The 72,089-nt window shown below is 31.8% G+C and overlaps 4 protein-coding genes and 1 long non-coding RNA gene across 7 annotated transcripts in view; 2 read left to right on the top strand and 3 right to left on the bottom strand.

Annotated features, from left to right (window-relative positions):
• Nucleotides 1–4,908, bottom strand: part of LOC137806565 (homeobox protein knotted-1-like 6) — a 22,417-nt gene extending 17,509 nt beyond the window's left edge. The window contains exons 1-2 of the mRNA XM_068606764.1: nucleotides 4,687–4,908; nucleotides 3,703–3,749 (exon numbers count right to left, since the gene is read on the bottom strand). The gene's annotated coding sequence lies outside the window, so the exon portion shown is untranslated. The remainder of the gene's footprint in view (nucleotides 1–3,702; nucleotides 3,750–4,686) is intronic.
• A 5,412-nt stretch (nucleotides 4,909–10,320) lies between these two features.
• On the bottom strand, nucleotides 10,321–11,490 carry LOC137839060 (uncharacterized). The gene is made up of 3 exons (XM_068648188.1): nucleotides 11,354–11,490; nucleotides 11,130–11,197; nucleotides 10,321–10,961 (listed from the first exon to the last, which is right to left on the bottom strand). Exons 1-3 carry the CDS (start codon nucleotides 11,488–11,490, stop codon nucleotides 10,321–10,323), a joined length of 846 nt encoding a protein of 281 aa, XP_068504289.1.
• A 28,537-nt stretch (nucleotides 11,491–40,027) lies between these two features.
• On the bottom strand, nucleotides 40,028–47,350 carry LOC137806564 (protein trichome birefringence-like 2). Of its 3 annotated transcripts, XM_068606761.1 has the most exons (6): nucleotides 46,609–47,340; nucleotides 46,427–46,491; nucleotides 45,883–46,075; nucleotides 45,605–45,795; nucleotides 45,310–45,468; nucleotides 42,198–44,488 (listed from the first exon to the last, which is right to left on the bottom strand). In XM_068606761.1, the coding sequence occupies exons 1-6, from the start codon at nucleotides 47,119–47,121 to the stop codon at nucleotides 44,146–44,148; spliced, it is 1,464 nt and encodes a 487-aa protein (XP_068462862.1). In that variant the 5' UTR covers nucleotides 47,122–47,340; the 3' UTR covers nucleotides 42,198–44,145. The 3 variants fall into 3 exon arrangements, with proteins under 3 accessions (XP_068462863.1, XP_068462862.1, XP_068462861.1); XM_068606762.1 differs by lacking the exon at nucleotides 42,198–44,488 and adding an exon at nucleotides 40,028–40,161 and having other exon boundaries at nucleotides 46,427–47,299; XM_068606760.1 differs by having other exon boundaries at nucleotides 46,427–47,350.
• Nucleotides 47,351–51,457: 4,107 nt separating this feature from the next.
• On the top strand, nucleotides 51,458–52,792 carry LOC137805800 (uncharacterized). Its single transcript, XR_011080238.1, has 3 exons — nucleotides 51,458–51,629; nucleotides 51,781–51,855; nucleotides 52,619–52,792. It is a non-coding gene; the product is annotated as an uncharacterized lncRNA (long non-coding RNA).
• Nucleotides 52,793–60,564: 7,772 nt separating this feature from the next.
• Nucleotides 60,565–61,311, top strand: LOC137839059 (uncharacterized). The gene has a single exon (XM_068648187.1). The coding sequence runs from the start codon at nucleotides 60,565–60,567 to the stop codon at nucleotides 61,309–61,311; it is 747 nt and encodes a 248-aa protein (XP_068504288.1).
• The last annotated feature ends 10,778 nt before the right edge of the window (nucleotides 61,312–72,089 follow it).

The raw sequence follows: 72,089 nt of genomic DNA, 5'->3' as shown, positions 1-72,089 counted from the left end.
AACCAATTTGATCCAAATTATGGAGTATCAATGTTCCCTTAGAAATTAGATGTCTCACTTAAAGGTGTCTTAAAAGCAAACTCCCAACCAAAGATAATATGAAGAAAATGAATGTCTCGCAACAAGAGGACCTTAAATGTCCATTTTGTCTAGATGGAAAACATATTATTTGTGGCCAAAATAAGACAACTTGTTTTCGGTCATTCTCTTTTACAACATGGACAAGGAATGAATTATCATTTAAAAAGGGAAAGATAGTATGTAGTTTGAGGTATGTTGAGGAAACACTTAAAACTTTGGTGGATTAGACTATTCCCTAGCCTTATAGTATAATGCCTAAGCTTATTGGCCAAACATAGGCTAGAGAGGAAGTGGAGCAATATTGGAGGAAACAAAATTTAGTTTTCAATATTTCTTGGAGATCCCAAATTAAATAAAGATATGATAAAATTCTAATATGTAAGTGAGGTGCAAGCCTCATTTTACAAGTCAATTTTGTGAAGTTGAATCAGACTTAAAGTTCATTTTCTAAAATGCTATCAGAGTTTGTCCTAACGAGATTTGTTGGACCTATCGTGTCACCCATTATTGAACCCCCTTCTATTCCCACATTCTATGTTCCCAATATGAGGGTGTGTGTTGGAGATCACACGTCGTTTAAAAGTGGACACAACCATCATCTCTTTCTAAAATCAATTTTGCAAGGTTGAGATAAATTTAAAGTCCACTTTTGTTTAATTGAGTTAGGCATAAGCTTCACTTTCTAAAATTGTATTAGAGTTTATCAATAAATTAGTTAGGCATATAACTTCACTTTACAAAATATTTGTTATTGGTTTGTCTTATTGTTGTGGGTTGTGGAATAACTCAAACAAATTCACTACAAACCGTCTACCAACAAACAAAGAAAACGATAATAGAGTAACCGACAAAAGAAATACCTAAAAGGTTAACAAGAAAGGAAAAAGAAGAATCAATGAGAAAACAATTAACATGATTTAATTGAAATGTTAACAAAATTTAATCTACGTCCATGGAAAAAAATCATTATGAAAACAGATATTACAAGACAAAGTTTCTCTTAGTGAACTCTCGTTTAACTAACAATTTTGTTATATAGTTGAACTTACAACTCTTACTTAAACAAATTTTCTAATACATGGTCCTACTTATACATTATAAATGTCATAACCAACTTCCATAAATCACGGCTAAACTAGTGAAGAAGACACTCAAGCAGTGCTTTCACTATTGAGTTTGAAATAAGAAGTAGGCAGACTCTATAAAGATAGATGAAGATAGGAAGTTAAGGTATGGTGCGAGGCAGACAATTTGATACCATCTAATACTCTAAAGATAGACCACTGATGAAGACAAATACACTAGTCAAGAAAGACACACTTAAACCACCAAACAATCTTGAACTATCAAAAGATTTATAACAATAGACTCTCTAGGAGCCTTAAGAAGATTTCACCAAGTCAATCCTCGCATATCTTCATCTTGGCTCAACACAAATCTTCTAAGCGAGAATCACTGCTCGCCACTAAGCCCACTATAGATTGAATTACCAATCATTGAATTAAATCCAAGCAATAAAAGAACTTGATGTTTGACAGAACCTTTGTAATCATATCAAAGAGATTGTGATTTGTTGAGACCTTCGTCATTTTAAAAAACTCTCGAGTAATATCTTCTCTTACAAAATACAAATTGATGTCAATGTGTTTAGTTCTTTCATGGTAGTCTTGGTTCTTAAATAATTGTATAATGTTGTGGTAACAGTAGATGGTGATAACCTAGTCTTGCACCTTCAACTCTTTGGCTAGTTCCCTCAACCATGAAGTTTTTTATTCATTGTCTTTATCATGAAAATATACTTGCTTTAGTGATTGACAAAGCCATTACCTTTTATAGATTGACTTTCCAATTGACTGCAGTACCATAAGCAATAAACATATAACCCATGAGTTTTTTGGTGTCCAAACACCCTACATAGTCTGAGTCAACAAAACCTTTTGTGGGAACATCTCTAGCATATCATCTAGCTCCACCAAAACTAAAACTCTTCCTAAAGACAAATAATCCACTTAAGAGTTTGTTAGTGAGCTAGTGCAAGATTTGACATAAACCTGCTAATAACAGTCATAACATATGCTATGTTAGGACGAGCGTAAACCATCATGCACATCACAAATGGTGTTTTCATATGGAATACCACCCATAAAAATTTGTTCCTCCACCCTCCTAGAAAATTATTCATCACTATACTTATAGTGAGAAGCAAGGGGTGTGCACACAAGTTTCAAAACCAATATTAGTAATGAACTCATGAAATTGTTTGTTCCATTTTCTAGGAGGTTGTTTTAGACCATACAAAAATATGTTTAACTTACAAACATAGTCCTTCTTGTCTCCTACCTCAAACATTCTCCTTGTTTCATGCATAAATAAAAACATTTTAAGGAATTACAAAAACTTCATGAAAAAACATGTTAACAATAACTTATTCTAGTTTAAGGCAAAGTCAAAAAAATTAATACTTTTATCTTAACAATAATTAGTTGTTTCAATGGTTTGTTTTAACTAGACCAACATAATTTTGCTTTAATATTTCTCTCTAGCACACTTGTACATCCTCAATATAATCTTAATTTTGCTTTAATATTTCTCTCTAGCACACTTGTACATCCTCAATATAATCTTTCTTTGCTAGTAGAAAATGAGATCATGAATCGAAGAGTATAATTTTTTATAAATCTCACCGAAACCAGTCTTATTTGAATTGAATAAAAAATCGTAAACAATAAAACTTTTTTTACCATCATTATTATAATAGAGATAACTTTTTTGATGATTAAGTCATCTCAACTTGAATCCAAAATTTATTAAAAAATTTAGCATCATTGAAAAAACTCTTCACTTATATTAATATTTTTACTTAAAAAAAATGCTCCGTAAACGGTGAAAACATACCGTTCAAATTTCAATAAATTAATATTTTATTTATTTTTATTTTATTTTTTAATTTAAAATATTATTATAAGTATTTGTTAAGTGTATGTATTTATTATTGGTGGTGTTAAAGAAACTTTACTGTATAAAAACTGAAAACTAGCATTTATGGTACATCTCTTTCAAGGGGTGTATCCATACACTTGAATATGTGATTGTTGGATTAAAAGTTTTATAGACAAATAATTAAGATTAAAAAGATAAAATTAGAATCACAATTCTCCCTCTTTTTGACACATATAAATATAAAGATAAATCATTGCTATGATTAGAAAGTGATAAAAAATAAATAGTGTCACACTATATAAATTATCATTCATTCCTTTGAGATCTTTTTGATCTTTTTCTTCAACCTTTTTTTATCAGTATTTCAAAAGCGTACCACTGTACAAATTAAAAGTTGTAAGGAGAATATGCCACCTTATATAAAGTACTTGTAAAGGATAAAACAATTCTACTATTTTCTTAACTAACAATCATAACTATATTTTGAAACTGTAGTTAAATGCTTATATAGTACACACCACTTTTGAAGTCGTTGAGTACAAGAAGAACACCATTAATAAATAATATTGCCTTTTATTAGTTTATGACAATTATTGGTTTAATATAATAATTAATAAACAATTTACATAAAGAATATATCCAACGGCATAGAAATAATGTAAGAGTTAAAAAATGGTGTACCTTAGAAGCTTCCGCAGGTACGTCGACGTTAGGATACACATCTGAACCTGTTTATTTCACAGTAGTGATTTTACTTTTAAAGAATACGTAAAATTAAAAAAATTAATTTAATACGAACTTGATGATTTTTTAAAATTAATTCTAAACTTATCTTAATTGAAACTAATGTTATCAAATAAATTATTTAAAATCAAAATTCCCAAGCGATTTAAAAATTGTTAAAAATTAGGGATAACTATTAAACTAGTCAAAGAAATAGTCACTCGCTGGTTTTAGCATCAATAATTATTAATATCAATTCATTATGCAACATTAACAATTTTCACTTTAGGCATAATTAATGTCATCTCACACTTGTTAATTAAAAAGCTAAAATAACACATGTTTTAAGAAGTCCAATTAAATTTGAACTCAAACGGCTACCAATAATAAATAACATCCTTCTTTCAATATCAAATAATAAATGAATGGTAAAGAAATTTTAAGTCTGAACTAGTTAATGGTTAACCTTTTATTTTATTTTTCATGCTAGAGATTATTATGTAATGGTTAATCTTTCATTACAAGAAGTGAAAGTTTACCTTTAATTTTATATAAAAAAAATATTTTTGTTTAATCATAAATTATTACATTAAATATGTTCGTCACCTTTTATATTTTTATGCGAAATTAATTTTTGTCTTACAAATTCAAACTTTAGACATTTTGAATAATTAAAGAAATTATTTAAATAAATCATTGTCGATTCACGCTGAAAATTCGTTTATTACCTAAAATAAATACGGTTAAGAACTCATTCTAATAATTTCTTTACTACAAATATTCAGGAAGTCTAAAGTTTAAACTAGATTAAAAAAATCAATTTTATATTATAATACGAGGAAAAAAATCATATTTAATCCTAAATTAGTTTATTACCATTAATCCTAAATAACACAATCTACATGCCAAAGAAACTTTGCTTATGAAATGAAGCATACGTACCAATATAAAAGAGTCCAATGAATGTCGTAGCTAGTTGATCAGAGTTTCAGCTTTTCTTCTTTATGTAGTTAAGTTCATGCCTCAAGCGAACACTGCCCCAAGTGTTTAAAAGCATGCTTTCCAAGAGTTTATTGTGGTAATATGAAGATTTGTGGATGCAGAATTGAGGAAATTACTAGACACAGAAATGGAAGTTTTTGGTGATGTTAACTATGGTTGTGAAGAACATGGAAGTTTGTTTCTCTATATAGTGGCACGCTTGAAGATGAATTGAAAGTTAAAGCATGTAAACTATTAAGTGAGAATATAGCTTTTCTTTAGACATCAAATGCTAAAAAGCTAAAGAACCATTTAAATAAGTTATCGTATGGTCATTCGGGAATCCAAATCAATGTCATGAATAACTCACTTCTCCAACTTTTCCAATGCCCTTCTCAACATGTATCATGATTTCCATCTTCATTTTTAAAATAAAATATGCACTTAATTATCCTTTTCCTTTAACACATTCTTCGAATACTACTTTCTAGTCACTAAAATTTATATAGGATGTGTAGCTTTAGCTCATTTTGTGAACAGTAAGAGATGGATGATGATAATAATAAGAAAAAGTGTTACAAACATGATTTAATGGCACTTTTTTTTTTTCTCATTGCTTTCAAAATTTCACAATTTTTTATGGATGATTTTTGTCCAAGTAAAAGCTCTTGACGTTGAATTTTTTGTCTTGTTGTAAGATTCCTTCTTCCAATTTTCCATTTCTAACTTCTCATATTGATTCATTTATATTCCATCTAAAGGTAGATTGAGCTGTTATTTTCAAAGTTTCAACCATGCATTCATTTCATGACATCTCAATTTCAGCTAGCTTTTGTATTCCTTTCTCAAAGATAGTGCTTAAACTCAGGCTTATTTATTACATTGCTACATCTATAATAGAAAAAAATGAAGCATATTCAATTTAGACTGTATAAAGCCTAAATTGGTTAGCATTTTCAGCACTATGTTAGTACTTGCAAACCAATACAGAGCATAATGACAATTAATGCAGTATAACTATAAAACCAATGTAGTAATTGCATTTCATTCCTACCAGGGAATTATAGAATAACTCAACCAATTATTGCATATGTAAATAAATATGTCTCTTTAGACTACTAAAATACCACTAAATATAACACTATAGTGCAAATAAAGTCTATTATTTTAAATTTGATAAAATTTTGGAAACATTTTGTTTTGGTTTCTGAAATACACAAAATGAGGGTGATAACAAACTTACAATGTATGTATTAACAAATTATGAAAAATAATTTTTCCAAGCGTTGCATTCAAGATTTAATACAAATGATTAATGTTTAACCATTTATACTAATTCTCATATAGGAACTAAAATTTGCTCAATGTACGCATTAATACAATGCTTAACTTAAATAAAATCAGTACAACAAAACAAAGAATATCACTCAAACATATTACACTACAACTTACTTTTACTTTTAGAGGTCAATCTAAACTACATTTTCCCCTTTAATTTGCCTACAATATATTTTATAAATTTCCTATAATTTAATCTCCAAAATTTTAAACAAACTAGTGACTAAATAATTAAGTCATTTCTAGAGACTAAAATTAATTAATCTTTACCCACAATCTAATCGGACAAAAATGTCCACCACCTAAAAAATGAGTTACAGAAATGAAAGAAGAACATGCCTAAGTTCACCAATAATTATACATACACTCTTGCCACGACTAAATGAGAGAAGTACGTAGTAGTTCTTCTAAATTATTTGCAAGTAAAATATAAAATAGCTATTGTTGATCATACTTAATATTTATCAAAATTTTGAATTGTAATGCAATTAAAACTTTGACAATTTTATACACCATTTTCTAATATATAAGTTTTTCTTCTTCTTTAATTTAAATAATTTAGAAAAATTAATCAAATAAATTATTGAAATTAAATTTCTCAATATTTTATACTGTTATTCAAAATTACCTTTAATATTTTAAAATGAATATTCTTCCTCTTTTCGCTTAATTTATTTTCACCTAATTAATTAATAACTGGATAGAAAAATGATTATATAGTTTAAGCCTATCAATCCTTTTCAATTGTAATAAGAAAAAAAAAAGACTTTATGTCATTAATTAATAGATTTGGTGCGTGTTCGTGATGTTGCTTGATCGAACCAGCGGTGCTAAAGAAGAGCGACACGAACTTGGAGCCACCTGATAAGAAGAAAAAGAACCCAAGAAACAGAAACGGGGACCCTAGCACAGTGGACGAAGAAGAGTAACAGTACACGTGTTTGAAGAGAAAAAGGAATTCAGAGATTATTATTATCTGATAAAACAGAAAGAAGGTACAGAGAACATATATACAAAGTGATGAGATTCAGAATAATAGTTGAAGCCCAAAGAGGGCCAAAGCAAATGGAGGTCCAAAAAAGAATAAAAACTATTATACTTAACACCCCCCGTCAAGCTCGAAGTAAAGATTTTTCATGCCCAGCTTGGATTGGAGCTGCTGGAATGTAGATGGAGGCAGAGGCTTTGTGAACATATTTGTTGTTTGCATGGAGGAAGGAATCGGAAGGAGTTTTATCAGTCCAGCGTTAAGTTTCTCCCGAACAAGGTGGCAGTCGATTTCGATATGTTTAGTGCGTTCGTGGAAAACTTGATTTGATGCAATCTGGATTGCATACTGGTTATCACAGTAGAGTAGTGCTGGTTGGGTGAAGGAAACATGAAGATCACGAAGCAGATATGTCAGCCACTAGATCCCGCATGTAGTTGCTGCTAGAGCACGGTACTCAACTTCAGAGGAGCTTCTGGAGATCGTCTGCTACTTCTTGGATTTCCAAGACACAAGAGACTCACCAAGATAAATTGAAAAACCTGTGACAGACTTTCTTGTCTCTGGACAGGTAGCCCAATCCGAGTCGCCATATGCCTTTAGCTGGGGGATGCTTGCTGCTGATAGAAAGATGTCGTTGCCAGGGGTATTCTTCAAGTACCGAAGGATGCGAAAGGCAGCTTGTTGGTGAATAGTGGTGGGTGCGGATACAAACTGACTGAGCTTGTTCACACTGAATGTGATATCTGGCCTGGTGTTAGTCAAGTAAATAAGTCTTCCTATTAATCTGCGGTATGAAGACGAGTCGGCAGCAGCTAGTGGAACTCCTTGAGTGCTGGAGAGAGGTGAAGAGTGGACCATATGAGTGGGGACTGGTGCACATTCAAGCATCCATGTTTCATGTAGAAGATCCATGGTGTATTTTCGTTGGGATAGGTGGATTCCAGCGCTGTTGCGGGCTACCTCGAGTCCCAGAAAGAATGTGAGATCACCCAGATTTTTGATTTGGAAGTGTTGATGCAACAGGGTGGTGATGTGCTTGATCTCCTCAGCATTGTTGCCCGTGAGCACAATATCGTCGACATACACAAGAAGAGCAGTGATATGATTAGAATGTGTTTTTAAAAATAAAGAATGATCAGCAGCAGATAACACATAACCATTATTGAGTAAAAAATGTGATAATTTAGCATACCATTGCCTGCCAGCCTGTCGTAGCCCATAGAGAGATTGCTGGAGTTTGCACACGAATTTTGGATTAGGAACAGCAACCCCAGGTGGAGGCTTCATGTAGACTTCTTCATGTAGATCTCCATGGAGGAAGGCGTTATTAACGTCCAGCTGTTTGAGATCCCAGTTGTGTGATGAAGCCACAGCCAAAAGAAGACGTAGAGTGGTAAGCTTTGCGACAGGGGCAAAGGTGTCGAGAAAGTCGAGCCCTTCAAGTTGCGTGTAGCCTTTTGCAACAAGGCGTGCTTTGTAACGATCTATCGTGCCATCAGATTTATGTTTGACTTTGTATACCCAACGACACCCAATTGCTGTTTTTCCTGATGGAAGCAGTACAAGGGTCCAAGTTTGATTAGCCGAGAGGGCATTGAGCTCGACCTCCATTGCCTTTTTCCAGCAGTCATGTTTGGAGGCATCCTTATAAGTGCAGGGTTCATTGGAATAAGAAAAAGAGACAACAATGTGTTTAAAATTGGAAGATAATTGATTATAGGAAACAAAATTACCAATGGGATATTTTGAACTTGTATTATGTGTTGATGCCAAATCAGTACGAAAATCTTCAAGATATGTTGGTGCCCTTCTGGATCAATCTTCTTGGCAGATTGTGATCCACAATTTCAGTGGGGAACATGGGCTCAGTAACAGTATTATCAGAGAAAAAAAATCATAATTGGGGTTATAAGATTGGGGAATGGGCAAGGATAAACTGTTGGGACTCTTATTGTTATCATCTTTCATTTTGTAAGGAAAGAGATTTTCATAAAAAAACAGTATGTCTTGAGATCTCAATTCTATGATTCTTAAGATTAAGAAAAAGATTACCTTTTGTGTGAGGTTGAAAACCTAAAAAGATACCAGAAACAGATCTATCATCTAGTTTTTTTCGATCAGATTTGATAGTGCTGGAATAATAAAGGCAGCCAAAAACACGCAGTAAAGAAATGTCATATAGAGTACCATATAGTCTTTCATAGCGGGTCATGTTTTTAAGTAAAGGAGTTGGTATACAATTAATAAGTAAAACAACATGCAAAACAGCAAAGTGCCAAAATATAGGAGGTAAATTAGCTTGAACAAGTAAAGCACGAGTCACATTAAGAATATGTTGGTGTTTACGCTATACTATACCATTTTGCTCAGGTGTTTCAATGCAGGTTTTTTGATGAATAATTCCTTTAGAAGAGAAAAAATTTGTCATGGCAAACTCAGCTCCATTATCAGAGCGAATAATTTTAATAGTAGTTTGAAAGTGATTTTCAACATAAGATATAAAGCTAGTTACATGAGTTCTCACTTCAGATTTTGTGCGAATAAGAATGACCCAAGTATAACGAGAAAAATCATCCACAATAGTTAAGAAATATCTAAAACCATGCATAGAAATGATAGAGCAGGGACCCCAAATATCCATATGTAAAATATCAAAATTTTTGGAAGTAGTGGAATCAGTTAAAACAAAGGGAAGTTTTCGTTGCTTTGCTCTATGGCAAGTATCACACAGATATGTTTTTTTTGAGAGGAATACAAGAATATCGAGATCTCAAAACATGCAATCTTTCATTAGAAAGATGTCCCAGTCTGTTGTGCCACAAATTATCATCCTTCGTTACACAATGAAAAGAAGGAACAAAATTGTTCGTGACATTTCTATGAAAAACATACAAGCCATCTTTAGCATCAACTGTACCAATCTTCTCTTTCGTTAGATTGTCCTGTATTACACAATCCTTAGATGAGAAAATTAATTGGCAGTTCAGATTTGAAGCAAGTTTAGAAGCGGACACTAAATTGAAAGTAAATTCAGGTACATACAAAACATTTGTTAGATAAAATCTATTGCTAAAAGAAACAGTTATAGAATAACTGGTGTAAAAACAGTGCCCATTCGGTAGACTAATGAGAACAGGTTTGATGCTTTTATACGTGGTGAAATCAGACAAGCAAGTGCAAACATGGTCAGTTGCTCCTGAATCTAGTATCCAGGAGCCTTTAATAGTAGTGTAAAGATTTGAAAGAATAACATTACCTGTTGGAGATTATTTACGGTTTGTATCAACAGTGAAGGAGCCCACTTGGTTTAATTGTGCAGAGGGTTGACTTGTTGTATTGTTGGCAAAATTTTGTTTGAGCAATGCAGACAGAACCTGACATTGTTGAGCTGTAAAGGCAGAACGCATGTCTTCATTTCCCTGTTCTTGTTGACAATTCTCAAAAGAAACATCGTCAGTTAGAATAACATTGAGTAAAGGGGTTGTCCTACTGTTAGGTGGATTGTAACCCGGAGGAAAACCATGCTTCCTGTAACAAGTGTCTATGGTGTGACCTATCTTACCACAGTGGGTACAAACTTTTCTATTGTTGTTGAACCTAAAATTTTTATTCTCTTCATTTGGAAAACCTACTTTCCTGAAACATACGTTCTCGGTGTGACCCAATTTTCCACAGAAAGAGCAAGTGATAGCAAAATTACGACTTGTACTAGTATGATTAATGCTTGTAATAAAAAAATTACTTGCCAATTGACGCTCTTGCTGAGCCACTAGAGAGAAGATTTTGGAGATAGGCGGTACTGGTTCCATAAGGAGCACGTGAGATCGAATATTGCTGAATTGTTCATTAAGCCCCTGCAAGAATTGCATTGCCTGGTCTTCGCACTTCCTTTTGCTGATAGTAGATGCTACAGTACAAGAACATTTATTCTCACAAACACAAACGGGGTTAGGTAGAAAATTATCAAGTTCATCCCAAATTATCCTTAATTTGGTAAAGTAATCGGTGACTGACAAATCATTTTGACTCAAGGAAGAGGCCTCTAATTGCAGATCGAAAATTCAGGATAGGTCACCTTGTGAATATCGTGTTTTTAAATCATTCCAAACATCAACCGCTACGTCCATCCAAATAACACTTTGCCTAATTGGAAGGGATACCGAATGCATTAACCATGAAACTACCATGTTGTTGCATCTTATCCACGCCGAATATGTAGAATCGTTCATCGGTGGGCAGGGGTGAGTTCCCAAAACGAATTCCACCTTATTCTTTGCGCTCAACGCCGTTATAACGAACCTGCTCCATGAGTGGTAGTTCGTTGAGTCAAGAACCGGCGAGACCAGTGAAGCTGCTGGGTTCTCTCCGGGATGTAGATAGAGATAGCTGTTTGCAGAGGGTTCCAGCGTAGTCCTTGTTGTTCGTTCTTCCGCCATTTCACTAGACAGGAAGAAAGAAAACAAAGTAAATACAAGAAATGTTCATAAAGATGAAGAAAAAAGAAAAAGAAAAAGGGAGCGCGCAGCAGAGCTTCTCAAAGGAAGAGCTCTGATACCATAATAGATTTGGTGCGTGTCCGTGATGTTGCTTGATCGGACCAGCGGTGCCAAAGAAGAGCGACACGAACTTGGAGCCACCTGATAAAAAGAAAAAGAACCCAAGAAACAGAAACGGGGACCCTAGCACAGTGGACGAAGAAGAGTAACAATACACGTGTTTGAAGAGAAAAAGGAATTCAGAGATTATTATTATCTGATAAAACAGAAAGAAGGTCCAGAGAAGATATATACAAAGTGATGAGATTCAGAATAATAGCTGAAGCTCAAAGAGGCCCAAAACAAATGGAGGCCCAAAAAAGAATAAAAACTATTATACTTAACATTAATTTTAATATATTTCTTCTACTAAAAAATCTTAATTAATTCAGAATATTAAAAAATAATTAATACACCAGATAATCAGAAAAAAGTCTTGTAGAAAGACAAATAATTTTCTTTGTAAATAGTATTAGAAAAAGTATTTTTGTTTTTATATATGAAGATATTTTGTTATAATTCTAAAACAAACAATTATTATTACACTTATCTATCTCTATATATAACACATTTATAATCACTAATTGATCCAATATAAAAAAAAATGTATCTTTTAGGTTGGTTCGCGGACATAGTTTAATACATGCATTGCAAACGATGGGCTCCAAAATCCACGATCTCAATTAATTAATATTTGGTCAACTATTGAGGATTTCCATTTTACTAATTTTGCACAAACAAAACTTTTGACCAATATTATGGTTAACTTTTACTTTGGTCCCTTTTATTGGAAGTATCTTTTTCATACACTATGTTTTTATTCCCTCTTAATTGACATTTTTAAAAGAAATGTGCGTAAATGGTAGATGGTTTCATTATTATTTTTTTAATTATTTATCTGTCAAGAGCGAGTAAACCATGTCATTTGGAGTGAGTAAACCATGTCATTTGGTATCCGTCCCCATCGTATAGAACTAATGCAATATGGTAAGATAAGAAAATACACAATAAATTAAAAAATATATGATAAATTAGGTAACACGCGATAAATTTGTAACGCTATTTTCGTTAAGATATACATTAAATATAACCTATAAATGAAATAACTCATTATAAATATTATAAATAAGCATGATTATACAAGAATAATGTACATTTTTATCAATATATCACCTACTCTAATACAAAACACTTATTTGATCGTTGAGTAACATTTTGCATAACTACTCCCAATCCAATACTAAAGAATGAATATAAGAAGGAAATCAGAAAAGAAACGATCTATGAACAAGTAACAATTATTCAGTCGGTAGTAAATACTATCTAGATTTTATACAAATAAAAATTATATTTTTATTTTCATCTACTTCATAGTTGTTTTATATAGGTAATAAATCATGCAATTCATACTTATTTTATATAGGTAATAAATAATGCAAGAGTCTAAAGTGAAACTTATCTGAACCACTCTTTTATTTATCTAGAATAATTTATCACCTCGTATCCGTTGAAGTATCATCCTAATGGATATGTTTCAAGCCATTTTTTCATAAGATTTTTAAGAAGATAAAAAAAAACATAAACTTTTCAATAAATTAAAAATTAACTTATGCACTATTTAAAAAAAATATAAGAGTCTTTAAAAAAAAAATTATGTATAATTTAATTTTAATTAATAAAAAAATATATATTTTCTCTTCAATATATACTCTTTAATATATTCAACTTCAATATATACTCTTTAATATAAACAACGAGGCAGATTCCAAAGTAAGTTAGTTAATATTTCTTCTAGATATTGAGTGAAAATGTATTAGAAATTCTGAATGTTAATATGTTGTGATTTATTTTTCTTAAATATTTCTTTAGTGAAGTTACGAAAAGAAGTCAAATTTAAAATCCCAAAAAAGATTGTTTAAAATCACAGATGTAGGGACAAGTTCGATGAATTAATTGAGAAAGATGTTAAACTTGAAAAAGAAAGAGAGAGATTTAGCATTTTAAATAAAGTACACGTGTTTTTAACGACACCGCAGTTAGTGGTAAAATAACTCTCGTTATCATGAACTTTTCTCAGCACTATCCTTCTAAATTAATAGTAATTAGAAAGACATTAAAAGTTAGATTAGTGGGCAGAGTAGTTTCAGACACCAAAACCTGAAATATCGCGATTCCACTTAACAAATCTTTTATCCTGCAAAAGTCAAAACCCAAAACTAGCCCTTCTTTTAGCACTTGGGTCCAAATGAGATGTATAAACTTTTGTTATAATATAGAAAGATAATATTATAGATTTCATATTAATTAAAAATAATTACTTTTTATAACACTATAAGAAAAGAATGAAATAAAAACTATTTTAGAGACAAAAAATAATTAGTTATTATAGTGACTAAATTAGAGACTATTTTAGAGAATAAATAAATTTTTGGTTTCTAAATTAGTTTATATTAGTGTTAAACGATTTCTAAATTAGTATCTAATTAGCAACTAAGATTTTTGCTACCAAATTTAGAATCTAAATAATTGGTAGTTAAAACCTTAATAGCTAATTAGATACTGATTTAAAAACTATTTCACAATAATATAAACTAATTTAGAAATCAATTTTTTTTTTAGTTTTTAAAATGGTCTCTAATTTGGTTACTATTGTAACTAATTATTTTGGTCTCTAAAAATTGGTTTCTATTTCATGATTTTCTTGTAGTGTAACATATAAGTTAATATAAATCTCATTTCATAAATTGATTTTATAAGATTTAAATTTAAAGAGACCAAAATAATTAGTTGCAATAGTAACGAAATTAGAGACCATTTTAAAAACTAAAAAAAAATTGTTTTTAGATTAGTTTCTATTATTATTAAATAATTTCTAAATTGTTATCTAATTAGCAACTAAGGTTTTTGCTACCAAATTTAGAAATTAAATAATTGGTAGTTAAAACCTTGGTAGTTAATTAGATACCAATTTAGAAACTATTTAACAATAATATAAACTAATTTAGAAATCAATTTTTTTTTAGTTTCTAAAATGGTTTCTAATTTAGTTACTATTACAACTAATTATTTTGGTGTCTAAAAATATTTCTATTGTAATGTTAATATAATATCAGAACTATTTAAAGTTTATTTTAACAATAATTTGTAGATTTATCACACCATTTACTATTAGACTATTAATAAATCATTTATTAATATATTATAAATTAATATATTATAAATTTAATTTTATAAATTAATTTTATAAATTAATTTTATAAAATTGAGTTAAACTTAAAAAAATCAGTTTTAAATTCATAATGGACGTTTAGAAAGAGTTGAGTTGTGTAGTGTGTAAGTATAAAATTTGATGGTGGCTTATCATGATATAGGCCAAAAAGAGGAAGGTTGACCATTAAAGAGGTTGATGTGTTATGTTGTGGTTGGAACACATATATTTATGTTAAACCACTAACATTGGAATTGGAATGCTTAAGACAATAATTATGTTCAGTAATCTTATCTTACAAACTTTATGGAAAGTGTAAATTAACTTTGTAGTGCATGGCTTTTGGAAAACGATATTTTAGGAGGTGGAGATTTTTGCATGACCTACACTTTATGCTATTTGAATTCGATATCCAAAGAATTTTGTCTAGCAAAAGCATAACTGGGAGAAGATGCATTCTGGTTTAGTGCACTTTTGTCAGTATCCTCTTTATGTTATGCAGTTGACCTTGAAACCCTTGGCTCAGGTTAAGAAAAGGAAAAAAGATTATAGGATTTTGGAATAAACATGGAAATGGAACAACCTGGATACAAATAACCAGAATCAAACTGCAATCGAGGTCGTGGTCAAAAGGTTGTTCCTTTATGTAAAATATAGGTCAAAAAGGTTACTTCATATTCTTTTTAATCAATTATGGCTCTGCTTCATTAACATTACCAGATACTCTAACGCATGTATGTCATAAAACAGCTACACTAATCAATAAAACAAATGAAATAGCAATTAATGCAAAAACAGCTAATTGGAAAGCAATATGTTTCTAATCCTCTAATTTAAAAAAAAAAAACTTTATCATTTGATCTCCCAAACCCTTAAAATACCTTTATTGAAAAAAAATTGTAAATGAAAAAAATGCAGAAGAGTTTTATTTATCATGAATTCATTGACGAATCAGACACAAAAATGAATTCATTGACGAATCAGACACAAAAAGGGTTTTTTAAAAGATTTTTTTTGTCATTTATATTCATGTATTGTGTATAAAATATATACACATATATTTATATAGTTATATAAACTAAACTAAAAGACTCAGTTGGATAAGTTAAAACATAGCATTTATAGTTTTGTGGCTGATGTTGAAAAAACTAAGTTAAAGTAATGTGTTGATATGATAAGATCGGTTTTTTATTGCAGTAGAATATTTAGTCTTGTAGTGATCTCAATATATATAATATATAATGTTTAATCTGATCTATATCTTCTTGAACAATAGGTTGATGATAATAATGGTATTTTGATTATTTAAAAGATGTTGCAGAAGACTAGATAGGGTATAGGGTATCACGTAATAGCTAGACTAGAAATATAAATTTTGATTTTCTTTAGGAAAATTTGTGACTTTATATTTATAGTTATAAGAATAAATTTAAAGTTAATGACACTATGATATGAATTCAAAGATTTTTAATCAATTTTAGTGTGAATGAATCAATAATGAATGTGTTAAGTGGTTTTCTTATTATCTTTTTGACTTAACTTTCTCTTCAAATAACTGTTTAATATATACACTAAATTATTGTTAAATTTTTAGTTAGATATTGTTGTCATGAATGGATAATAAAATAAGAACGACTTGAATAGATATGTTCTTGAAAATTAAATCATCACTACCAAGCCACCAACTCATCTCCATTAATTAATTTTTCCCTCCTTCTTTGATAGATTGCAATCCCTACCATTGCATCTATTGTCTATACTAACTATTTTCCCCCTTTCCTTAACTCATCAACTATGTTTCTCCTTCCTGTTTTCTTTTCAAATTTAATACAATATTCGTTTTTATTTATTCATTTTTATTCATCATGTGTAATTTTTAATATTATTTCTCTTTTCTTAATTAACTTTAATCCGTAATAAAAAATTATAATTATTTTATTGCAATAAATATTGTAATAAATAAATGTATAAGAATTTTTTTAAAAGAAATACACTTTCTATGATTATTACTAAATTTGTCATAAAAAATATTATTTTTTATGTTTTGCTTTCTATTTAACCATCATAAAATGATGAATAATACATTATTTGTCATAAAAAATAATATATTTTATGACGGTTAAAATATTATCTATCAAGTAATATTTTAATTTGTTTTTTATGACGGTTCTTTTAGGCTTGACAAAGAAAGTGAGTTTTTAAAAAGTACAAACTTTCTATGTCATCTGTATCTATGACAGATCTAAAACTGACATAAAAATGTCTATTTTAACCCTCATAAAAAGTGATTTTTCATTAGTGGTAGACAAATATGACAATTAACCAAAATTTATTAATATTAATACATTGGAAAAGATTACACAAATAAAATATAATTAATAAACTATCTTATACTACAATAAAATTATTAAATAAAAACTAATTTTAGAGAAAAAAAATTAATCACTATATTAACTAAATATTAGGAATTAAAAATATTATTAATATCTAAAATAGTTTTTATTATCAATAAATAGTCACTATAAGAAAAATTAAATTTAGTGATATAAATATTCATCATTAAATATTATAAATATGTCACTATTAATATCTTGTGACAATAATTAATTTGACAAAAATAATTATCACTAATAATAGTACTAGTAGGAAAAAATCAATTTATCTACGAAACTGCACCGAGTGAGACTCCGAAGCCAAGTCTCTTGAATGACCAAGAAAACTTTAACCATTACACCAATCAAGTTTTGTTGTCATGTTATGATTATTATTATACTTATTAGTATGATTACCAATATTAATATAATTAATAATATAAAAATTGTTAATATTATTCATATATTTAATATAATTTATATTATTAATTTCATTAATATTATTATTATTCTGATTAGACATCTCACGAAAATAACTGCTTCAATTTTAGATATTCACAAACATACAAACATGAGTCTTTGAGTAATGTTAAGGAGAGGTTTAATTTTAGGGTTACATATGTGATGGATCTATCTAAGAAGTTCAAAATAACAATAGTTTCTCTTCAATTTTACTTTAAAAAAACATACATTTTTTTATAATTTAATTTTAAAAAATCTAATTATCTCTCATTATAAATTATGTTAAATGTTACTCAATCTTTATATTCTTAAAAAAATATTTTTTTTTTCATAATCATTTAATAAAATTTATATATTTTTAATCTTTTAAATAATTTTTTTTTTTATTTTAATAAATGAGATTATATTTTTATATCTTTTTAATAAAGTAATACTTAATTATCTTATTTCATTTAACAATAAGTGTTGATTATATATTAACTTAAATATAATTATATTCATATTTTATTATTTATTTAAATATATTATAAGGTCCACAATAAAATAATAATTACAATTAAATAATTGTATATTATATATTATGATGTTAATGACAAACTTCGCTGCATATTTTTGTAAGACAACATTGATAAACCTAATTTCAAAGAGAATAATTGCATTTTTCTCATAATAAGCCTAAATACTAACATCTTATTCATATCTTAACTCTGAGATATTTGGAGATATACCTTCTTTCAACATATGTGGAGAACCATACAAGATAATTGATTTAGTTATAACGGATTAAATTATAAGTTTCAAACTTATTTTTGAATATTTTAACCCGTTATAACTAAAAGCCAACAAATAGAAATTGATTCCTTATCCTCTATATTTATGCATTTATACATAATAACAAACTTTGTACTTAATCATTTATGTTTTATAATTATATTTATTTTTAGAAAGAGATAAAATTTAATAAATAATATAAGTCTATATCATTTATAAAGTATGAAGAAAAAAGAAGAAGAACATAATCACATAAAAAAGTGTTAAATTGAAAAAGAAAAGATAAAAAAAATTGTTGACCGATGAATTATGTACTTTTAATTATTTATTCTATAATTTCATGAATTCTGATTATATGTTTTCATTTTCACTTTAACACATTAGTTATATAATTTATTAAATTGTTAATGTATCGGTCGGTAACAAACCAGTCAGTCACTCGATTTCATTGACCGACAGATCGTGTCAAAATAAGTACTGCAATTGTAAAGTGACACAATGAAAGTAAACTTGTCTCTTTAATAAAAGATTATGAGTTCAAATTTAAAATAGAAAAAAATTAATATTTTTTTTAACAATTACTAGTAATATGATAATAATGAAATTAGTATTATATGATATTTTATATTATATAATCATTATTAATTTATAAAAATTCAATAAATTTTTTATTAATTATATTTTTATTGAAATAAAAATAAATTTACCATATGGTATTTTACATTAATAAATAATTATTTATAAAATGTATATTTTTTATTTTTAATAAGAATTAGTGACAACTTAAAAATAATCCCAAGTAATATACAAATAGTAACAACTTAAAATATAGTCACAAGTAATATACAAGTGACAACTTAAAATATAGTCACAACTAATATACTTAGTGACAACTTAAAATATAGTCAACTAATATATAAATAGTGAAAAAATTTATATATAAATGTATAAATAACGCATTTCCTCCTCTTTGTGGGCCAAACTCCTCTTGGTTTAGAAGATTCCCATGAAGATAAATGATACATGATGTTAATGATGGGAGTGGAAGTTAGTCTGGAGGAGAAGTCTGTTTGATTAGGAAATCTGCCAGGAAGTCCAGCTATTACAAGAAGTGCATGGAAAGACCCCTATCTTGAATTCTGCAGATAGTCGAGTTTGGAAGGTTGGTAAGGATAGTGATTTTTCGGTAAAATCTGCCTATGCTCTTTTAAGAGGCCCTGTTGAGGGAAATAGTATGTTTGTCTCCCTCTGGAAGACTACTGCTTTGCCCTCAGCACAGGTTACCTCTTGGAGGGTGTTGATCAATTCGATTGCCACAAAATCTAACTTGGAAAGGCGTGTGATTTTGGTTGATACCAATCTATGTAGTTTTTGCAGGATGGCAGTAGAGTGACAAAACACATGTTTTTTTGAATGTAGGAGTGCTTGGTGAGTCCGGAATCAGTGTTATGCATGGTTAGAGATTGTGTCGGTTGATCATGTTGATCCAGCTGCTCATTTCTTGCATTTTAATTTGCTAAATGCTCCTGTCCAGGTAAATGTTGTTTGGAATTGTGTTTTGATTGTTGTAGTTAGTGAAATATGGAAGCACATGAATAAACATATTTTCCAAGGAGGGGTGATCGACTTTTCAGAAATGTTCACTTTGGCACAATTAAAGGCTTCGTCTTGGGTAACATTTAAAACTGTTTCTGCTCGTTTTACTTACTCTAAGTGGTGCATTGATCCTGTGGCTTGTATGTTTTTAATTAAGTGAGCTTTTGTAAGGTTTACTTCTTCGATTGGGTTGTTTGTTGTTTTAAGAAGGTTAGGTTGTTTAGAAGAGACGAGGGGATTTATTGTGCTCTGTATAAGGGTTGGGCCACCCCTAAAGTGGTTCATATTTATTTATTTTTTTCTTGTTGATAAAAAAAATGATGTTGCACAAATGAAAGCAAAAATTTAGTAAAAATAACAATTAATGCACCCACTCACATGTACCACTCGGCTATTTAGTAAGACTCAAAGAAACTCACTTTGTTTATGGGTTTTTGATTCTTAGCAATGTAAGGTGAGAACCCAAAGAAGATTCCCACTGGACACGAACATAACCAAGTGGTTAAGTAAGTGTGAAGGTTCACATCTAGATGGCAAAGAGAAAAACACAATTATATGGTGACAATGGTGCAGGAATTGAAGAGAATAAGGCAAAGATAACCAACAATTTAAAAGAAAAACATGAAAGTATAAAGATGAATGGAACGAAGGGCGCAAAAAAAGATAAAAAGAGGAAGAGATGAAGAGAGCTTATGGAAGAAAGAAAGATTTCACGCCACTTGGTGAAGAGAGGACTCCAAGATGAGTGGTGCAAAGAACACTTGAGATATTACCCACCCAAGATAAGGCCCAAAAATGAGAGCTCACAAGTCTCACAAAATCACTCCTGCAGAGTTTCTTTACTATTCAATTTCAATGTGTCAATACATGGAGGAAGAAACTCTTTATATAGGAAGGAGTGACTTGGAGGGCAAGATGAGTGAGGGGTAGAAAAGGAAGGGGAGAGGGGCTGCCTAGGGTGTTGACCATGGTCAAAACCGCACCTCAGGCACAACTTCTAGAAGTTAGGTTAAAAATCTTAATTCTAAGTGCATGTGTCATGAAAAATGGGCTTGGAACAAGCCCATTTTGCTAAGTACACTCCCATTTATGCTATGTAAACCCACTCTAGATTATTGTTCTATTTGGACCCCTAAAGTGAGCCCAATTTATTTATAAACATTTTGTCTTGTAAGAAGACCAGAAGAAAGAACATCTGATGCTCTGGTCTATGCCCAATTCTTCTTTTGTTGAGGTTCTTCTGACATTTGGTGGGGCCTTGTCTTGGATGCTGAGATGACTTATCAAAGTGTGAAATGTCTCTTGTGTCCTTGGTCATCTTCTTGGCTATTTGGGTTATATCAAAATGGCAATCATGTTTTTTCAAGTTTTTCTGGAACAATTGTCTTCAATAACAAGCTGCATCTTACTAATGTTCTATATGTTCCTCAATTTGCTTTTAATCTCATATCTGCTTCAAAAATCATTCTCACTCTCAACTGCAGTTTGATCTTTTCTTCTGCCCATTGTCTCATACAAGACAATCAAATCAAAGAGAGGATTGGTTTAGTTTATGCTAAAGATGGTATATAAATTTTTGAATCCTCTAGTTTTAGAAACGATAACACACCTCATAATGTTCCTTCTTTCAATTGCATAATTAAGGACATGAATCTGTGGCAATATAGAATGGACAATTTTTCTGATGAAAGACTAAATATTTTGAGAACTCAATACCCCTACATTTTTGCTGAAAAATTGAATGTTTATGATACTTGCCATCGTGCAAAACAAAAGAAACTTTCTTTTGCTTTAAGTAAATCTGCTACTACTAAAATTTTGAGTTGCTTCACATGGACATTTGGGGACCATATCCTATCATTTCTATGCAAGGTTTTAGATATTTGCTAACTATTGTTGATGACTTCTCTCGCTATACTTGGGTTACTCTCTTGCATACTAAATATGAAGTTTGTAATCATATTCTTAAATTCATTGCTTATGTTGAAAATCAATTTCAAACTACTGTTCAAACTATTAGAACTGATAATGGTGTTGAATTTTCTATGAAAGATTGTTTCTCCTCTAAAGGCATTATTCATCAAACCACTTGTGTTGAAACTCCTAAACAAAATGGTATATGATGTAAGTTGATTTTAAAGTTGCACACATTTTTATGAGTTGCACTTATTATGAGTTGCACTTATTATGAGTTTTTTATTTTTAAGCAGAATATGATGACAAACCCAAAGGAGATTCCCACTGGACACGAACTTAACCAAGTGGTTATGTAAGTGTGAAGGTTCACTTCTAGAGGGCAAAGAGAAAACAAAATGATATGGTGTTGATGATGAAAAGGTGCAGAATTAAAGAGCATATAAGGTAAATAAAGAAGATGGAAACCAAATAGAAAGAGATGATACAAGAACATAAAGTAAAGGGAAAATGGCGCAAAGGAAGAAAAATAAAAAGATGAAAGGGAAGAAAAGCTTAGGATGATGAAGGGTGGTCACGCCACTTGGATGGGAAGGATACTCCAAGATGAGTGGTGAAGAGCCGGCACTTGAGGTACACTACACTCAAGATAAGTCCTAAATTCTAGGAGACTCAGCTCACTAAACACTCTAACAGAGTTTCTTTTCTATTCAAAATTCAATGAATAAATTACATGAGGCAAGACACCATTTATATAGGAGAGAGAGACTTAGCAAACAAGAGTGAGAGGGCTAGGGGTGTCATTTGTGAGAAACCTTCTAGAAGATAGGTCCAAAAATCCTAAACCTAGGTGTACTTTTCATGAAAGATGAGCTTGACACAAACCCAATTTATGCTAAGTACACCCCAATTTATGCTAAGTGAACCCTACTATAGCTTATTCTTCTATTTGGACCCCCAAAGTGAGCCGAATTTATATATTGTTAGAATTTGAGGCCTTAAACATGAGGGGGTGAATTGTTTTAGAAAAATTTGTGCAAAAGTTGAAGGTAGAGTGAAAAGCTGTGAAGAATCAATAAATGGAAAATTTTGTTCAACCAAAAGAAAATTGATTTTAAGTTTGATTCCAGAAAATCAACCAGTTGTTTTCATGAAACAACCGGTTGTTTATACCAGCAGATTTGAAAAACAAAGTTAAAACAGTTTATACTGGTTCACTCTTAACCAAGAGCTACATCCAGTCCTCAACTAACCATTGAGAATTCACTATGTAATCAAACCTAGATTACAAAACACACACCAAAAGTGATGATCTTAAACCCCTCAAGAACACACACCACTTTTGGCAAACAACACAGTTTCCAGAAAACACCTTTCTAAAAGTGCCTTACACTTCATTACAAAAATACAATGTTCAAAGAAGGAAGATGAATAAAATACACTTGGGTAAATCAAAGCTTAAAGTTCAGAAGTACAAAATCTAATCCTATTCCACACACTTGAGATGATCCAAAGCTTTTGAAATCTCGAAAACTGTTTTTGATAAACTCTCTTTCTTAGTTAATGCAAAGGAGCATATAACAACATTTATATGCCCCATTCAAATGGTCAAAGCAGTTAAGTCAAAAACCAAAAGCTGTTGGAATCAATTAAAATAGATTAAAACCACTTAACAAAATTATGTTAAGGTTTTCACAAAAACAACCAGTTGATTTATCGAAACAACCTGTTGAATCTATTTGACAGCAAAGCTAAAGCAAAGCTAAGCTCCAAGCCATTTTAAAAATCACTAAGTGTCTCTAAATCCAAGTGGAAAGCATGAAGACCTTGCTGATGTGTGTGTGTTGTTTAGTTGTTTGAAACTTGTTAATTCACTCTTTAAGATGATCCAAGGTCAATTGAATCTTTACCTTTTTTGAAAAGATGGGTTTTCTAAAAGGGTGTGAAATTACAAATAGGATATTTAGTACTTACATTGCTTGTAATAGGTAACTTAGTGTGTAAACATCAACATCTTTTGAATGTAACCCGTGCCTTTCTTTTTGAATCTAACTTACCCCCTCTGTTTTGGAATTTTGTTGTACAACATGCTGCATTTCCCATGAAACACACTATTTCTTCTATTTCATCTCACATGGAACCACTTAATTACACTGAGGCTTCCAAGCACAATTGCTGGCAACAAGCTATGAAGGATGAGCTAGATGCTCTAGCCACTAACAACACATGGATTATAACCTCCCTACCCCTGGTAAAACTGCCATTGGATGTTGCTGGAATTATAAGATCAAACATAAGTCTAATGGGACCATAGGTAGATAGAAGGCTCGTTTAGTAGCAAAAAGTTATACCCAATCAGAGGGCCTTGATTTCTTAGACACATTTGCCCCTGTTGCCATGTTAACCACCCTTCGGCTACTCCTAGCTCTTGCTGTCGCTAACAACTGAACTCTCACTCAACTTGACGTCAATAATGTTTTCCTACATGGTGACTTAGTTGAAGAAGTCTACATGAAACCACCTCCTAACCTTGCTCTTCCCCACTCCAACAGTGTTTGCAGACTTCAAAGGTCTCTCTATGGACTTTGCCAAGTTGGAAGACAATGGTATGCGACACTCATCCTTCTTAATTTCCAATAAATACATTGTTTCTATTGCAGACCACTCTTTATTCTTAAAACGGTTTAATTACCTTATTCGTCCCTACTTTCTGGGCAATAATCAATTTAGTGATTTAAAAAAATATCAATTTGGTCTCTATGTTTTTTAAAAGATATACAAATTGGTCCTTTCCATTAAGTTGCACCTTACGGTGTTAAATGCTGCTTACGTGGCAGAGTGGTGTGATTGAGAAATATGACGTATCAAGATCAGGGTTGACGAGGCAATTGAACTAATAATGACGTGGTGCTCCTCTCCCTCCCCCACCCTCGTCGTCGCCACCACTACCATTGCCCATCGCCACTCCTCAACTCTTTCCTCACACTCTATAATCTCTGGTTCAACATCATAACGGTTCCAACCAACCCTAACAGCTCCTTCTTCGCCTTTAGCTCCTCTTTCTTCGCCTTCATCTCCGACACAACCTCGCGCACCTCGACATCAATTGGCTTATTGGAAAGGAGTTAGATGATGGATGATGGCGTCAATATCGTTGGATACCTCGCGCGTCTGCAAAATAACATCGTTGCAGAGAGAAAAGAGGTGAGCGAAGTCTTCGCGATGTGAGACGAGGTAGGACTGGATTCGTGAGCGGATCTGGAGGGATTGCGACTCGAGGCGCTAGATCAGGAGGTGCAGATCGGGTGCTGATAGAGGGAAGGTTGGGTCCAAGAGGTCTTGAACGCTGAGAGAAGGTCGTGGACGTTGATCATGTCGAACAAAGACTCCATCAACGGTGATCGCACGAGGAACGAGAAAAAGGAAGAATGGGGGAATGTGAAGGAGACGGGCGGTGGTGGTGGCGACGATGACGACGACATCGAGGGTTGGGGAGGGAGAGGAGAAACACCACAACGTCATTGTAAATTCAACTGCCACGTCAGCCCTGATCTTGACACGTCACATTTCTTAATCACACCTCTTTGCCACATAAGCAGTATTTGACGTTGTAAGGTGCGACTTAACGGAAAGAACCAATTTGTATACATTTTAAAAACCATTATACTAAATTGAATATTGCCCCAGAAAGTAGAGACGAATAAGGTAATTATACCTTCTTAAAACATATTGGTTCTAATACAACTACTCTACTTGTTTATGTGGATGATATTGTGTTGACTGGAAAGGACAAAGCTGAGATTCTTCATATCACTAACATGCTGGATCAACACTTTAAGATCAAGAACTTAGGTGACCTTACTCATAGCCTTGAGGTAGCCCACAATAGCTCCGACATGCACCTTAGTCAAAGAAAATACACCATTGATCTCCTTTATGAAAGGACATGCAGGTTTGCGCCCTTATGCCCACTCCCATGGCACATTCCTCTCGACTTTCCACTACTGAAGGAATTCCTCTCAATGATGAAGAAGCCTCTACCTATCGCAAACTCATAGGACTCTTGATCTACCTCACCAACACAAGACCTGACATTGCTTTCAGTGTTCACAATCTCAACCAATTCGTTTATGCACCCAACAACAACCATCATCAAACTGCTCTTCGCATTCTAAGATATCTTTAAAGGTAATCTTGGATCTAGTATTTTTTATATAACAATAACTCAATGCAGTTAAAAGCCTATAGTGATTCAGATTGAACTACATGTCCTGATTCAAGAAAATCTATAACTTGTTTTTCTATTTTTTTGGGAGAATCCCTCATCTCATGGAAATCCAAAAAGCAACAATCCATCTTCAAAAGCTCATTTGAGGCAGAATATAGAGCCCTTGCTGCCACTACCCATGAACTTCAGTGGCTGAATTTTCTCCTTCAAGATTTGCACGTCACTTTCCTCAGCCCCGCAACCCTGTATTATGACAACCAATCTTCCATGCAGATTGCCTCCAACCAAGTTTTCCATGAACGAACCAAGCATATTGAATTGACTGCCACATCGTCAGGGAAAAGCTCAATGTCTGTCTTCTCAAATTACTTTCGATTTCCTCTGGCATGCAAACCGTCGACATCCTCACCAAACCTCTCAATCCTTTCACTTTTAAAGAACTCGTGTCCAAGCTAGGAATGAAGAACACATATTCCCAGCTTGAGGGGGGATGTTAATATTATTCCTTTCTGTTAAATCTTTTAGTTTCTGTTTATGGCCTATTGAGCTTTCTATTTGTACCTCTTCTTTCTCCTCTGCTTTGGGCCTAGTTACGTGAGGCCCAACTCTCTCTTCACAGAGCTTCCTTTTAAACTTCTTTCTCTTGTAATCATAGGAACTGAATAATGAAATACACTTTGCTTTTCTTCATATGTTTGTGTCCTTCTGGATTTTGTTCTTTTACCACTTCATGCTTTTTCTTTTGTTGATTACTTTGCCTTAATTCTGTATCGTAATTGCATCAACTTTATTTATCTTTTTGGAAGTGGATATCGTATTATAGCTTAAGTGAATACATGGTTACTCTACTCAACTCTTGTTTGTAGTAACAATCAATAGTGCAAAAGAAGTCATTTATGTCACAACTTCGTTATCAATTGACGAAAAAATGACTTAAAAATGTGAGATGACAATTTTGTAATTTTTTTTGAACTTATTTATATTGCTTGGATTGGGAATTGACAAAGAATGCATGTTTTTACGTTGATTTCCTTGCCATCTATGTAAAAAGCACTATAAACCACTGTCACACAATTCTGTGCAGCCTGCCATAACCCTCCACCTCCCCTGCACCGCTTGATCACAACCCCTCCCCATGTAGGGTTCCTTCTTCTTAAACATGCATATATTCTATTTCTCTGGCTGCTTCACTATGAGTTATTTGTTTAATATAGGTTAATAATATATTAATTTGATTACATAATTGTTAAAAGTTATTAATTTAATTATTTAACTTAACATATTGTAGATACAACAGTGACGAACACATTATCTTCTTTAACATATATAGCTTTTATTTGTTTAAACATTTTAGATAGTTTGCAATATTATGTATAGTTTAGGTTGAAATAGACAATTTAGTTATTTTAATTATGTACATAGTTGTGTTTAAACTATTTTAATATATTGTTGTTGTTTGGATTAATATTATTTCATGTTTTATAGGTTTTGGATTGATGACAAAAATAAATAATTTATTTAAAAAAAAACATGACTTTTAACATTAATTATTGTTAATAATTAACTTAGAATGTATCAATGAGAAGTAAACATGTGAGGATTTAAGAAAAAAAATAAGATGTTCGAACTATGATATATTAAAGTGGATTTGTGAGAAAAATTTATTAAAATTGGTAAGTGATCTGTTGGTTGTGATTTGTTTTTAATTTTTAAAAATAATATAAAATACAATTTTATAAATTTAAGAAAAATAAATCTCAATAATAAAATATGAAGTTTTTCAAAGCACACAAGAGATTCACTAATTTCCTCAGCTTTCACTAATGCATCAAGTAAGCAATTCCATGTGTATGTGTTTGGAGTCAGAGCTTTATGCATCAACTCCTCCAAAATTAAGTATGCTTCATCAATCCTTTCAACCTTCCCAAATCAACACCTTTACCTTTTGATTTTGCTTCTTCAAATAAATATATGCTTCATCAAGCCTGGCAATTTTAGCAAGTCCCATCAATGACAGAACCATAAGTTACAACTGTTGGTTGGAGACCCTTTGTAGTCCTTGCTCCTTCATCTCATAAAACAACTTGTAAGTTTCTTTTGAGTGTAATTATTAAGGAGCATCATCTCTTTATAGATTTTGTGACCATCCTCCTTCCTACCACACTTGAAGAAATTCCAAGAGATGTATAAACCACACTGCATTTGGATTCTGGTCAGAATCTAACAAAAAGGCATCTTTTACCTATTTTTAATATCATGGTATTATAAGCGACACAAGGAAAACTCTTGTTTCTATCAAGTTCTTCGAACAACTCTACAGCTTCATCCAATCTCTCAGCCTTTCAAAGAACCCTTATCATGCTAGTATCTGTCACATCATCATGCATCAACCCTTGTGATTTCATTTCATGAAAGAATTTCCAGGCCATATCCAACTTACCAGCATTGGTTGAAGCTATAGGAGATGACAACAAGCAATTTGCACCTGATTCCTACATTTTGTAACAAATAAGAGTTAATGCACATGTAAGTATCACCATTTTTTTTATCGGTATGTATCAGCCTTTATTATATTCTTGAAGGAGAAAAATAACTGCATCAATAACTTCAGGAGTTCCCTGGTAACTTAGATGGTCTATGCATGGAGTGTTAACATCCTTTATAATATAAGATGCTTGCAAACCCAAGACTGCATTCTATTGATGATTTGGTAATCTTGCTTGGTAAACCATATTCACTGCTAATTCAAACCATAGTTTCTGTATCTTTTTGTCTGAGACAAGTCTTGGTAAAACCTACCTTGCTTTGGTATTATTCTTGCAACTCATAAGAGATTTTTTTTCAAGATTATTATTTGTAATATTTGCCAGTAATGATACTTGATTAGGAGTTTTGACTCTGGTGGTCTCTATGACAATGGTGAACTGAAGAGTACATTAAGCAAGCACAAGGGACCAATATTCTCCCTAAGTGGAATAAGAAAGGCGATTATCTCCTCAATAGAAGTTGCGATCAAATTGCAATTTTGCTGGACAACATGAGTTCTTATTTTGTGGATTTATGTTGTGTGTAGTCTTTTTTGTTAACATTTTGACAAAAATGTTTCTGTCGTGACTCCAAAATGTATTCCAGCTTGACCTGACCCTGAAGCTTGTCCTTGTTTTAGTTTTGATCTGCAATTCAGTGCATGACCCAGAAGCTTAGCCCTGTGTAAATGGTCAAGTGGAAAAAATTTGGAAAGCTTAGCCCTGTGTTCGTGGTAGCAAGAATTTATTCCTAACTGTGTCTGTCAGCCAAGAAAATAACATAGAATTAAAGAGAAGGGTGTTAAGGTAATACATATATTGGATTAATACTTCTAATGTAGACTTATTAAAATTCTAATGTTAATGTTTTTTTTCAAGTAGAAAGACAACTTAATGATGCCCATATAAAGAAGGTAAACTCAAATGCATTCTGTCAGGATCAAATTAAAATCTTAGTTTTAAGAGGTGATTAATTGTATACATGTGCATAGATAGAAGAAGGTTTACCACGAATACAGTGTAATGTAGAAGTGTGAACACAAAACCTGGATGGCCAAACCATTGATTTAAGTTCTGTATAACACCCAATAGCAGTAATGAAACACATCAAATATCTACCATAATACAGTGTCATTCAGTTTGTAACACTGCGAGTAGCAAATACTCTAAGGTAAAAGCCGTTTAATTTTTGGCTACTTTTCTGCAAGCTACCACCTCCTGTTCTTCCTTGCTAATTTCTTCAATCTTTGAAACCTGTGCCAGAGCATGGTTGACATCTGAGGCATCCTGAACCTGCAACCATTCATTGATGTTGGTGCATTTAATAACTGAAATACAACTTAATCTGGAAAAACTTTTTGTTCCTACTAGGGAGATAGGACCTAGAGAACTATTGAAGTTTTCGTCTTTCTCCTTCGGTCGGCAGGTTGCTGGATGCTTGACTAGGGTCCTATCTTGTCTTCGTGCTTCTCCTTCGACTCTCAGTCTTGGGTGAACACCGTCGAATGGGGTACTTGCGGAAGACACTCCGACGCTCAAGTCAGTAAAGCGGGTGATCGGTATTCAGGTAGGTGCACAATAATAGATAATGTATCTTTCTCCTTGGGATCTGTGCTATTTATATTATTTTAATGAACTTACCTTATTAGGCCTGATTAGTGAAATGGATCTCACTTATGGGTGTATTACCTAATCCTTAATGACGGATTAACTTCACTGACCTTAGTTTGAGCGTTAATGGATGTATGGGTCGGTCGGCTAGACCGACTGTGGCGATTTTCCTCGTCTAGGTCAGGTGACCGGATCTTCAGTCTCGCCCATGCCAGTACACTTTTCAAGAAAAAAACCCATAAGTTGTACAGTCAAAATGATTCTTCCTCTTAATCTAGTAGCAGTAACATCCTCTTGTTGCTGCAGAAGGGTAGTCCTCGAAGCTTGAAATTCCTAAGTTTGATTTCGTAAACAAATTTTCACTCAACAAAACTATTTTGACAGAAAAGTTTTATAGCACACTTACTACTCGAAGTTGGTCAAATTCAACATTAAGTATTTTCTTAAGTTCTGACGGCTAATGTGGAGCCTATCTGAAGTGAGCAAAATAATGTGGACTCTATCTGAACTAAGCAAAATAATAATAAATACAAGACACAGACCATGAAAAATCCTTCCATTTACGAAAGTATTCAGAGCAAATATATGGCGTGTATATGCACATCTACCAGGATAGTTAAATATATCACACATTATTAACTTGTAAGGACTGAAAATACAGTAAGGATTGAAACACAGTATCTTTAGTATTCATCCATGTTTTCAGAATTTGGACTTAAGGAACTAATCCAACCTCAGAATCAATATGCAACGTAAAGGTTGTCCACGGCCTGTAAAGACCATATTACCCTTATCTTTAGTAGATATTGGTTCCCAATCCCCCTCCCCTCTAACTCAATGGGACATTTACATCGTGTCTGAATCGGGTGAATACTATTTATTCGGGTTGAAAAAAGAAGTATGATTTGTATAAATGGATGTGTGGTGATATGTGGAAGAGTGTTTGGGGGAATTTCTTTAGTCTCATACAATGAAATGCATGAAAATTTATGTGGTTAACTCAAATGATGAGATTGGTATTTTTTTTAACCTATTTTAACTATATTATAAAATTTATATACATTGATTATCTATACAAATCTTATAATATAATTAATTATAATAATATAATATAATAATAATATAAATATATCTATATAATAATAATAATAATAAAAGATATTATTAATATTAAAATAATAATATTTAAAATTAATTTATAAAATAATAATAAAATTATAAATAATAATATTAATTAAAATATTTTTAAAATAATAGTAGTAAATATAAATTAAAAATAAAATAATGATTAAATAAATTTATGAAATAATGATATTAATACTAAGGATTATAAAGAATGTTTTAATTACAAACAACTATACTATACAAATAACGAAATTATTATTTTTTAATTATTTTTAAACATAAAGGAAAATTTATAATCTTATTTTTATATTAATTAAAAAAATTAATCACACTCATCACATTACTCACAAACTTTTATAAATTTTATCTTCACTTTTCATTTTATTTACCTTAATATAAATAACATCATTTTTTTTCACATTTTCCGCTCAAATTCACTCTCTAATTCAAACAAAGTATTAGAACATTAACAAATATAGATGGCTAAATACAACCTTCTTCACAGCTAGCAATAGAGTTAAACATCTATAATGTACACAAATACAAGTGATCCAATTAAAAATCTCAGATTGAGTTTGATAAAATCTTATAATTTGGACTTAGGTCATGCTCATTTGCAATTTGACGTCTTCATTCTATAAATCTTAAGTGTCTAATGGAGAGTTATAACATTCATAGATAAGGATGAATTTGAAAATATAAAATAATTGTGCAGATAAAGACTAGGTTGAATACCATTTTTCATAAACATGAGCATCAATAAATTAGAAAAAGACAATATGAAACAAATAGATAACATTTTCCCAGTACTACCTTGTGTAACACTATATGTCCCATCCAACCTAGAGTGAGATAGATTGGTTAGACCCTAAACCCTATACTGGTTACGATAAACCAAACATATTCCTTTTACCTCTACTTACTACTACCTCTTTCACTTTGGATTTTAGTTTAATTGTTTTTATTGACATCTTTTTATTTAATTGTTTCTTTTGATATGCTTAAATATGTTGCTATTTTACTAAGTGTTTGGTCTTGATTTTCAACTTTAAATGGTCCATATCTATATTCTAAAGTTCAATATTCCTTACATGCTTCTTACATCAACATTTGCTAGGATGACTACACTAAAACAATTGTAAGTATTATTCCTTTATTTGAGTTAACTTTCCAAATTTTATAGCAACAAATTGAAATTGTTGACTTTAGGTTGTGTAACCTTACAAATTTGTTGTAGTGAGTTTGCATTAATGAAAATATCCGAAAGTGGATGTATCAAAGAATGGATGCTAATACATGAATTTAGATGAGTGTATGAATTCTTATAATATGTTATTGGTTAAGAAAAGTTTGAAGAGCAATGTGAAATGTTAGGATGTCATTGTATTAAATGTAGTTTTAAAGTTTTCAATTACGCGGATCAATTTGGGTGGGATCTTTATCAAGAGGGATTCATACCTAACTATTATTGGTGGAAAAATCACGGTGAAGAATTGCAACAATTCCCTGCAATGGATGTTAAGAGTTTATATTATGAAATAGAAGAATTAAGTCATTTCCATCAAATAATCATGGATGATGCTAGACCCTTAAATGCTCACAACAAACAAAAAAATGGTGTAATTGGGTCAGAGTACATGAAGGAAAAACCTTTATCCTGAAACTCAAAAATTCTTTGACATATTTGTTGCTATGAAAGCACCCTTGTGGGAAGGATGTGAGAATCACATAGAATTATAGGCTTCTGATTATAATATATTTGAATGATGTTTTAATTGAATGGTCCAACTTATGGGGGAGACTATGCCAAAAGATCATCGAATGATTAATAATTTTCTCCAAGCTAAGAAGTCGGTGGAAAAATTGGGTTTGAATTGTATGAAAATTGATTATTATCCAAAAGGGTGCATGTGGTATTACAATGAAAATTCACATAAAAGTATAACTAATTTCTTTATTTGTGGAATGGATCAATATAAGACAGTCACTAGGAGGGGAATTAAAAAGAAGATTGTTGTTAAAAAATGTAGTACTTTCCTATTATTCCAAGACTTAAAGTTTATACTCTTCAATGGACATTGTACCTCACATGAGATGACATAGTGAGAATCAAAAGGTTCTATCTATTTTGTGTCATCCATCTGATAGGGAAGCTTGGAAGCATTGATATAATGCATCCAAAGTTTAGTTAAGACATAAGAAATGTTCGATTAGGTTTATGTGCAAATGAGTTGAATCCTTTTGGTCAATAAAGAAAAATTTATTCTTGTTGCCCAGTAATGCTAACTCCATACAATCTTTTGCCTTCCATATGCATGAAAAGGGAATTTATGTTTTGAACAGTCTTAATTCTAGGTCCCTTAAATCCAAATCATAAGATCCATATGCTCTTAAAACCACTTATAGATGATTTGTGCACCTTGTTTCCTGAAGGGATATTGTTTTATTATGTGTCATTGAGGTTTTATGATGAAGGTTGCTTTGATGTGGACAATTCATAACTTTTGGTAGACTTGCTTGCCATACATGTATGGAAAGAACAAAGGCTTTCTCTTGTATTCATAGCCACAAGATCTCTTTTGATTGTCACCATTAGCTTTTTTCATTTGATCATCCATTTAGGAGGAATAAAAAGCATTTAAGAAGAAGTTTGCTGAGACTGACCCCATCCTTCCTATTTGTCTAGTCTTGATATTTGGAATAAGGTTGCACACTTACTAGTTTGCTACAAGAAGAAAATATTCTTGAATATGGTATTAAACATAATTGGAAGAAATAAAGTATATTATGGAGGTTGTCATAGTAGAAAACCCAACTTTTACCTCATAATATTGATGTTATGCACACTGAGAGAAATGTGTTCATGAATGTGTTTGACACTGTGATGAATATCAAAGGAAAAGCTAAGGATACAAACAAGGCTTAATTGGATGTAATAGAAATATTTAATCAAAAAGAGCTAGAGTTGAGAGACATTAGTCGTGGTAAACTTATCAAAGCAAAGGCAACATATTTATTCATCAAATCCCAAAAAGTCTAAATTTGTAAGTGGGTTAAAGAAGTTAAGTTCCCATATGGATATGCTTTCAATTTTGGTAAATGTGTTGAACTTAATTAAGGAAAGTTACATGGGATGATAAGTCACGACTGTCATGTTTTCATGTAACGATTGCTTCCAATTGCCTTTGACTCATTGCCAAAATCAATTATTGGAAAGTTCTTGTTGAACTTATCCTTTTCTTTAGAAAATTATGTTCCACAACACTAAATATTGAACACCTAAGAGTTATGGAAGAAAATATACATGTGTTATTTTATAAAATGGAAAATATTCTCACCAAACTGATTTTATTCCATTGAACATCTTCCAATTCATCTATCTTATGAGACAAAAGTTAGTGGTCTAGTCCAATATCATTGGATATATCCATTTGTTATTTATTTCTTCAATATTTTAAATGTTACATTTTTATATTCTTTTTTAGGTTTTTACATTCCTTAAAAACAAATTCAAAAAATAAAGCTAGGGTGGAGGGCTATATCTGTGAGGCTTACTTGGTGGAGGAAACATCTACGTTTGCCTCCTTTTATTATCCGGATCATGTCGAAACAAGAAGGACCAGGATCCTAGTAATCATGAAGTAGGTGAAGGTTCTTCAAATACTCCTCTTATTTCAATTTTAAATTATCCAAGAAGAACAATTGGAAAATTCATGACATAATATTTGATCCAAAAAGGCTTTGATGTTGTCCATTTGTATGTTCTTCAAAATTGTGAAGAGGTTCAACCATACTTTAAGTAAGATGATGTTCACTCCTTTTACATGAAAGTTAATCGTGCTAATTTGTGTGGTTTGAGTAAGTGGTTTCTTCTTTGTAGTATTTATGAGATTAGTTGTACTGCTTCTAATGCTCAAATTTACCAACACATTTCATACTATTTTACTACATGATTCAAACAATTTAGAGTCAAGAAACTTGAGACTTGGGCTTGCTACAGATGGTATGAATCATTGTGGAAACTTAAGTAGTAAACACATTTCATGGCCAATTTTGTTGGTGATTTACAACCTCCCTCCCTTGTAGTGCATGAAGAGAAAATATAGTATGTTGTTTATGAGGATTTTCGGACTCAAACAACTAGGAAATGACATTGATGAGTATCTCAAATCCTTGATTAATGATTTGAAGAAGTTGTGGAAAACAAGCGTGGATGTTATTTTTCACAATAAATGGTTTTTCAGCATATGGTAACTTGAGTGGTTATAGGGTGAAGGATCAATTTGAATGCTCTCTATGTGAAGAAAACGTTGTATATAACATCTATGAGTTACTTCGAAGTCATACATAACATTTGGGAAATTGATTATGTCACATTTGGAGCATCAATGTTCAAGTGTAAATAGGCATATGGATATACAAATGCGAGGAGATATGAGTTTATAATAGATGGGTTATAAGAAGGCGCTATTTATTATGGCATATCAAGCAAGACAAATATTTTATGTCAACAATCCATTTAATGAGAAATGGTCAGTTGTCCTAAAGGGAAGAAGTATAAACAAAACTCACGATGATGATACTTTAGATATACCTGAGACATATTAATTGTAATTATATCTAGGGATTACATATATAGTAATGTGGTTTTGTTCCCTTAAAAGAAAACTCAATCAGGAAATGAAAAGCTTTTCACACGAGTAAATTTTATATTTTTCATTAAATTAGACAAGTGTAACTATATTTCAACTAACATATGCCTTTACTTTAATTAAAGTTATGCCTAGCACAAATGTTTAAATGGAAGGGGCAAAACAAAGTCACTACAATTCATGTACCCGAAGGTTAGACGTTTTTTAGTACATAAATAATTATTTTATGTATAAGTTGTATGAAATCAATATGTGTGACTTATTTGTCGTTTTATTGTAATAATAAGAAAGTAGATTTGTTTGATTGTGGCTATTACATCATGTATTGGATGAGACTCATCATTTGAGGGGGGGTATTAGTGACACTTGTATAGAGGTAACACATTTCAACATAGGATTAATTGTATTTAACCTTTATGAATACTTCATAATAATGTGAGTAAAGTATTTTAGCTCTTCAATGATCAATATCCATTGTCCTTGGATGACATCCAACAACTGAGAGAGCAATAAACAATTTTTCTTATCTAGCATAAATAAAGTAGCTTTCTTTTCTTGAGTCAAATGTTTTTAGGTTAGATTAGAAAAAAATTATAAATTTTTTGTTGAAATTGTCTACCTTATATTGTATATAATGTTTATTGAAAATCTTATGTATTTCAAGTTTTTTTTGAAGTTAAAACCAATTTATATTGGTCTACCCTACACTTGGGCTACATCCAATCCTTTTAAGAAAACCACTTAAGAGCATTTCACTGACGAGTTTCAACAGCTCTCCAAGAACAAGTTTTCGACATCTCTCCAAGTACAAGTATTCTCCACATTTTCAGGTACAAGTATTCTTCACCTTTCCAGGTACAAGTATTCTCCACTCTTCATGTACAAGTATTCTACCATCTCTAGGTAAACCAGACACAATCTCCTCCTAAGACTATAACCTCTCAGGATATGAGAAAACACTCTAAAAAAGAGAGAGAAAAAAATCAAAGTTCATTGGGTATACTTCACTATATGAACAATTTACAAAGATTAGCACACAACTCAACTCACTAAATGTTCTTAGCAGATATAATCTATACAAAGCACATTTCTTTTTTCACTCACACGGACATGTATTTCTTCTTGATATTTTTGTATATAACGTGCTTTGCAATTCTTCTTTGCCTTCTAGGTCTTTATATAACTTTCAAAATGTAATTGTTGAAGCTTGTATTTTGCACTTCATCATATATTCGTTAGATGTTCCATGTGGAAACTTTTGCACTAAATATTTATTGCACATCTTGAATGTGTGTTGCAATTTAAAATGTTTCTATCTTTATACAATTATGAACATTGATGTTTTTAACCCTCTTAACTTTTTTGTTCAAATTTTCATTGTTTCTCTCTGTCTTGTCATTAGACGCTCTATAAGGTATCTTCTAGTTTGAAGATATTTGTTGTGTCTTAACCATTTAATATCACATATTTATACTTTGAGGTTTTTCTTTATTCGAAGATTATTGAACATTGAATTTTGAACCTTCTACACTTGAATATCCATAAATCTCGTATTTCTTTTCCATCTTTCTCGTATTAGATGCTTGAAGAGGAAACTTCTGATCTGAAAGTTCAAACTCATCTTGATCATTTGTTAAAGTTTTGAAATCTTTCTATATTTGTGTATCTTTAATCATTGAAACTTGATTTTTTTTTCTTCACTATATGCACAAATCTCCATATTGTAGCTCCTTCATTTTTTCATTAGACGCTCTAAATAGAAATTTTAACTTTGAATTCTTTTACGCGTCTCAAGTGATGTAAGCAAAATTTAGAAATAGTTTGAACATCATAATCAATAAGAATCATAATTTAAAATAATGGGTATCACTTAATCATATTCTTTAAATTACAAAATCTCAAATTATAAAACCCTTTTATTCTAGAAATTTTACTGGTAATGTATTTTTCAAAAACTTTCAAAGTCAATACAAGTTTTAAACATTGAAAACAATCATAATTTAACCAACATTTATTTCATCAAAATATAATTTCAAAAAATAAATTTAGACTGAGTTGAACATACCTTTAGATTTCGAAAACCTTCTAATTTAACAGTGTAAATTTGAAATTTTTTTAATATTTATTTATTTTTTTATTGTTTAGGTGTATCGGTACATAAAACAATTTATAATCATAATACAATATTTATTTCATTTAAAAATCATTAAGCTAATCAAGATATATAGTTTTTGAATTGTTTTGTTCTACTATCAGAATACAAAAATTTTCCATAATTAATTAATGAGTTCTTTTGAATGAAAATTTTGATTTTTATAAATTAATGTTATCAAATGAGGTTAAAAAATAATTAAACAATGTCAAAAGGCATTTTAAGAACACTGAGATTGGGTTTAAATACTCTTTGATACGTTAAACTATCTAACAATAAAAGATGAAATGATCATCTAACATGTAAAAAACGAAGTGATTGTCTAACGAGTTCATGGTAATTGTTTTGTCTAAATCATCTCATCCTTTGAAATTGTCTAGCATGTTGAGCATACAAAGACAGTTTAGAGAGATCGTCTAACACATCTTTGTATTGTGACATTGTCTAGCAAGTATTTGCTGTGAGACTATCTAGCATGTTAAAAACATAAAGTTTTTCACTCATTTGAAAATAGAGATTTTCTAATAAGCTTAACTTTGAGAGACTGCCTAATAATTTTAATACTACAGGACCGCATACCAGGTTTAGTCTTAATAGATTGTGTAATGTGTCTTTGTCTAAGACTACACATACAATAGCTTTATTAAAAATATTAACACATCTTATATTATTTGTTATCATTAGAAACCATGTGCTCTCTTATCACGAGACCATCTAAATGGTGTTAAACTATATATTAGGTACTAGACCGTCTAGTGTCTTAATAAAAAAAATCCTACATATTAAACGTAAAAAAAACTTATTATTTACTAATGATTATTAAAGACCAAACACATGCTCAATTATAATAATCATTAACGAGATTCATACAAAACTAATAAAATTAAAATTATTGTACAAACCTGTAATTCTTTTCTTATTAAAATAAAACAAGATATTAGACGTAAAAACACAAGCTCAATAATCATTACCAGAATTCATACAAAATTAATAAAATTAAAATTATTGACAAAGATTATATTTCTTTTCTTATTATAATAAAAACAAGATATGTAAATAAATGCTGTACTAATTGAATATTTATCTAATTTTATTTTAGATTTTCTTATAAAGTTGTGTCCAGCAACACAGAGAAGAAAAAATTATCAGTTATGTTCTACAACATTCTTTTAGAAAAATTCCACCCATAAAAATAAACAATTAAGTATGGGAAGAAAAATAAAGAAGTTAAACTTTTTATCTTCATTGTTCCATTATTATTCAGAAGTTCATTCTCATATATAGTTAACATACCTTCATTTACGCATGTTCTAATTTTGAAATAGACAAATTGTAGCAATTTTCAATGAACTTTTATAAAGTTCATAGACCAGCTCATCAGTTCAATATAAAGTATTCTTTGAAGTCCACCAAGTGCAGTCAAAAGCCAAGTCTTTTCCGGTTTCTCTAGGACTACTTAACTATGAAGGAAAACATTATTGCTAAAAACTGCTAAGCTTCGTGAATCCTATGAATACTTTTAAAAAAATTCTACTGATATAACTCTTGCATCATCAACATTGATTCAAATAGCAAACTGGTGCAACATTAACAAAATATATATGTTCATAAAAGCAAAAGGGAAGATACCAAAAAGGGGAGGGAATAAGATTATGACAATATGTGTAGGGTAGGCACTGTTGTGACGTCATTCCTAGTGAAGGAAAGCTAGTATAAAGAATATATTGAAGGCTTGGTAGTACCTTCAATGGTTGATATAGGCAAAATCTAGTAGGTGGTGGTGGTGGTGGTCATATGAGAATCAGAACAAATAACCAAACCTCTAATATTATGCAATTAGATAGAAAATTGAGCATGATCTTGAACTGAAAAATAATTTGAACCACAAAGGGACCCGTTGGTTTTGATTCCAAATTGAAACCATTGTGGAAAAGTCAGTTGTACTAGGCCTTCTACCTGTCACGTTTGGAAATAACAACATAAGATGATGACAACCTAAGCAATCGTCCAAATTTGAACGTAAATTAAACTGAACACACAGTAAAAACATAGAAATTTTGGATTATGAGGGGACCCAAAACTCGATTGCAAATCGGAACCGACTCAGATTTTCCATTAAGTGTCGTGTGTCCATTTGCAATATGGTGGACCATAGTGCTTTCCATTATTAAAAAGGAAATAGAGTTTATATAAATAATTAACTCAAGACAAAGCAATCTTATTGTTCTGACCAAGTGAAATCAATGGCAGTTTTTGTTTTTGTTTTTTGTTTTTGTTTCTGCAATGAAGGCCACAAAGAAAAATTGAGAAAACAAGCTGTGATCTCCTTCACTGTAGCTGTTGCCATCTACTGCACACATTATGTGTGGTTACAACAGTAATAAGTAAATTGCAAAGTTAGAGTCTAAAAGGGTGTACAAAAAAATTGATGTACATTTTGTTTGTTTGCTTAAAGAAGAGGCAAGGTAAAAAGAAGCTTCAGTGGATAGTCTAGCTGCTATTATTGTGTGCATATCTGATAAGGAGATCACTTACCATTTCAGTAAATTGTCCCTTTTGTTTGGTAAAGCTTTTTTCTATTTTGGTTCTTTATTTTATAAGTAATTCTAAATATATGTAGATTAAAGTAAAAATAAGATAATATTTTTCGTATTGATCAATAAGAAAACTATGACCATCAAGTGTTTTGGTGCATGAATGAACGAAATAAGTTGTTAAATGCTTAGATGCGTGGTGAAAAAGTAATCAATATGCATATTTTGCCTTACATGTGCTAGTAGCTTGTAGATAAGTGTGAGTTTTCAACATGATAAAACGCTCTATTCAAACACAAGTCGAGAAAAGTAAGTCAAACCAAGTTCAGAAGGACCCTTCTAATATTCGTTAAGGAAGAGAGAGGGAAAGAGAGAGAAGTCTTCAACGTAAGTTCGAGCTATTGACTACAACTTTTATTCACTAAAATACAAAAAAAAAAAAGATGACTTGAGTGTTTGGTGACAGTGGAATCATTGTTTTGAGAAAGAGAGTTGAAAAAGGCCTCAGAAGATACAAAAAAGAACGTAAGATAGGGATTAACATAACAAAGTTAAAAGAGTTTAGGTGCACTCTGATGGTTAAGAATTGTAGATTTTGAGATCTCACATTAGAAGCATTCTATTTTGACACGTTGCAAAGTACAAAAGACAAGAAAACAAACATAGCATAGCTTTGCTGGCAAGGCTGGTGAGAAAGAATGAAATTAGTGGATGATTAAGATGATATGTATGTATCATTGAAAGCAAAGTGGGGATACAGAATCAGCTAGTGGATTCACTGATGCAATAACGTCCAATAATCAAAAGTCAAGCACCAATGAAAAAGTAGAGGGTAGGTACCCATGTTTGAAGTTTATTATTACATTCTCACTCATATCCTTCACTCACACCAATCTTTCTACTTCATCTCTCATTTCTGGAAGTTGTACACGCTTCTTTAGTTTATCTTAAATTTCCTGGCAGAATGTGTAGTATGAAAAGAAAATTTGAAGATTATGGAAAAAGAAAAAGGTAAAAGATTATATAGTTCGATACTTATACGTATACATTAGGTATGTGAATATCTAACTACATAGTAATAAAACCTTTTTTTTTCCAAAGTGAAGAAATAAAAGTTTAGTGGTCACTAAACTGTGTTCAACACCAACAGAAAAGAAAGAAGTGTAACTAAGTGATACCTTTACTCAAAAATAAGAGTTAGCTAGATTAGCTCTATCCTGATTACATCGAAATGCAAAAAAAGGTTAGGTAATTGGGTTAAGGTTAAAATAGTCCAATGACCAAATAAATACTTTAACCTATTATTTATTTTTAATGGACACTCTACTGTATTGCAACTTTTAAATTTAATGGTTTGAAAGCAAAAGTAAGAATGTATTTGGATAATGAATAGATCATACCACTTGTGAGTTTTTCAATCATCAGCTATTTAAAGCAATGGTCAGAAACTAACTTCCCCACTAGCCTTCTATAGAGCCCTTTGGAGAAATCATTCAAACCAATCTATCTGGTATAGGCATGGAGCTTTGTTGGCAAAAATCAATCCATGGCTCTTAAAGAAGAATGGAGGATTGTGTGAGAGGGTCCTCACCCCTCACACTCCTCCTCCTCTTACAGTTTGCTTATGCTTAGCCATTGGCTTCTCTAATCATTAACCACAAAGGGTATATATGGAGTAACATGATTCACTGAGTGGCATGAAGCAGAGAAGCATTCTCCATAGGTCAGAGAAGCTTTGGCTACAGCCAGGCAAACCGGCAAGTCACAGAAAGGCAATGGACTTTCTCTCATTAAGGGGTCCTTATGGCTATGTATTGACTCTATTGTAGTTCTTCTTCTACTTCTTCTTCTTCTTCTTCTTCTACCAGTAGAATGTAATAAACAAAGATCTCCTTTCTTTGAGAAGCCAGCTACCAACTTGTGTTGTCCATAACACTCAATTTGCAGATGACTACAGTCCGGCTCTCTTCAGGTTCTGCAGATGAGTAGGTAGGTAATTATAACCTCATATTCCTCTCCATTTCCCTAACCTTGCTGTGTGTCTCTTCCTTTTCCCATGTGTCTTAGTGTGTATGCTTGCTGTGTTGTGTGGCCTTATATGCAATAAAATCATTTTAGTAGTGTTTTAGCTCCTTAAAGTGGAGGGTTATGTTCTGCACAAGTTGATTGGTTAGAAAAGCTGCAAAACCCTCCTAGAAAAGTGTTAAAAGACAAAATGACCAAGCCACTTTTGCACTCTAGTTTCTGATTTTGCTGTGATTATGATTATTCCGGGTAAATAGCCCATCCTCTCCCTGTAAAAAACAGCATTCACAAGTGGAAATTTTATTTACTAAAATTAATAGGAAGTCAACCACTATTATATGAGTGTTTGTTTTTCACTTCAACATACACTTGGCTACCACCTTTTTGTCTTAGAAAGTGGAAGAATCTCATTGAACATGGTTACAACAAAAACCGGACACCCGTCATATAATAATTCAAGACAGCGTTTATCAGTCTTGGAACTAGTTCAACAAGTGACGGTTAAATTTTGCTACAATTGATTTTAATTATGGAACATGATTAAGATATGTATCCGATGTAATCTCAATAACAATGTTTCAATTGAAATGTATAGGTAATAAGTGAACTTGATAATTATGGATGCTAACTAAAGGACTAGAGTTAACCAAGAAAACTGAGTTCAATGGAAGACAAATCACAGTATACAAATAATTATTGTTTTCTCCTGTATTTTTGTTCTCTAATTGTCTATTAAAAAGAGTTATCTAAACAAACTCACATTCAAGATGATAAGAAAATTCTCGCTGTTAAGCTCTCGCTGTCATGTCTAAAAGGAAATGAATATGCTTCGTTAATAGTTCATGAAATATAATTAAATGTTACAAGAATACATTGTTTCAAAGACATGCCATTTTGTCCCATAAATAGAATCTCAAACCCCATTACCTATTAGCCAATGGGAGAGCCTTTTTGTTTTTTAAATAGAATTGTCATTGTGTCTCAAATAGAATCTCAAATCCTAAACCATCATAAAAAAAATCACCCTTTGACATAAATTTGATTCTTTATTTTCTATAACTGGTGTATCAGAGAGATTCACATAAAACTAAATAAAACATAAAGATTTCGTATCATTCCAAGTATTATGATACGTGCCTGTAAATTCTAAATACATAAATACAAAATCCATTTACTTACCGAACACCGAAAAGAAAGTGAGTTGAACCTCAGAAGCATGGGAAGAATTGGCAAGCCAATCTACTATCCTATTTCCTTCCCTGGCTATCTTGTTTATTGTAATCAAACTATCACTAAAGGCATGCAACAAAAAACTACATGTTGAATATAACTATGCAAAAAGAATAAGAAACTGGTTTGTGGAATGAATGAGGAAATTTGTTCAGCTTTTCCAAGTTCCCGTTCCATATTTTAAGAGAGAAACATATAGCAATTCATTCCAAGTATCCGGTACCCCAGGCAAGCACCAATGGCTGCAGTCTTCGAATAGTGCAGTAGAGTTCTGATCCATTGATTTCTTATACCCCTTTCTGTATACTGAAGGATGCCCATCTTTTCTGTAATCTGTAAGCCTACTTATATTCATATATACTACTGGGGTTTTCATTTGTTGGATCACACTTTCTAGAGCCCTCATTTTTAAAGGATACTTTTGTAAGTAAGTTTCATTAAATATTGGCTCAGTTTCTTTATGGCACTGTCCTCCTGAATTCCATTGGCCACCCCTGCAGAGTATTGGAACTTACTCAAGGTATAACACATGCATATGAATCTCTAAATTGCTAAAATATACCATTGAAGTCACCATGACCTTGGAACAGTCTTTGTAGCAAGATATGATTCTGGTTAAAATAAAAATGAAATGCTAGTCTTATTGCCAGTAGTTATTTAAAATGATAAGGGTTAGTGGTTAGTTTAAATCATAACCACAATTTTACACCATATAGCAGGTAAATTTAAATTTGCTTAACAAAGAACAAAATTCAACCCAGTGAGAATGGTGCAAAATTGCTTAATTGTATTTTGTATTAGTTTACTAGAGTATCAATACTAAAGGCAGGTGCACGCCATGCTGCAAGGAGGAAGTAGGGGTGAGGGGGAACTTGCTTAGGTAATTAAGCCAACAGCAATGATAAAAATAAAGTAGCCATTACCTAAAGAGGTTTTACCTAATAGGAAAGAAAAAGCAACTAGAGAGTCTAAGGATAACAAGTTTTCAACTACCAACAACATTCTGTTTATCTCCTGATCAAACAGATCTATCAATTACCAAATGTCTGCATAATCCAATTTTTCCGACAATGAACTATTGCATGTTCATTATTACATAGACATAATTGTGGAGGCCAAGTGAAAAATCTGATAATCAATATAGATGATATGAGATGAGACAGGACCTTGGTAAACAAGTATTTCCTAAGTAGCACATATTTCCAGTTAGAAACAGGCTTCGATTAATTCTTGAATCCAAGTAAAAGTAAGGAAACAGTAGCAAGTCCTTATACAAACAATTGAATTGTGGAAGCTATGTAAAAGAGAACAATACCAGAAGTGGGTGACTGAGTATCCCCGGAAGAAAACCTGAGTTTGATTGGCATTGATTTTTCGGTCAACCCATTTAGCCCAAGTGGTCAAGGCTCTGGTGTATGCATCCAGAACCTTGAGTCTTGCGTGTACATGGTTTCCTTCCTGATAATAATCTTCTCTGTAGCAGTACCAGATGACAGCAAAATGAAAAAAAAAGTGCTAATTAGGAGCACATGACGCAAGAAATGCATAACAATATTTGATTGATAAAGCAATCTCACATTACAAATGTGGTGTATGGGAATTGAACTCACCCTTTTGATGTTTTATTATGGGTCCACCAATGTCCTGTGTTGAAGACTATGATATTAGCATCTTCATACCTGGTCGTAGTCCAGTCCATCAAATCCAATCTTAATGTCTCAAATGATCCATTTTTGGACTTGAAAGTTGACTCTTGAACGATAAATGGCGAAACAACTAAGTCCACCGAACAATTATAATCCTAAAATACCGCAAAAAATTCTAGTAAGACACCATAGCGCTACAAGATTCACACTAGACAAATATCAAACAAGTGAAGGAAACTCGCCTCAAATCTAAAAGAATAAACACCTTTCTTCTTAAATTCCCTTCTCCCCGAAATTTCAAATACCCGTTTCTTGTTCCTGATACTTTCACGGAGAATGCATACAAGTGACTCCCACATGTTCCTGTTCAGTGAATCCCCCACAAAAACCAGCCTCTGTCCTCTCAACCTCTCCAGAAAATCAGTTGCATTCAAACTGAGGAGTGACATGATGACATCAATCATTGATCAAATACGAGAACAATAATTGTATACTTTTTTCTGAGGCTAAATGCATAGTTTTGCTCTGAATAAAAGAGAATCCAACCACATTCAATTCACAAAATGTCCCTTCTTGCATAAAATTAATGATAATGCAAAAGACTTGGTCCTAAATTTATATGCATACATCGCGTTTATCACAAATCTTACTTTCACGTTATCGTTACAGTAAACATTGAATATTAATCTCTTTTTCCTTATTCCAGTACAAACTACTTTTCTGTTCTAGATTAACATGAACACTTCATAGTCGTTACATACAAACAGTTATCATATATCTCTCTACCTTGGAATTTTGCACCCATATGGCTGCCACCTCCATTTAACATACTCTCCATCAGGCCTCCCATTCTGGTGACAGTTAAAATCTCTATCAATATGTGGACAAGACCCTAAAGGATAATATGGCTTTGAACCATCTTTTACCCACTTTCCATCAAAAATGTCACATTCCTCATGTAAACCAACCTGCATTTTCTCATTATGAGTGACAGTTACATTCCTTAAACTGTTTTCCCTAACCAAATCCCCTTCATGCTTTCCTTTGTTACTCTCTGGCAACAAATAAGAAGAAAAACTATAATTCTGCAAACCCCTGACACTCTTTGTTTCCTCCAACACATGATTCGCTCCATTTCCATCCACAACTACCACACTTCCTTCCTTAATAACCTTCACAGAACTCTTGTACTCGTCAGACTTTGAAGTGTTAGAAGTGCTGCTCCCAGAGGAAGAAGAGTGGCTAGTATTATTGAAAGGTAAGAAGGGGCGAGAAGCAAGCGAAGAATTTGCAGCAACAGTGCTTAGTTGTGGAACAAAGACTGCAACTTTGGAAACCCTGAGGGAGTTACCAAGAATGAAGAGAGACAACAAAAGAAGAGAAGCTACAACACCTAAACTGAACCAACGAAAAAGTCTTCTTCTGTGTGACAAAAGAGGATCAGAGAAGGCGAGTCTCTTCACAGGGAAAAGAACATGCATGCTGCTCTTGTGAACAAAAGCGAAAGATTGAGTATATCAGAGTGATTTTGGAGGTGTGGGACAAGTGAAGAAAACAATGTGCTTGAAGGTTCAAAGTTGAGTTGGTGCAGGGTGTGTTGTGTTGATATGGTGTGAGTCTCCTTTTGAAGGAAAGGAGAGGAGCAACACAGACAAAAACAGAATGAAACGCTGTTGCAATAGGAGTAATACTACAATACCATGTTCCAACAAAAACAATTCATCAATTAATATTTTCTCACTAATTACTTGTATCTATTAAAGATATTTATTTAGTATTCAACAAATTTTACTATACAAACAATTGTATACATACTTAATTCATCAATTCGACATTCATATTCGAACATCATATATCAACATATAAATGCATCATTTGCACCTAATTTAATCAAAAATTCAAACTTCACTTTTCTACTTCTCATCGTTTAAGACAATTGCAAATTTAATTTCTCTAAGTACTCAAAATATACAAAACTAACTAGTAAAACCTAGAACATTCATAATTAAATAACAATCTAACTTGCTCCCATCAAGTCTAATTCAAAAACTAAAGAGATCAATAAAGACTTAGACTAACAGATAAATCTATTCAACTCAAATCTCAAGCAAAAACAAAACTCTATACATACAAACATTACTATAACAAATAGATTTTTTTTTCAAAAGCTTAAAGAAAATGTGAAAGAAAGAAATTTAAAAAATAATAAATTTTGTAAAATAAATTATTAAATAAATAACATTATAAATTATCTATTAAATATGGCTTAATTTTAACCTTTTTTTAAATCATCCTTTACTAAACATAAAAACTAAAGGTTGCAAATTACATTTTAGATAAAAAAAAATGACTGATGAGAAATTCATAAATGTATAATTACCATCTAGTAATGAAATTATCAAATTTGTATAGACTATGTTATTGATATTCAATTTATAGTGATTTAATAAGATAAAATGGGAAATATATATATATATATATATATATATATATATAATTGCAAATATATATCTAACTAAATTGATTTCTACATTTATGATAAGTATATTCGATAAACTTATTTACACTTTTCTTATTTAATTGTTTTTTATGACTGAATTATCTTCGTAATTTAAAATCTAATAAATATTTATAATGATTATTATAATAAATAAATTATTTTAAGTTTATACGTTATATTTCATATTTATAAAAAATTATTTTTAATACGATGAATAAACATCTGAGAAAATAAAATATACTAATAAAATTTAAATAGAAAAACTGAGATGATTGAAACAGATTTTTTTAACCTGGGAATAATGTGTGAAATGTACTTACTAACCAGAGAGGAGATAGTGAGACATTCTATTGTTTGAGAGTAGAAAAGTTAAAGGTTTACTCTCAAGTTAAAATTTTAAACCTTTAAAAAAATTCTTTTATATTATTTTTTAAAATTAGTTTTCTCTTTTACCATTTATATTTTTAATTAAAAAGAGAAAGAAATAAAATAGAAAACTTAACCACTACTTTATTAAAATTAAAACAATTTATTTTACTTTTAATTAATTTTTTAAACAATATAAAAAAAGAGAAAAAAAAATGGTATATATCAATTAGCACGAGACTTTAACTTATTTAGTTGAGTACATCAAATACATAGAGAAAACTTTATTGTTTCTAATATAAAATAAAATATCTAACATATTTAATAGTAAACGTTTGGTTAAATCTTTTAACGAGACTTATTACCTCTATAAGTATTTTTTTAAAATAAAAAACTAAAATTGACCTATGAAGTTAATTGTAAAAAATATATATTAGTTTCACTCAAATTATATTTTTAGTTTATACATAACTTAATTTAATTTAAGCTTATAAAAACTTCGTTTGATTTTGATTCCTTTTTAATAAATGTTTGTGAAAAGTTTAATGAATACATTCTTTTTCCAAGTTTATCCTTAAATAAACTATAATTTATTTATTTTTTTATAAAAAAATTTATGTTATGATATGCATCACTATATAACATGACATCTCAGTTAAATCGACACTCAAATAACAATAATCTTTTATCATCACATAAAATAAATATTATTAAAAAATATACAAAAAAAATTATAAAACTAAACAAAAACTCATATCTTAACAAAAACGATACATAGATAAGCTATATATATTCATAAAAAAATTTAATAACAAAATAGATGGAAACCATTGTAACAATAAAATGATTTTCTATAAATAAATCATAAATTAGTCAACTTATTAAATTAGTCAACTTATTAAGATACATATTTCTTTATTTTTTTATAAAAAATATAAATAATCTTAAATCTGATTTTTCTGAACTAACAAATGTCTTTATTTACAAAAGATAAAAATAATGTATTTGCTATTTGAATGAAATTACGAAATGTATTTTAATAAGATTGTTTCAAGAAGCCACATACTTAGTGTTATTCTTAAACAGCAATTAGTTTAAGATAAAAGTGATAATATTAACATATTTCATAGTTGGTATATGTTAAATATTTTTTTTTACTTGGTTAAAATGATAAATATTGAGGAAATCGTGTTTGTGTTTACCTTTTAAGATTATATTGAGTATTTATTTATCATATATTTATATTTAAAATGGAATCCAAGGAAGGAGGGAGAGATTGGTAAAGAGATGATAGGTGAAGCATGCGGTGGTGTACAGATAGACAGATGTAGGGTAGCACCGCCCTCCACATTCTATGAAAGAACGACAGGTGTACGGTGCAGGAGCACGGTGGTCTCAACATGCACTAAAAACAAAGTTTCCCTGGAGGAAGTACAGGTGTAGCGAGACGACGCCGTAACTGTTTCAGCTTTAAGGTTGCGCAGTGAATAAAGCAAAGTTCTGCCACCACTGCCTGCCACATTAACTAGCCATGCATGTGGTTCACTTCACCGCGCTGCGCTTCGCCACGATGCCCATATCTAATCATGATTCATTCTCATTTCCGAGGACATTTTCACAACTTTAATCAATGCGTTTTTCTTTTCCACTTCATTCAAATCACAACTCTATATGTTTTTTTCTGTTTTTTAACGAGAGAAAATAAATGTAGAGAGAAATTGTACACTTAAAACACTATGTGTTCTATTGCAACAATTCTAATTTTGTAGAGTTCATTACTTGAAAAAATAATCACATTCACAACAAATTCATACCCATTAGATCAAACGAAAGCACAATTAAATAAAAACTGACCATTAATAATTTACATATTCGAGTGTTAAGCCAAAATTAATTTCTCACATTGAATCTCATTCCATAATATTCACATGAACCACACAAAGCATGAGTCATTGTTTGCCCGTATATTTTTTTAACAACTCACAATTTTTTTAGCAAAGTGTGAAGCCAAAACAACATTCTAAATTGAATCTCACCCCCATCAACCATTCACAAATGAACCACATAAACATTATTATTTCATGAATCATCCACGGATTCTTGAGCAGATTATCAAGTCAAAAGGAACGTTATAGATTGAATCTCATTCAATGAACCACACAAAACATGAAACACTCTTCACCCACATTATTTCCTGAAAAATTAAATTTTAAACTAAAACTTTTTAATTTATTATTTTATATTTATTTTGTAAAAACTTATTTCTTTCTTGAATAATTATATTTCTAAGTTTTTTAAACATTACAAATATTTCTAATTCTTTTTTACAACCAATACATTTATTTATAATGCATTCAATGTTAAAATTATCAATTCTTTTTAATTTATTAATTTCTTTTCATTTTCAACCAAATAATAATGATAACTTTAATTTTTAAAAATATAACAAATTAATAATTTTATAATTCTAGATAATCCGAACACCACATAGTTCATATGGACGAAGTTTTACACCAAAATAAAAATAAAAAATACATATCCAGATTATAATCACTTACTGGACAACATTTATAAGCTTTGCTCTTCTCCAATACTGAAAATAAATAAAAAATAAGTTCATACAAGTCACTCACTATTAAAAAAACTCACATCTCTTTTACTCCAACGCCGAAAATAAGAGATAAAAATGGAAAACACCCCCAAATTTCGGTCAATCAGTAATCAATTATCACAAACATTCAATCATCGCATAATTAATTTCAGATGAACATTCATACATCAAAGTCAAAAATTAGAAATCAAATTTCGATTATCCACTGAAAAACCAGAATCTATTTCACTCCAACACTGAAAATAAGAAATAAAAATCCAAAACCACCCCAAAATTCGCCCCACCAATAACTAATTTACCATAACATTCGGTTATTGTAACGTGTTTTTTTTAAAAAAAACAGAACCCCTGCAAACATTATTCTTCCTTATCTCCATTCTCTCTCTCCAATTCTCTTATCTCCCTCTCTCTTAATTTTCTCTCCCAATCTTCATCTATTTTAGAATCTGATCATACCACGCTGTAGCTGAGGAGCTAAGGAACATTTCTACCCGATCAGATTTTCAAACAGAGTAAGTTCATTTTTGCTCTAAAGTTCCTTTGTTCTCTATTTTTACTTAGGATTTAGTCATCAATCTTGGTCGGGTCAGTTGAGAAGTTTAATCCTCTCAACTTATTCTACTATATACTGAATTTTTGTTCTGTTTGGATAATTTGCATTAGGCCCGTAAATCTTGAAGCTTATCCAGACCGTGGGGAATAAAATTCTAAAAGTTGCTTGGAAAGCAAGCAATTGAGGTAAGGGAAGCTAAATTTAATTTTTAATAGCACCCTAGGATAGAAGATTTGAATGCGGAAGGGACGTGGTCCCAATATTCAATTTCTCTTGTAGGGATGTTGTGTGTTTATATATTGGGTTATTTTTTTTATATATTATTTAAATTTGTAAAAATATTATATTTTGATGGTTTAATATTTAAGTGTTGTTTTTTTATGTTAATTACGCTTTTGAATATTGTGGATCACTTTTTGAATGATATTGTATGACATAATGGTATGGAATTGAATTCATACATTTGGGATAATGTATGGACTGATGTTTGCTGTGTATTAAGTATTGATGCCTATGTGGTAACAGAGATCTCCGAGCTTCACTGATCTAAGTCACATAGACTAAGATATCAGGTGGTGAGAAGCTGATGGGGGAGTTCATGCACACCGTGACATATGAGATGCACGGCTTGGGTTGTATTGAACTTACCCTGATCCTTTCTGTTGGATTCGTTGGTAATCTTTGGATCAGGTGTTAGTCTCTGGTAGGACTTACTTAAAACAGGTCTTCCGGAAGACGTTGTTTGTTGAATATTCTAGATGTGTAGATCCATGTGATTGTTTATTGTTGAGATTTGAAGAAAATTGAATAATTTGAGAAATTGATCATGTAATTTGGTTTTCTCTTTTAATTTAGTTGTGTATATTATAAAATTCTATTTTTCACTAGCTTACCCTTGCTTTTCTTGTTGTGTTTAAACTGCGATGACTGTACTATGTACACGAGCAGATGACCATACAGGTGCATGAGAGCCTTAGAGGTTTCAGAGTTTTATTTTGAGCTGTGGATATGTAAATATTTGTATTTCTACAAATCCTAATAATGTATTAGGAATGTTTTGAAAAACTCCAAGTGTGTATAGAAATATGTAGAACCTGTATTGTAATAGTTAGATGTTATTTTCCGAAGTGTTACAGTTATCACATAATTAATTTTGAAAGAATATTTATACGTCAAAGACAAAAAATTAAAAGTAAAAACTATAATTTTCCAATCCTCTTCATTATCATTGGAAAAAAATATACTCTCAGAATTCTTCTCCTCGAAAATCAAATTTTAAGAGCATATTTTTCCACAATTAAAAAATAAAATAAATGTGGGAATTCGATTTCTCAAAAATCGAATTCTAACCATAGCACGAATGAGTGCTATTGAGAGAAATAATACTCAAATGAATGCTATTGAGGGGAAAAAGTGTATCAATACTTTAAATTTTTATTTTATTATATTATTGAAAATATTAAGGTTCAGTGAAGTGGAATTTATAGCATATGAATGGTAATAAAATAGAAAATAAACCTGAGAGGGATATGCTGAGAGAAGAAAACGTGAAAAAGAAGATTTTAGTGTTTTCCGCATTAATTTTGGCACCCCGTCTCCTATAGATTAGTCATGACGTTGTTCATACGGTTTCCAGCATCCTTTATATCATTTTTGACGTCTTTGGTGTTGTTACCATGGCCCCTCCCTCATCCAAAAGCACCATTCTTTCTAAAAGGAAGACACAAATTATTAAAACTTGTAAGTTTCTTGAAAAATTTTAAATTATCTTACGGTTTTTGTTTTTGTTTTTTTTGGTGATAATGAGAAGAATATTACTTCTATTTAACACCTTAAAAGAATAATAAGATAAGTATTCAGTAAATGAGAATCAAGATCTGATTGTATGGTGTTATTTATAGATGCATTATTGTTTTTCATATCCTAATAAATGTGATGCAAATGGAGAAAATTCAAAAGCCCTACATGTCAAACAATAACCTTACAAAAATGACATAATTCACATTATGTGAGACTTCTACTCTATGCTCACTTCTACTCTAGTGTTTGACCAAATTCTTTAGGATTCTTAGCTCATATTTTAAACCCAATTCAAAGCTCAATGAAAGCCCAAAGAAAACCCACAAATGTTTGTACAAAACTTTACAACAAATTACAAATGAAATTATACATATACAATATCTCTGCAAGACTGAAAAGAAGGAATAAAATCCTATTATTATACTACGTAGAGTCTTACTCAATGAGATTTCATAGTCTTTTTAATTCTTAATAAAAAAATATAGTGACTAAATGGTTTCCATCATTAATTTAGATCGTGTATAGATTGGATAACGAATTTGTGAGGATGAGAGAAAGTGGATTTGTGAGAATTTGAATGGATAGGTGAGGTTGTTTGGATTTATGGATGTTAGAGTGGATTTGTGAGGATAATTTATTGAAGTTTGTGAGAGATGTGATGTTGAGGAGAATTTTATTTATTTTTAAATATAAAATGTAAGTTTATAAATTTACTCTTGTCATTAAAAAATATTTGAATAGTAATTATGATATATATTTATTTAAGTTTGAGTTAATTAAACTGTTGTAAATTATTTTCTATATCGATGAATAATTATTTTCAGTAACATAATTAGGGTTATATATATACAAATTAGAAATTGCTACATAAAAATAAAATAAAAATATTAAAAATTCTAAATAAATACAAATCTTAAATATTTTATATCCTATTTAAATAAAAATTTGAAATATATAAAATTCCTGAAATATTCAAAATCTTAAATAAATAAAAACATAAATATTTAAATTCCTATTTGAATAAAAATCTAGAATATATAAAATTCATAAAATATTCAAAATCTTAAATAAATAAAAATTCTAAATATTTAAATTTTTATTAAATAAAATATAAAATATATAAAATTCCTAAAATATTTAAAATTTTAAATAAATACATATCCTAAATATTTAATATCCTATTTAAATAAAAATATAAAATTATTAAAATTCTTAAAATATTCGAAATCAATTATAAGCATTTCAACCTTCATAAAAAAAAATCATTCTAGCATAAACAAAAAAAATATGAGAATCGATTGTCCCTTGTATTCAATCAACTTGAAAATCAATTTTCACCCTCCCCACACAAGAGAATTGATTCTTGCTTGCGTCTTATCTAATGAGAATCAATTTTGACCCACCAACAAAGACACAAAATTGATTCTTTAAAGAATATAACAACACTTGAATTGATTCTCTCTTTCAGCATGACCCAGGTCAAAATTGATTATTAGAACAAAGAATCGATTCTCACTACTTGTAGAAACAAAGTGCAAAATCGATTCTCACTTCATTACAATATGAGTGAAAATCGATTTTGCTCAAGAACAAAATAGTTAAAATCGATTTTCCTTCTTAAAACACTGCATGCAAAATTGATTTGAGTCACATTGGGTCATGCAAAATCGATTTGAGTCACATTGACTCAGCGTCTCAAAGGAGGTAAGTTTGTAGTGTCTCAAAGGAGGTAAGTTTGCAGCGAGTGTAGGGAGGGTATGCGAGTAAATTCATTGACACCCTCTACAACCTCTCCGTATCATAAAGGACCTGAAAAATGAAACCCTCCATCCATCCCACACCTCCAAATCACTAAAACTAAACATCCTTCCCACCCGTCCGCTAGTCCTCCTTCACATGTGATCAATAGAACCAAACACATTATGAGAAAACAAATAACCAATGATTAACATAGTTTTAGAATGTGGTTAACCATGTAATGAATATGGTTAACAAAATACTTTCCAGTAAAACCCATAAGCATTACTAATAACATAAACTCTTATTTGACCTAATCTAAGTTAGACCCAAATGCAAGTTCCAAAATCATGGTCCAAGATAAATTCTCAAACTACTATGTAAAAATAGATATTTAGTAATTTTGATACTCCAAAATCTATGGGTAAAAAAAAATTGATTAGAAGAACTTAAATAGATCCAAAATCCTAATTGCTGATCAAGTCTCTAAAAACTTAGTCACGGTTAGTAATAAAATCTTATTTCTATTTTAAAATCTATTATATATTGTTACAGAGTTTGTTATAAAAAAATTAAAATATATCTTAATTATTTTCTCTGCATGTAAGAGAAATTAAAAAAAAATAAAGATTAAATGGAACAATTATATGAAAATTAAAGTTAAGTAACTTATATATAGAAATAGTTATACAATTTTGAAAAAAAACTGTATATACTAAATATAGGAATTCTCATTATATAGTTATAAATAATTTCTATCCGTATCGCTATTTTCTTCTATATTATTTAACTATTTTTTTCTTTGGTCATTATATGGTTTTATAAATTTTTTTTATCTCAACTACATGAGTCAAGACCCAGTACTATATAAGTTTTGGAAAAATAAAATAGATATAGAACATTTGTCACAATTTTCTCTGAAAGCTGCAGTCTTTGTCAATAGGCAACATTTTCTTCTTCTATTTATTGACTATATAAAATTAAATTATTTTTTAATGATTGTCAAGTGTCATTGTCCTAAAAGATAATGGAATGGGTTACACAACTAATTTTAATAAATTACGTAAAAATATAGTTAATAAATATGCAATTTTTTATTATAAATTAACGAATGTTGTAATAATGACATGTGAGGTTGATGATTATAACTTATAATTTTATATGTCTTAAAAAATGTAATATCTTTCCTGAAAATATATTGTTTGTATTCTTGTATGATATTTGATCATTCAATAAAAAATAAATATTTTACCTAAATCTTAGTACTTATATATGCATTGAATATTAGCCCCAACTATTATATCTTGTTCCCTCCATGTGTGTTAAGACCCGTATGAAAGATATGGCGAAGACAACGAAAGACAGAAAAAAAATCTTGAAGAGAAATTGACATGTGACGGTATTGAGGTCTATATTAAATGAATTTTAAAAATTATAAAGATCAAAATAAGTATTTTAAAATATATGGCCACAAAAAATATAAAACACCAACATTATTATACATAGAGGCAGATAGATAACATTGTCACCCAATACTTTACGTGTAAATCATGCTACGGTTAATATTAAGAATTAATTTTTTTTTTGACCCCTCATAAATTAGACTCTCCATTTCATTTGAACTTGAATGCACTATCGAAATATTGAGTATCCGGATAGTCAACATCACGTCGACATCATATCGGTGATGAGAAAAACGCACGCGGAAACAAAACACATAATCACGAATCAACTGCAGAAAAATAAACGACATAAGATTTAACGTGGTTCGGTCGCCAACTGCAACCTACATCCACCCGGGCAACTATTAGGTTTACATTATATCCTGTTGCACACCAATTACAAGTACAATGATCTCTTTAAATAGAGATAAATAGAGATAATAAAGGGACATAATAATTAAGCCCACTCACTAAACATGTGTCTAGTCAGCCCAACCCAATTGGTCTGGCTTCATATCCAACAATCGGCACCTCGACAATTCGACACTTTTCATACGAGACCTCATAAAAAATCTACACACGTCATTAGCCACTAATATATCAAATTATTCACAAAACATGGTTAAAATATGATTGAGTCTTTTGGACCTAACCTACCTATCCGTACACTCAAGGACTCAAAACAACTGTATAAATACAAAAACACCCTAAAGTCAAAAGATACATGAGATATAATCCCGTGCTTACAAATTGAACTGAGACAAACTTGAGCATTGTAGACCTTACCTACGCACAAACTATAATAAAAAGTTGAAGAACCGAGAAACCGAAGACTGTCAGTTGAAAAGGAGTCCACAAGAAATTTGACTTTATAAAAAACAATTATTATAGCATGTTTTTATTTAATTATGTTTCTTCAAATTTTATTAAATAGTTATGTTTAGTAAACCCTACTTACTTTTAGTAGTTAGTATGTTTTGGACCCACTCCTTCAAGTATAATTTAAAAAATAATAATTAAAGTTAGCATTTAGCTTTGAATTTTAATTTTTTTACTTACTAATTAAATTTCCTTGGAATCCCTCCTTACATAAATCAAGGTTTTCTTATTATCATTTTCTTAGATGGTAGAGATGATATATGAACCATTTGGGTTCTCCTAGAACAAAAAGGATTGCTAGAAACATTATGAAATAGAGATAAGAGAGCCGTGTTTGCTTCAAGAAAATTGTTTGTTTCAGGGTATGTGGAAAAATTTGCATGGAGGTGATAACGGAGAGAATGTTTTCAAACAAAATGTACGTAATCAATTACGTATAAAATAATAAATAATTTTATATAATTAATTATGTGTCATCATAATTAATAATAAATATTTTATAATTGATTATAAATTATAATAATAAAAAAAATATATTTTTTAACTGAAGTATGTTAATTTTATTATTTTTATTTTCACTTCTTTTTCACTTAATCCGGAGAGTTTTTATTTTATTTTTTTCGTATTATATTTTTCACTCTCATTTTTTTTATCACGTAATCCGAAAGAAAACATTGGTTTGAATAAAAAATCAACAAAATTTTATTACTCGCACTATATTTAGTGATATCATTTTAAGTATATAATAGAAATTCTATTAAGTATGTTCTTCGAAGGGAAGTATCTGATCATTGTGCTTTGGTGATAAAATCTGTGGAGAAGGATTGGGGTCCTAAACCCTTTAGATCGATTGACGCTTGGTTTCTGGAGAGGGGGTTTAACATCATGGTTAAGGATAAATGGAAATCCTTCTCAGTCTAGGGGAACGAAATAGTTAAATTTAAGGAGAAAATGAAACTCCTCAAGTCAGATCTGAAAGTGTGGAACAGAGAGGTGTTCGGTAACCTTCATACTGCTAAGAGGAGGATTCTACAGGAGCTGGAGGAGCTAGACAACAGAGATTGTACCGGGGATCTGGAGGAAAGTGAAAGGCTTAACAGAATGGCGTTGACAAGTCGATTGGTAGAAAATAACAAAAAACTTGAATCTCTTATGTGCCAAAAGGCTAGAGCAAGTTGGTTCAAGAGTGGTGATTCTTGTACTAGGTTCTTTCACTCATCTCTGAGGTGGAAAAGACTCAGGAATGAAGTGAAGGGTGTTCAGGTGGGGGACAGAGTGAGGAACCAGGTACTGTCCGGTTGGAGGCGAAAAAGCTGTTTGAAGCTAGGTTCAATGCAACGAAAGATCTAGGGGTGAGGTTGGATGAGGTGGAGTTTAAGACTCTAACCTTGAGAGATAATGAGGGGCTTGTGGTTGGTTTCACAGAAAAAGAGGTTAAAGATGCAGTGTGGCAGTGTGAAGGGTCTAAGAGCCCTGGTCCAGATGGGTTCAATTTCAATTTTATCCGGAAAAGCTGGGACTTTGTTAAAGAAGAGTTAATGGAAGCAATGGCTTTGTTTCATGCGACTGGAAACATCCCGAAGGGTTGTAATGCTTCATTTATTGCGCTTATCCCGAAGGTGAGGGACCCCTCTAAGCTGGAGCAGTATAGACCCATTTCTTTGGTTGGTGTCATTTATAAAATCATTACAAAGGTGTTGGCTGGGAGATTGAAGAAGGTATTGCCTGCAATCATAGATGAAAGCCAATTAGCTTTCCTAAAGGGTAGAGGAATCTTGGATAGCGTCCTTATGGCAAATGAAGTAGTGGAGGATCTCAGGAAAAAGGGGAGAAGTGGTATCTGCCTAAAAGTGGACTTTGAGAAGGCCTACGACTCGGTTCGATGGGATTTCCTTTATGATATGCTACACAAATTGGGTTTCCACACTGTGTGGATCTTGTGGATCAGAGGTTGCCTGGAATCAGCTACTGTGTCAGTTTTAGTTAATGGGAGTCCTACGGAGGAGTTTAAGCCTTCTAGAGGGTTGCGTCAAGGTGACCCCCTAGCACCTTTTTTGTTCATTGTGGTTGCTGAAGGACTTGCTGGGATAATAAGACAAGCTTTGAAGGTTAATATGCTGACGGGCCTTAAGATAGGAAGGCATGAGGTGGAGATGTGTATTCTACAGTTTGCGGACGACACTCTTTTTCTCTGTGAGGATACCTTTGGGAATGTGTTAACCTTGAAGGCCATTCTGAGAGGCTTTGAGTTAGCCTCAGGATTGAAGATCAACTTCCATAAATCAAGGTTAGCAGGAATTAATGTACAAAGCAGTACTATAGGGTGTTTCACTAAGACGTTGAACTGTACTCAGATGGAGGTTCCTTTCAAGTATCTAGGACTGGAGGTTGGAGGGAATCCAAGAAAGAAGCAATTCTGGGATCCAGTTATAACCAAGTTGAAAGCAAAACTCAGTGTTTGGAAGGGGAGGTTTCTATCCATGGCAGGGAGGATCTGCTTAATTAATTCTGTTCTAACTGCTATTCCTTTGTTTTATCTCTCCCTGTTTAGAGTACCGGCCTCGGTGTGTAAAAGGATTATCAGTATTCAAACAAGATTCTTGTGGGGTTGGGGGAAACTAACCAAGCCAATTGCTTGGGTTAGCTGGAAAGATGTATGCAGACCAAAAGAGGAGGGAGGGTTGGGGTGTAGGGATATACACCTGTTTAATAAAGCTCTCCTAGCGAAATGGAGATGGCGGTGTCTTTCGGAAGAGAATGGAAGATGGAAGAAGTTGTTGGACTCCAAATACGATTTGGGAGTAGAAAGCAGTCATACACCTGTCAAATCTCAATCTTGGTGGTGGAGAGACCTCTCTAAGATGTGTAAGGAGGGATGAGGTAAAGGGTGGTTTTCAGGAAGAGTTAGGTTGGGAAATAGGTTGTGGTGACAAAGCAAAGTTCTGGGAGGAAGTATGGATCGGAAGTGTGGATCTCAAATCTTTGTTCCCACGCCTATATTCTTTATCTTTAAACCAAGGTAAAACAGTGGGTGAGATGGGTGAATGGGTTGGCACGGAGTGGAGGTGGGACTTGAGGTGGAGGAGAGGTAGATTTGAATGGGAATCTTCTCTGGAGAGGGACCTTAATACGCTTCTATCAGGGGTCAGTTTGAGAAAAAATGTCCAGGACACCCAAGTATGGGGGAAGGAGGTACCGGGGTTGTTTTCAGTGAGCTCTGCCTACGAGTGTCTAGCTAAGCATGGTAGAGGGAACCAGGGAGAAGTGTATAAGCTCTTGTGGAGGGTAAAGGCTTTTCCAAATGTGATAGTGACAGCCTGGAGGGTACTGATGGGAAGACTTCCTACAAGAGTGAGTTTGAGCTGGAGAGGGGTAGTGGTGAACTCAATGGTGTGTCCCTTGTGCCAGTTACAGGAGGAGACTTGTCAACACCTTTTCATGGAGTGTAAATATGCCCAGAAGGTTTGGTCTCTATGCTTTCAGTGGGTAGATATTTCATTCGTACAGCAACATGATCTGAAGCTGCATTTCCAAAGTTTTCACTTGTTTCAAGTTAGTAATAAGCAGAATAGGATCTGGAAAGGGGTATGGGCAAATGTCATTAGAAGTTTATGGGACCAGAGGAATATGATTACCTTCCAGCAAGGGGTAGTAGATGCTGAGGAGGTTTTTCAGAGGGCTCAACTGAAGTCTTGGTTGTGGATGAAGCATAAAGCTCGCTCGTTCTCTTATTCCTTTGTAGATTGGGTTCTTAACCCAAATATCTACATCAGAAGCTGCTAAAGTTTACTGGCTTACATGTGTCTGTGCTGGTTATGAAGAAGATGGTTTTAATCTTTGGTTGGCCTCATGTGAAGTCTTTGGTAGGTAGGAATCTGTTATAGTGATGGATTGAGTCCCTTATGGATTACATAGTTTTCTCCAGGCAAGGAACTGGGTTGCTGCTACCTGTTTCGGGGTTGGTCTCTGTTAATGTTAATTGCAGGAATCTGAAGCAGATTGATTAAGGAGAGCATATATGTTAAAAAGGGAGCACACTGGTATGGGTGTGATGTACCAGTACCAAAGGAGGGGGTGGCTGTTAGAAGTGATACCACGGGTGCAACTGATTCAGTGAGGATGGAATTGAGTCACGCTCTTCAGGGGGTCTGACTCAGTTTGGCTTAGGGGTGTGATGTTACTATGCAGAGAAAGCAAGGTGGTAAGATGGTGTTTCGTAAATTTGTGGCTGATTTGTAGCGGCTGGCAGGTTTGGGAGGTTGCTGGTTGGTCAATACATAGGCGAAGGAGACGGTTGGTGAAGGAAAAAGGTTGATGTGCTTGTGCTTCTTCACTTATTCTAATGTCACTATAGCTGTTAAGCAAGTAAAGAGTGAGCTTGGATGCACATTTCTAGTGGTGCTTTGGTATTAAAAGGAAAGCAGGAAGTAGAGACTGTTGGAGCGGGGTATGTAGACGGAAGAACGGGAAATCTACTTTGGTGTAAAGGGCTGGATTGCAGGGTGCAGGGAGAGTATTAGGAGATGCTATGCTATATCTTTTGGAATGGTGTTGGGGTTTGGGAAGCTGTTGGTTTTCTGCAGGTTACTGTCATTTTGGTGCAATTTTGTGAGTTGGCTGGGGATATAGCTATTTGCAGGATAAGTCACACTTTGGTTATCCTTCCCGTTCGGAGGAGTAACTATGTGGCTGTTGTATACGGGTTGGGATACCCCTTAAGTATCTCTTGTAATTTTATTTATTTATTGCTGATAAAAAAAAATTAGTAATGATTTTTTATTGTTAATATCAAGTTTCAAATAATTGATACCATATGACAAGAATACTTTTTAAATATGATTAGTAGAATTAAATAATATTAATAATATTTCTTAAAAGAATTGGTTATTATTATTAACTTTGCTTATAAGGGTAAGCGAAAATAAATTCCAATTTTTAGAATGTTATTTAAAGGATATGAATAGTTAATGTTCTATTGAAATAGTAGTTTGGATTAGTTTTATCTTTTAAAAAGATGTTTTTTTAAATTAAAAAAGGAAGTTGTATTTAAATTATTTTTAATCTTGATTTTTGTTAATATTTATTTATGTATACTTAAATTTATATTTATTTTCTTTAAAATATGAACTTTTAAAATGAATCTAAAGTGGAAGTAGAAGCAGTGAAGTAAAATTGACTAAAGATTTGTATTAATGAAGAAACCTTTAAGAGGATCAAAATGTGTTGATAAGATAAGAGGATTCTGGCCGAAATGAATTCAGTATAGATACACTTTAATGCATTTAGGTGTTAGATGAATGTCTTAAATTAGAGTGTGTATGAGATGTTTATTTTGTGGTTATAAATTTTTGAATAGAACGTTGAATGTAAGAAAAATGATGATGTTTGGTGGTACAAAGATTGCATAATAAAGATCCTTATCCAAACCTTTCAATTTCTTTTCTTCTAACTTTCTTCCTTTCCCTCATCAATGACTCTCACAAAATCTCGTGCTAGAATAATTTCTGTCTCATTTAGATGTGCCTAGCAACGCTCATGATTATTTCCCTGCTAACTAAATTTAATTCAATTATATATCAATTATTTGATTATTATTATTTTTTTAAAATTTGGGCATCTCTCTAAGTTAGGGGTGACAAAGTGGAGCGGGTCGTGCAGGCCGGCTCGTGACCCGCTGAAAAAAATGCGGAGCGGGTTACTTATTTCAATTTCAATCCGCTGGCCCGCTTAGGCCCGTCCCTCATAACTCGAAGTCCGTGCGAGCCAAGTACGGGCGGGGTGGGTTGGTCCGCATAACTCACATAACTTTAAAATGTATATATTTTTTTCTACACTCCCATATTTTCTTCATGTAGCCTCATATTTTACATTCCACAATTTTTAATAAGATCTTATTACGCATGATTCATGAAAATAATATTATGAGACCATTTATCTAATCCATCTAAATAAAAAAAATTCAAAAAATTATTTAAAAAATTATTTTTTTAATAAATATTTCTTATGCGGGTTAGAAAAAACAACCCGACCTGCTTTTTGCAGGCCAAGTGCGAGACGGGTCTATGCGGGGCGGACCAACCCGCATTGTCACCCCTACTCTGAGTTATAGTCAAGTTTGATTGTAAGTTCATCCTAATTCTGAAATAAATATATTAAAATGTTAATCTGACATTGATTTTTTAGCTTACATTTACGTTTAAAACATTTCATATACTATACATATACTTTTTTTTAGTACTTTTCAATTTATTTAAAGGAAACAAAATTATATATATTTTTTAAAAGTTTTAGATTTTTTTATCAAATTAAATAATACATATTTTTTATCACAAAAATATTTTCTTCTCACGTTTCTCTTTTATTATTTTTTTAGTATTTTTAATTTTCTTCTATTTTTTAAAAAAATTTGAAGTTAATTTTACTCTATTTTTATATTTTTTCAATAAATATTTAAATTATCCAAAGAAAATTGACGTTGAAAATGTATTTATTTTCCTTAGTTACTTTAGTAAACTTCAATTTACTTATCACACACTGTTTCCAAGAATATAAAACAACCATTTTGAACCTAAATAAGAGATTACGTAGTAAGAAACTAGATGGTCTATCATCGACCAAACGATCTCATGATACTAGAGTTCATATGTTTTGATGATAACAAACAATATAAAGTGTGTTAAGATGTCTAACGAAGCTATTAAGTGTGCAAATTTAGTTGAATATCCATAAGACGATTATAAGTTGCTTAAGCTTATCAGACGATCAAGTTTTGTAGCAAGTGTTAGACGAAATTGTTAAATGAGATAAATCAAATGGTCTATCAAGACTCATCAAACAGGTCAATAGTGGAAAGCCTCAATCAGATGATTTTAATAGAAATTGCGCAAGAGTCACATCAGACGATCCAATGGCACATGCTCACTATGAAGACCATCAAACGATCTAATATTGGTCTCAATGTTGGACAAATATCTTAGAGCTTATAAAGATAACACCTAAAGAAGAAACGATGTCTAAACAAATAGTTTGAATGAGAAAAGATGCATTAAATGATCTCATAGGTACTGCACAAAATGATATACATAAGAAGCTCACGTTAGATGATCCTAGTGGAATATATTAAACGACCTCAAGAAACACATCAAATGATTTGAGGAATTGCGTCAGACAATCTCTTTGGAATGGATTAGACGAAATAGTTAAGATAATCTTATCAAACAATCACGAGGACTCATCAGACGCTCTTATCAAATGATACCTTTGGATATCACAAGATAGATGATATCAAAGAACATGCTTATAAGTCATTAGACGATTACTAAAGATTACACATATCAGACAATACAAGTATGTTCCATACTTAATCTTTCCATTTTTAGAATATTTCATGGCACTGATCTTATGTTTTCAAATCTTAGTTGATATTTTTGAATCATAGAAATTTTTTTTCAAATAAGATTAATGATTAAATATTTTTGAAAATTTTTGTATTTGAGAACGTAACACATATAAATATGAAAATCTCAAAAACATTGTGTTTAATGTTTTGTAAATGAAATATACTTTCCATGTTGATCATAAATATTTTAGAATACAACTATGAAATTAGAATTAAATTTAAGATTGTATTAGAAAGATTTTGCATAAACAATATTTTATTGGAAACCTTCAAAAAATAGAGCATGAACATTTTCTATATATAAAAGAGTTTTTCGAAACATGTTCAATGCAAACATATCCAGGTTAAATGTGATTAGGCGTCAATGTTTAGATTTTATAGTATTTGGAAAGTATTTGAAAATGATTTTTCAGATAAATATTTAAAGGATAGAAAATATTGATAATTCGAAGATATTATAAAGATATTATTCCCAAATTTGGTATTAATTGCATATTTCTAGGGAAGATTGGAGATTTGGATTAAAGAGGAATGATTTGAGCTAAAAAGAGAAAGCTGGAAGGTCCTAGAATGGAAAAAAAATGTAGAGAAAGATTGGGCCTTTTTTATGTTTTATTAATTACCCATTAGCGTGAAACAGGAAGTAAAAATTAGGTTAAATAGGGGGCTAGAGGCTAAACCTTAGGGTGCGAGATTGAGAGGAGAACACCATAGAGTGAATTGCAACCCAATTGGGAGAATGGAAGATGCTAGAAGTATGCGTGGCTAATTCTACCCTTTGGGATTGGGAGTAATCTGCTCAAACTCTTATGTATTGAGGTGATATTTTATATATTAATATTCAGTTCTTGATTGATTATTGGTATTGTTGTTTTACTTTTAACTTTCCGTGACAAATTGAGAATCTTAAATCTGGCCGAGAGTTATTTTTAGGGTTCAGACCTAAACATCAATACTTAGCATATTTGAGTGCTAAAGATAGACTTGAAATGCTAATTGCCATTAACATCTGATTGTGATTTCTAAGTTGTTTTTATAAGTATGCGAGAGAGAAATATTTAGGAAACATTCTTAAGAATTTTATATGCGAAAGATGAATATAAATGAATTTTCTACGGGCATCAATTTCAATCAAAGAACTTAATATTGACATGCTAATCAAAATACATGAGAGTGAGAGAGATGAAACCTAATCCCTATTTTTCCAAATTGAAGCAACCAATTTTTTGTTTGTTTTCTTATTGATCAGTGCCCAACACAATTAATTCAAAACTCTTTTTATTGTTCAGTTTTTATATTTAGTGATTATTGTACTCGATAATTCACTGTTCCTTGTGGGATCGATATCTGTCCTTAGGGACAATTATTACTTCTGACAAACGTGGTGCACTTGCCGTAAAAAGTCATCAATCAGCAAGGCTCTTTCAGGGGCACCATTCAAAGATACCTGCAACTTATTGCTCGTATGTTTAGCCTCAAAGAAATAGAGAAAAACTTCAACAGACGGCAAGATGTCGAGTTGTGAGCACAAAATGATAAAAGCACAAATAAATGCCCAACTATTAGGGTGTAGCTGAGTAGGGACAACATTGAGCTCGGTTAATAGCTCTTTTTCAAAAATGGAAAAAGGGAGACGCAAGAGAACCTTTTTGAAAAACGTGACATAAAAAGAAACAAAATGGACCACCAGGGTCCGATGACTCGTCACAACAAATGGGCTCACCCTCCCTACAATATGGTTTTTACTTTACCCTCCTGTCTTTTACTCATGCTACATCTGTTTTCTCTTAAATCTCTAAGACGTAAATGGGTGGTGTAATAAGAAACCTCTTTTAGAAGCTCTTTCTTGGCCCAGGGGTACATTGAATTGTAATCCATTGTATAAATAGCTAGAACAAAAGCGTAAACACCAAACAAGGTACAAGCACAATTCAGGCCAAGTAGAGAAGACGAATTGACAAGAAATCATAGTTCAGGCAATATAATCCGCAAGATGAATAAATACTTGGCAATAGAGATTGGAGGAGGAAAATACCTGGTCTGAGGATGGAGAAGAAGAAGTGCGAAAGAAGTTTTTGGTGTAAGAGAGGTTTTTTAGGGCACAAGCGTTCTAGAGAGAAGAGAGATTGCATAACGGGTAAGTGAGGAAGAAATGGGTTTTAATTGTTTGAAGGAGATGCAGCGATAAGGCTTCCTAGCCGTTGATTCGCATCCCACGTGGATGTCTCAGATTTAGTATGGTAGGATGTCTCATCAAGAGATGCTTCGGTAACTGCGCCTCACCTATCCTCTGCGAAGACGTCACGTTAGTTGCCAACGCTGGAAAGACTCTTCGCCTAGCCAAGCTCAGCTCGAGCCTGGGGGGCTTGTGTATTGGCCAGGAGCTCGACTTGGTTCAAGCGTTTAGGTTAGCTTGGTTTTTAGGCCAGTATGGGCCTAAAGGGTGGACCATGAGCTCGACCCAGGTGCTGGTAGACAACTCGAAAAAAATAATTAAATACAAGGAATATTCACATTGGTTATAATATATACACAAATTAAATATCACTAAAAGCTGTTGAGAATAAATTAATTAGTGTTGAAGATAGGCTTTGATGTCTCCAAATCCATGAAGATTGGTTGAAGGATTTGTTGTTGCTTGTGTGTGTACGTTCTGGGTAGTTTGAATTTGTAATGCACTCTTAGTTAGGATCCAAAGTTGGTTAAAATCAAATTCTTTTGAAATAGTGTTTTCCAAATAAGTGGAAAAACAACTTGTTGTTTTATCATTTCAATCGGTTGTTTTACACTTAGTGTTTTTGAAACAGGTTTTGACAAAGTTTGAAATTGGTTGACCTTGTTGTCAAACTAATTCAATCGGTTATTTCGACATTTCAACAGATTGTTTTTTGAAAATCCTTAACAAAATTTGTTAAGTTTGGTAAATCTGTTTTAATTTATTCAGAACTGATTTGGCTCTTTCATTAAATGTTTTTAACAACCTTTTGGAGTTTAAATAATCTATTTTACGCTCCTGGTAATTATGATATCAGATTAAATCTTTCAAATCAGTTTTCTCCAAGATTGCTTCAAGCTTTGGATTTTTCAAAGAGTGGAATATAATTGCTTTGTAACTTTTGAATTCAATTTGTATCAAGTGTGATAATTCCTTTTCTTTCTTGAATACTGTAATTCTGTGTAAACATGTTCTGCGCAGATCCAGAGGGTGTTCTGTGGTGTGTTTTTTGCAAAGGAGGTGTGTGTTCTTTAAGGGTTCAAGATCACCTCTTTGGTGTGTGGTTTTTAATCAAGGTTATTTGATTTCTTAGTGGAATACTCAGTGGTTTCTGGGGATTGGATGTAGCTCTTAAATAAGAGTGAACCAATATAAATCTGTTGTGTGATTCTTTCTATCCTTAATCTCATTTAAATCTATTTTGGTTTGTTTTTATTAATTGTTGATAAAAACAACTGGTTGAATCTCATAAACAACGAGTTGATTTTCTGGAAACATAATAAAACAAATTTGTTTCTTGGCTAACGGGGTTTCTTTCTCTTTGATTCTTCATTGGCTTTCTCTATACCTTCAATATTTGCGGAAATCTTTTATAAACAATTCACACCCCCCTCCCCCTCTCTGTAGAGCATGGGAGATTTGATGTTTCAAATCTATGATGAATGTTGAAGTTGTGCTGTTGTTGGTTTGGGCTTAGTCTAGGTTGTTTAGAATCCTTGTAAAGATCATTTCTTGTCCCTTGCACAAGCTTGCTCAATATGTTTTAAAAGAGAAAAGTGTCTTTCTAAGCAAAGAAAAAAACAACTGGTTGAAACCTCGAAATAATCGGTTGTTTGTCACTTAGCTTGTTTGAAGGTTTTAAAACTTTTTTTTTTACTTGGTTAAATAATTGTCTAACCAATTTTATCGGTTAAAACGACTTTTCAACCGGTTGATTGTGACATTTCATAACAGCTTTTTGAAAATCTGTTAATCTGTTTTGGAAGTGAATCAGAATTGTTTTGGCTCATAAATGTTGCCTAGAACAACTAGTTTTGAGGGCTATAAATATGGCTTTTCTTTTAAAACAAAATACACAAGTGAGATATCAAATACAGTGAGGCTGAGATTGATTTTGAAAGAAGTTTTTCAAAAGTTTGCAAGATTGTTGAATAGTTGTGCACTGGTTCAAAGTCTGATCATATGAGCTTTCTGATTCCTGTAAACTCAGGTGTAATCTGTTCTTTTCATGATTCTTGTATTTGTTCTTTTGTAAACTTGTAAGTGTGTGGAAATCCTATAAAGTCAGAGGGTGTTCTGACTAAAGGTGTGTGTAGCAAAGAGGGTGAGTGGTTCTTGTGGTTTCAAGATCACCTCTTTGCAGTTGTGATTGTAATTTGTGATTGGTTACTAGTGGAACCCAGAGGTTGTTTTGGGAACTAGATGTAGCTCAAGGTTGAGTGAACCAGTATAAAATTGGCTAAGTAAATCTCTCTCTCTCTCTCTCACTCCTTATAAACTGTTTGTTTTAATTCTGCTTTTGTTGCTGCCATAAACAACCGGTTAAAACGAAGTTTTAACCGATTGAATCTCTGCAAACAGTTTCTTTTACATTGTTTGATTGCTTTCCTTGATTGCTTAATCTTTGAATTGTGATAAAGCTTCATTCTTATTCAATATTTGCAAAAATATTTTGATAAACAATTCACCCCCTATTGTTTAAGCCATTAATTCTAACACCCTCTTATTTAAGGAATATAATTATAACAATTGGCATCAAGAGTTAGGTTCTTTAAAGTCATTCAAGTTTTGATCCAAAAATCTTTTTTCATGGCTGATGAACTACCCTTTGGGGAGGGTGCATCTATTAATAGATCACCTTTGTTTTGTGGTGTAAATTACCAGTTCTGGAAGGTAAGGATGAAGATCTTTGTAGAATCAATTGATAAAGGAATTTGGAATGCAATTAAAAATGGTCTTTTTGTTCCTATGCTTGAAAATGATAAAGTGATTTCTAATAAACCTTGGTCCTAATGGACTGAGCATGAAAGCAAAAAGGCTCAATATGATTGTATTGCAAAAAATATTATTACATTTGCCTTAAGTTCTGATGAGTTTTTCAGGGTGTCACAATGTGAATCAGCAAAGAAAATGTGGGATACTCTAGAAGTCACTAATGAAAGAACAAATGACGTGAAGAGAACAAGGAAGCATGTTGTCACTCAAGAATATGAGATGTTTAGGATGCAGAAAGGGGAGACAATTGTTGAAGTATAAAAGAGGTTTACCCATATTGTCAACCACCTCATGAGTCTTGGGAAGATGTTTGAAAAAGTGAAACTCAACATCAAAATCCTCAAGTTCCTAGACAGATCTTGGCAGCCCAAGGTCACAGCTATCTCTGAGTCTAAGGATTTAACATTTATGACCACAACTTCACTGTTTGGAAAGCTCAAAGAACATGAATTAGATATGAACAAGTTGAATGTCAAGAAAATGAGGATAAGCATGAGAGGAACATTACCCTGAAGGCTGTTGGACATTACTGTCAATACTCAAGTGATGATAGTGATGGAGAAACACTAAGCTTGCTGACCAGGACACTAAGAAAATTCCTGAAGAAAAACAACAACAAAAATCAATCTTTCAATAGGTATATAGTAGCAAAAAACACAATGATTTTAACTCTAACAAATATTCCTGCATTGGTTGTGGTGAATAAGGACATATTAAAGTTGATTGCCCAAACAATGAGAATAAAGAAAGAGGATCAAGCAAGAAAGGAGAAAAGAAAGGCAAAGCCAAGAAAGCCTACATTGCTTGACAAGATAATGAAGTTTCTTCCTCTAACTCATCTTCAATAGATAAAGAAGCAAATCTTTACTTGATGGCAAAAGAAGAAACTGATGTAAGCAGTGTAAGTTCCAGCCCTTTAATTAATTTTGAAAACTACAGCCAACTTCTTGATGCTTTTAAAGAAACTCATGAAGAAGCTAATAGGATGGCCCTTTCAAATAACCATTTGAAAGGCTTGAATAATTGGCTGGAAAATAGAGTCAAGGTATTGGAAGAAGAGCTGGATAATTTGAAAAGTGATTTTGAAAATCTGGATCTCATTTACAAGAACTCTTCTTGCAAGTGTGACTCAAATGTTTGTGAAAATTGTGAATCTCTTGAAAAGAAGGTTTATTATCTTGTGAAAATTGTGGACAAGCTTTCTAAAGAAAAATCTAACTTTGAAATTGTTCTTTCTTCTAAAAAATGTGTCTTTGGTAAAGTTGGTTTGGGTTTTAGTCCACACAAGAAGAAAAGAACAGTTACAAAGCCATTTACAAGTTTCTTTTAAAAATAAATGATTGAAAAGTCGAAACAGCCGGTTGTTTCATGCTTTTGTTGTATCAAGAAGGGCCACTATGTTAAATTCTGCAAAGTTAAAAAAAAAAATGTTCCCAGGGATATTTTAAAGTGGATTCCTAAGAATTCTAAGGTTCCTAATGTTCCTTCTAACACTCATGGACCCAAATTTTGCTCCTTGATCTTGGTTCTTTCAGGGTTTTTTTGACAGAAAACTAACACTTATGATACCTTAACTGTGGCTGTTCTGAAGCACATAACAAAGGATAAATGCAAGCCTGTCAAATCTACTCCTTAAGCAAGAAGGTCATGAGAAATATGGGGACAACAACAAATGTACTCTTGGGAATCAAGAAAAATTTGGGTTAAAGTAGAAGTGCTCTGGTGAAAACTCATCAAAGTGATGCATGTTCTTATGGTTGAGAAGTATGCATCTTACTCAGATTCTTAACAAGTAAAAAAATCATGAGCCATGTAAAGTAAGTTGTATATTCTCATCCTATGCATGTGCCTCATATGACCAAATAAACATTTAAACATGTTTCTCTTGGTTAAACTTGTTGAGGTAGTCTATGTGCAAAGGTATGAATGTATTTCATTATGCATTTCCCATCACTTTGTGATATAAACCAAGTAGTTATGAAGATGACAAGGAAGCAAAAGATAAGGCACATGGTGAGCAGTCATCTCAGTGAACAATTCAAGACCTCACCAAGGATCTCATGGACCTCACCAAAGGAGATGAGCATAAACCGGAACACCAACTGTTCTTCCTTCTGATCTTCTTAAAAGATAGAATATGTTGTAAAATCAACTGGATTCATGTCATTAAGG

The sequence above is a fragment of the Phaseolus vulgaris genome, chromosome 3 (genome assembly GCF_000499845.2).
Source record: "Phaseolus vulgaris cultivar G19833 chromosome 3, P. vulgaris v2.0, whole genome shotgun sequence".
Taxonomy (NCBI): domain Eukaryota; kingdom Viridiplantae; phylum Streptophyta; class Magnoliopsida; order Fabales; family Fabaceae; genus Phaseolus; species Phaseolus vulgaris.
Note: the sequence above shows the minus strand (reverse complement) of the source record. Positions and strands in the feature narration are given on the sequence as shown.

Excerpts from the sequence above, each read along its gene's own strand:
- LOC137839060 (XM_068648188.1), bottom strand. The coding sequence starts at position 11,490 with ATGGCGGAAGAACGAACAACAAGGACTACGCTGGAACCCTCTGCAAAC. Across the intron at positions 11,198-11,353 it reads AACTACCACTCATGGAGCAG|GCAAAGTGTTATTTGGATGG; the intron begins GTTCGTTATAAC and ends CCTTCCAATTAG. Across the intron at positions 10,962-11,129 it reads AAAAACACGATATTCACAAG|CATCTACTATCAGCAAAAGG; the intron begins GTGACCTATCCT and ends CTTGTACTGTAG.
- LOC137806564 (XM_068606760.1), bottom strand. The coding sequence starts at position 47,121 with ATGCATGTTCTTTTCCCTGTGAAGAGACTCGCCTTCTCTGATCCTCTT. Across the intron at positions 46,076-46,426 it reads TATGGGTGCAAAATTCCAAG|TTTGAATGCAACTGATTTTC; the intron begins GTAGAGAGATAT and ends GTCACTCCTCAG. Across the intron at positions 45,469-45,604 it reads CATAATAAAACATCAAAAGG|AGAAGATTATTATCAGGAAG; the intron begins GTGAGTTCAATT and ends GTACTGCTACAG.
- LOC137839059 (XM_068648187.1), top strand. The coding sequence starts at position 60,565 with ATGGGTGAATGGGTTGGCACGGAGTGGAGGTGGGACTTGAGGTGGAGG.